Here is a 60948-nt window from a genome sequence, read left to right as displayed (position 1 = left end):
GATTTTTCCCATTTCAGTGCAGCCAGTATAGGCCCAGTGCTAAAGAAAAAAATAGTAAAAGCAGATCCTGAGTATTTTCCAACTTTTGAGTTAACATAAACCAATGTATGTCTTTTAGCAGCAACCAACCAACCGGCACAGTGAAGTCATGTTCTGTACTGGAACAAGATGGCGCTAAATATACTTTGAACACTTTAAACACTTATTTCTTAAAACAACTTCACAGACGGTGTTAAATCTGTGATAGTTTTTTAGAGTAGGGCTCCATGGTGTAAATTAGCTGTAGAGTTTCCTGTCTACCTTAATGCGATACATGCCTGTAAGACAATATTCAGGGCACAAATGTGACGCTTAAACTAATGGGAGGTATGACATTGCGGAAGGCTATTCCTGTCTGCTTACCACGCCTCTTCACAATAACGTGGAAGTCAGGAAATGCCTGTGTTAATATCAGGAACGGAGTGATCGGGCAGCTCAGAGCCGATCCGGGGAAGTGGACGGAGCCGAAGCTGAGATGGCTCAGGCGAATATCTCGGTGACGGAGAGCCAGTTCAGGTGTCCCATCTGCCTGGACATCTTGAAGGACCCGGTGTCTATCCCCTGCGGACACACCTACTGCATGGCATGCATCAACAGCTACTGGGACCGGGTGGACTCGGGTCAGTTCAGCTGCCCTCAGTGCCGGGACACGTTCAGCCCTCGGCCGGTGCTGCGGAGGAACACGGTGCTCGCCGAGGTTCTCGGCAAACTCAAGCTGAATGAGATTGACACAGCGCCGGAGGTCTACCTGGGGGGAGTCGGGGAAGTTCCCTGCGACTTCTGCACGGCGGAGAGTAAACTGAGGGCGGACAAGTCGTGCCTGGTGTGCCTTGCGTCTTTCTGCAAGCTCCACGTCCTGCCGCACCGTGAGGTCGGTACTTTGCGACGCCACAAGTTGGTGCCAGCGGTGGAATGTGTGGCGGAGAAGCTGTGCGCTCAGCACCGCCTGGGGCTGGAGCCCGAGGGGAGCGGCTCCGAGGCGGGGGGCGCGGTGGAGTGGAGCGGGTACTGCCTGCTGTGCCAGGCTGACCAGGAGGAAGCGCGCAGTGTGGAAGCGCAGAGAGCCAGGAGACAGGTACCGCTGAGAGAAACTCAGAGGATTTTATAATACAGCACAGAGTTAAGACTCTCACATTAAGTCAGGGTACCGCTGCTACCCCGAAAAGTGTGTGGGGGGGATTTGAACGTCAGCGGGAAAGATCCACATTAAACTTCTGTTCACTTCCAAAAAGAAAAACATTGTTTGATCAAACAAACAGGAAATACTTGCTTTTTCTCTTTTCTTACAAATTAATTTTGTAGTGTTGAACTGAACTTACAGAATCCCCACAAAATTTACTGCAGATAATAAGCTGCTAAGTACGACTTTAGTATGTAGGAAGCTTCCAAAGAAGAGTGAAATCGATGAATTAAACAGATTTAGATTTATAACTATGGCACTGTAAGGACGCCTTACAGCAGCAGTTGGCTGAGGTGATGCCACAGAAGTTAAATCATGCAAAATTATGTCTCAGTTCCTGAACAGAGAAGATAAAACACACTCTGTTCTGTGCCAAACGCCATCAGAAATAATAGCTGCACTATTTGTCCTGGCTTCAGATTTAATCTGCAATCATTATGTTAGACCTTTGCTTGCAGACGGTGCTCACAGCTTCTCTTAATGCTTTCCAACTTTTTGGATAGCAACTACAATAAAATCTTTTTTTTTCTCTTTTTTTTTTACATTTTAAAATAAACAGCATTAATGCATTCATACTTTATAGTTAAACCTGAGCATAATGACCATAAATGTCCTTTCATTATCTTTGCAAATCATTTGTTAGGTTAACAGTGTAGTTTGTCAGTTCCTAAACCCAACCAAACAGCACGTTTGAAAACAACCATTATTATTAATATCAGTTTCATCTTTATCATAGCCATCCACATGATGTTTGTGGATGTGCTGTGGACTATTATATTAGCAATTTCCAAAGACATAAACATCAGCTGCGATTTACAGTAACCATCCAGACAATTTTCAATGATGGTTTGCAAACCAACTAATAACTAGTTAGCAATTACCTCTCAGTTTAGCATTTATTAATGATGTTGCTTATGAACAGTTACCAGTCTTTTAAAAGATAAGACACTTGTATAACAGCTGTGTTATATGAGATATTTTACAAGCTTTCACCACATGGACAGTAATTCACCCGAATGCAGTAAAAATGCTCTTGTCAAATATCTGAATGGATGTCTTATTCTCTAATTGTTTGTCTCTCCACCTCTCCATCTGTTTCTCTGTTTGTCTGTCAGCTCCAGCTCCAGGAGTCTCAGAGGATGGTCCAGGGGAGGATACGGACCGGAGAGACAGAGCTGCAGGAGTTTCAACAAACCTTGGAGTCTCTCAAGGTGACAAAAACACAAACACACTCAGTACGTCTTAATGATTCTGTGGCCTGTGGGTAGTTCTTGGTACTAGGAAATGAACTGGTACACCAGGAATTTACCTGGAAAATGTTAGCTGTTGTCACCCAACACTTGCACCTCAGCTTCTCTTACAGAAAGGACAAACCCATAGAGACACCTCTGTCACAGATCAGTAGAAAACTGCTCATTGGGTATAGGTAAATGTATCATGGTAATTGGGCTATTAATAGGCTTAAAAGATGACTTAGTAAATGTAATTGTAACGGGATGCCTTTCTAAAGTTAATGACTGCCCAACCAGATGTAACCTAGAACACAATGTCCATAGATGTCTAGTACATGTGGTGTATTGCACTAATTAGCAGAAACAAACTAATCCATCAGCCTCTAACACTGGCTTGCTGAAACTTTTGACCACTCTTCTGTGATAAATGCCTTCGTTTTAGTGGGCTTGGGCTCTCCTGTTCCCACCAGTGGATGATCTAACATGCCTAGTACCACTACCATTTTTGAAAGTTCCACTATAGTCTCAATTTCAAATTTCAGACATGCCCTCAAACTTTCTTCAAGCAGTTTGATATGATGCCGATAGTTTTCTAGCTCTCCATCAGTTGACATGGCAATGAACCCCAGAGCATGACATTTCCACCACCCTGCCTCACAGCAAGCGTGATGTTCTTCTGTCTTAGGTCTGCTGCACACACTTCCACTGTCACTGTGGCACGTCAGCTCTTGGGCTGAATTTGCTGGAGCAACCAGTCGAATATAAAATTAAAGCTGATATCTGTTTGAAATCTATGCAACTTACACTCACTGGACACTTTATTAAGGACACCTTGCTTGTAACAGGCTGGACCCACTTTTACCTTCAGAACTGCTCTAGTTCTCCATGGCATAGTTTTGAAAAGGTGCTGCTCTGTTGGCTGCACATCCATGATGTGAATCATCCCAAAAATGCTACAGTTTTCATTAGCTCTACTCATTTTTTTCACACCACTGTGTTGCAGAGCGTGATGTGAGATGGAAACCTGCTCAGTCCTCTTTGTGTTTTTAACACTGTAATGTTACATGACACTGACATTGAAATGAGTGTGGAGAGAGAAAGGTGGAAAGCCATTAAGAGTCAATCAATTCAAAGGGAGACAGGAAACCATTGGAAAGATGCTGATTCAGACACTGTGAAATAACTCTGTGCTCTCCTTTACTTCTTTCTGTTCAGACTTTTGCGTAAAAATCCACTAATTTTTTCTGTTTGTTTTTACAAAATCCTGTAAACTAATGATTCATATGCTCTATAATGACACTGAGTCTGCTTTAAGTGAGAATTATGTGGGTTTTGAAATTCCTACTAATAATTTAATATTTGTCTTTTTTTTTTTCAATTTCAGCTACTTGTTTGACATTCAATATTTTTAATGTATCCTTTTTTTTTTTTTTAATTACCTCTAATTCAAGTATCAGTTGTATACTTTGACTAACCATCTCTTTTGTTTTAATGTTAAGTTATTTACAGCTGTAAAAAAAAAAATACACGCATACGCTCTCTTTTAAAATGAGTCACATTTTATTTTAACTGTTTGTGAATTTCTCTCAGGTTATCATAGTTAAGTTGCATGTTATTATTTGTTATTATGCAATGTAGGCAAGACTCACGCAAGTTTTTCCCCTGCACACAAACACCCTGCCCTCCGGGGATCGTGTTAGTTCCAAGTACAGTGCCAATTTGTATTCTAGTGTCTCTGACACCCTTTCAGACTTCCAGGAAAGCAGTTTCTCCTCCCTCCCCCGAGCATCGTCTCCTTCCATCCACTCTTGGGAAGTCACTCTATCCGCTCACAGTAACGTCAGACAGATACCTTGTCATCTTGGCTTGTTGCTCTGGGGGTTCAAATCGTAATCATGTGATTCTGGTTAGTTTGCCTGCTATTTTAGCAAATGAAAAAATATTTTTTCAATTTTTAGACCTCCTAAAAATAATAATTAAAATGCCAAATGACATTTATTTTCATGTGGATGAAAAATCTCGGGTAAAGAGAGGGGCTGAGCTGTCAACTGATCACCACCTGGTGGTGAGTTGGATCAGGTGGCGGGGGAGGACGCTGGACAGACCCGGTGCACCTAAACGCGTAGTGAGGGTGTGCTGGGAACGTCTAGCAGAGGCCCCAGTCCGCGAGATCTTCAACGCACACCTCCGGCAGAGCTTCAACAACATTCCGAGGGAGACTGGGGACATTGAGTCCGAATGGACCATGTTCAGCGTCTCCATTGCCGGGCTGCTGCATTGAGCTGCGGCCGCAAGGTGGTTGGTGCCTGCCGTGGTGGTAATCCCCGAACCAAATGGTGGACACCAGAGGTGAAGGGAGCCACCAGGCTGAAGAAGGAGTCCTATCGGGCTTGGTTAGCCTGTGGGACTCCAGAGGCAGCTGACAGGTATCGACAGGCCAAGCGGAATGCGGCTCAGGCAGTGGCTGAAGCAAAAACTCGGGTGTGGGAGGAGTTCGGAGAGGCCATGGAAAAAGACTTTCGGACTGCCTCGAAGAGATTCTGGCAAACCGTCAGGCGCCTCAGGAGGGGAAAGCGGTGCTCTACCTGCACTGTGTATAGTGCTGGCGGTGCGCTGCTGACGCCGACTGAGAAAATTGTCAGACGGTGGAAGGAATACTGAGGACCTCCTTAATCCCACTGACACGTCTTCCGAGGAGGAAGCAGAGTCTGGGGATGAGGGAATGACCCGCCAATTTCTGGGGTCGAGGTCACTGAGGCAGTTAAACAACTCCTCGGTGGCAGAGCCCCTGGTGTTGATGAGGTCCGCCCGAGTTCCTGAAGGCTCTGGACGTTGTAGGCTGTCCTGGTTGACACGCCTGCAATGTTGCGTGGAGATCAGGGGCAGTACCCCTGGACTGGCAGACGGGGTGGTGGTCCCCATCTTTAAGAAGGGAGACCGGAGGGTGTGTTCCAACTATAGGGGATCACACTCCTCAGCCTCCCGGAAAGTCTATGCCAGGGTGCTGGAAAGGAGAGTTCGTCCGTTAGTCGAACCTCGGATACAGGAGGAACAATGCGGTTTTCGCCCTGGTCGCGGAACACTGGACCAGCTCTTTATCCTCTCGAGGATACTTGAGGGTGCATGGGAGTTTGCCCAACCAGTCTACATGTGTTTTGTGGACTTGGAGAAGGCATTCGACCGTGTCCCTCGGGTGTCCTGTGGGAGGTGTTGCGGGAGTATGGGGTGTCTGGCCCACTGTTACGGGCCATTCGATCCCTATACAACCGTTGCAAGAGTTTGGTTCGCATTGCCGGCAATAAGTCGGACTTGTTTCCGGTGGGTGATGGGCTCCGCCAGGGCTGCCCTTTGTCACCGATTCTGTTCATAATTTTTATGGACAGGATTTCTAGGCGCAGCCAAGTGGCGGAGGGCTTTCACTTGGTGGCCTCAGAATCTCATCTCTGCTTTTTGCGGATGATGTGGTTCTGATGGCTTCATCGGGTGGGGCCTCCAGCTCGCACTGGAACGGTTCGCAGCCGAGTGTGAAGCAGCGGGAATGAGGATCAGCACCTCCAAATCTGAGGCCATGGTTCTCAGCCGAAAAGGGTGGAGTGCCCACTCCGGTCGGGATGAGTTCCTGCCCCAAGTGGAGGAGTTCAAGTATCTTGGGGTCTTGTTCGCGAGTGATGGGAGAAGGGAGCCGGAGATCGACAGACGGATTGGTGCTGCGGCTGCAGTGATGCGGACGCTGCACCGGTCCGTCGTGGTGAAGAGGGAGCTGAGTGTAAAAGCGAAGCTCTCAATTTTATCGGTCGATCTACGTCCCGACCTCACCTATGGCCACGAGCTGTGGGTAGTGACCGAAAGAACGAGATCGCGGGTACAAGCGGCGGAAATGAGCTTCCTCCGAAGGGTGGCTGGCCTCTCCCTTAGAGATAGGGTGAGAAGTTCGGCCATCCGGGAGGGGCTCAGAGTAGAGCCGCTGCTCCTCCACATCGAAAGGAGCCAGTTGAGGTGGTTCGGGCATCTGACAAGGATGCCCCTGGGCGCCTCCTGGGTGAGGTGTTCGGGCATGTCCCACGGGAGGAGGCCCAGGGCAGACCCAGGGACGCTGAGAGATTATATCTCTCAGCTGGCCTGGGAACGCCTTGGTGTTCCCCGGATGAGCTGGAGGAGGTGGCTGGGAGAGGGAGGTCTGGGCTTCTCTGCTTAGGCTGCTGCCCCCGCGACCCGACTTCGGATAAAGCGGATGAGGATGGATGGATGGATGGATGGATGAAAAATCAAACAAACTTCAAACTGTAGCAAATCTGAGTGGATCTACTTAAATGTGCAGGATGTTAAATGTTTATATTTAGTGTATTTTTACTCATAAAACCTACAAAGAACTAAGTGGGAAAATTTTTCATTCTGTCCCAAAAGGTTAAATTCTAAAGTTCCCAAATATTCACAATGTATTTTTGTAATTTAACAAATATAACGTGTAATATTCTCTTTAAAGTACTGAATTGGTCAACATTTTTTGCAGTGAATATATTGGGATAACATTTTCACCATATACACATAAAGAAAAAAAAGTACTGTGTAATAATGTGATATGACACAGGGAATAAGAATTGAACATGCTTACTGAAATGTATTTTATACTTACTATAAAAGTCTTTGTAGATAATGACAGCTTCAAGAAACCTCCTGTATAGAAAAACTGCATTGCTCTGATGTGATTTTGGTCCATTCTTCCACACAAGCTGTCTTCCGATCTTAAAAGTCCACCATCATTTCATCTTCAGCATCCTGGTTGATGGCAGCAGAGTCTTGTTTCTGTACATTGCTCCATTTATCCTTCCTTCAGTTATGTGAAGTCTGTCAGTGTCATATGTTGAAAAACAGCCCCACGCCATGATGTTCCTACTGTTACGACCCGGCTCAAAGCCGCAACATAAAAGAATATGAATACCAGTTTGTGGGTGAGAAGAGGTTGGCTAAAAATGGCTGGTGCCACTAAGGCAAACACAACAAAAGAGATGGACGAAATGGTAAACTGAGAACTAAACTATACTGGGAAGACTAAACTACTGACCCTGAACAGAAACACAAACCTGAACACGAATAACAGCGAGCAGAAAACAGATGACGGTTGGGCAGCAGGGAAACACACGGATGAGACACGGTGGATACACAGACGGACCAGCCCAACTACAAAGACAGAGGACACGACTTAAATACACACAGGAAACACAGGAGATTACACACAGGTGGGGAACACAGCTGGGAATAATCAACAAGACGAGACAGAGGTAAAACTGAACACACTCACATGAGACGCAGACCTTCACAATAAAACAGGAAACGAGAACAAATCCTTAAACATAACATAAAACAAAACACTGACAACATTAAATCATAACATTTCCCCCCACCCAAAAATCAAACATTTAACCCCAAATGAAAATGTTTGATTCATGACCTAGAGAGCCATGAATGCTGTAGTCCTGGAGGACCAGCGGACAAGGCACTGGCCGCTATTCTGCAGGCAGACGGAATGCTGAAGCGGTCCCTCGGACTCTCCAGCGAAGACGGACGAAGGCTGGACAGGCCCCTCGGACCCTCCAGCGAAGACGAACGAAGGCTGGACAGGCCCCTCGGACCCTCCAGCGAAGACGAATGTTGGCTGGACAGGCCCCTTGGACCCCTCCAGCGGAGACGAATGAAGGCTGGACAGGCCCCTCGGACCCTCCAGCTGAAACAGAATGCTGAAGCGGTCCTCCGGACCCTCCAGCGAAGACGGAATGCTGAAGCGGTCCCTCGGACCCTCCAGCGAAGACGAATGAAGGCTGGACAGGTCCCTCGGACCCTCCAGCGAAGACGAATGTTGGCTGGACAGGCCCCTTGGACCCCTCCAGCGGAGACGAATGAAGGCTGGACAGGCCCCTCGGACCCTCCAGCTGAAACAGAATGCTGAAGCGGTCCTCCGGACCCTCCAGCGAAGACGAATGATGGCTGGACAGGCCCCTTGGACCCTCCAGCGAAGACGACAGGCTGAAGCGGTCCCTTGGACCCTCCAGCGAAGACAGACGAAGGCCGGACGGGCCGCTCGGACCCTCCAGTTGAAACCGAATGCTGAAGCGGTCCCTCGGACTCTCCAGCGACGACGGAATGCTGAAGCGGTCCCTCGGACCCTCCAGCGACGACGGAATGCTGAAGCGGTCCCTCGGACCCTCCAGCGAAGACAGACGAATCCCGGACGAGCCCCCAATTCTGTTACGACCCGGCTCAAAGCCGCAACATAAAAGAATATGAATACCAGTTTGTGGGTGAGAAGAGGTTGGCTAAAAATGGCTGGTGCCACTAAGGCAAACACAACAAAAGAGATGGACGAAATGGTAAACTGAGAACTAAACTATACTGGGAAGACTAAACTACTGACCCTGAACAGAAACACAAACCTGAACACGAATAACAGCGAGCAGAAAACAGATGACGGTTGGGCAGCAGGGAAACACACGGATGAGACACGGTGGATACACAGACGGACCAGCCCAACTACAAAGACAGAGGACACGACTTAAATACACACAGGGAAACACAGGGAGATTACACACAGGTGGGGAACACAGCTGGGAATAATCAACAAGACGAGACAGAGGTAAAACTGAACACACTCACATGAGACGCAGACCTTCACAATAAAACAGGAAACGAGAACAGATCCTTAAACATAACATAAAACAAAACACTGACAACATTAAATCATAACATTACCACCAGGCTTCACTGTTGGTGTTTTATGGGGTGATGTGCGGTGCCACAATGCTCTGTGAATGTTCAAGTTGTCATTGTAGTTTTTAACCCTAATATGTGGCTACATACTACAGACTGTGTATAAAAGATGGACCTAACCACAGCTGGGCAATGATGGCCACCTTATGTCCATAACAAACCTGTTGGTTTGTGATTTCCACATTATGAAGCCTCAACATTACAGGGAGTGCAGAATTATTAGGCAAGTTGTATTTTTGAGGAATAATTTTATTATTGAACAACAACCATGTTCTCAATGAACCCAAAAAACTCATTAATATCAAAGCTGAATGTTTTTGGAAGTAGTTTTTAGTTTGTTTTAGTTTTAGCTATTTTGGGGGATATCTGTGTGTGCAGGTGACTATTACTGTGCATAATTATTAGGCAACTTAACAAAAACAAATATATACCCATTTCAATTATTTATTTTTACCAGTGAAACCAATATAACATCTCCACATTCACAAATATACATTTCTGACATTCAAAAACAAAACAAAAACAAATCAGCGACCAGTATAGCCACCTTTTCTTTGCAAGGACACTCAAAAGCCTGCCATCCATGGATTCTGTCAGTGTTTTGATCTGTTCACCATCAACATTGCGTGCAGCAGCAACCACAGCCTCCCAGACACTGTTCAGAGAGGTGTACTGTTTTCCCTCCTTGTAAATCTCACATTTGATGATGGACCACAGGTTCTCAATGGGGTTCAGATCAGGTGAACAAGGAGGCCATGTCATTAGCTTTTCTTCTTTTATACCCTTTCTTGCCAGCCACGCTGTGGAGTACTTGGACGCGCGTGTGATGGAGCATTTTCCTGCATGAAAATCATGTTTTTCTTGAAGGATGCAGACTTCTTCCTGTACCACTGCTTGAAGAAGGTGTCTTCCAGAAACTGGCAGTAGGACTGGGAGTTGAGCTTGACTCCATCCTCAACCCGAAAAGGCCCCACAAGCTCATCTTTGATGATACCAGCCCAAACCAGTACTCCACCTCCACCTTGCTGGCATCTGAGTCGGACTGGAGCTCTCTGCCCTTTACCAATCCAGCCACGGGCCCATCCATCTGGCCCATCAAGACTCACTCTCATTTCATCAGTCCATAAAACCTTAGAAAAATCAGTCTTGAGATATTTTCGGCCCAGTCTTGACGCGTTTCAGCTTGTGTGTCTTGTTCAGTGGTGGTCGTCTTTCAGCCTTTCTTACCTTGGCCATGTCTCTGAGTATTGCACACCTTGTGCTTTTGGGCACTCCAGTGATGTTGCAGCTCTGAAATATTGCCAAACTGGTGGCAAGTGGCATCTTGGCAGCTGCACGCTTGACTTTTCTCAGTTCATGGGCAGTTATTTTGCGCCTTGGTTTTTCACACACGCTTCTTGCGACCCTGTTGACTATTTTGAATGAAACGCTTGATTGTTCGATGATCACGCTTCAGAAGCTTTGCAATTTTAAGACTGCTGCATCCCTCTGCAAGATATCTCACTATTTTTGACTTTTCTGAGCCTGTCAAGTCCTTCTTTTGACCCATTTTGCCAAAGGAAAGGAAGTTGCCTAATAATTATGCACACCTGATATAGGGTGTTGATGTCATTAGACCACACCCCTTCTCATTACAGAGATGCACATCACCTAATATGCTTAATTGGTAGTGGGCTTTCGAGCCTATACAGCTTGGAGTAAGACAACATGCATGAAGAGGATGATGTGGACAAAATACTCATTTGCCTAATAATTCTGCACTCCCTGTAGATATAAAAGTTACTATACCAGGTGAACTAAGTAATGCTAGCAAACTGCATCCATAAATCGTGCATATTTCATGCACAGTCACAAATAAATGCTAGTTGATGCCAAATAACAGACTAATAAAACAGTGAAATTTCACTCACCATGCCCAAGCACTCAGGGAGACACCAACACTAAAATAGACGAGGTCCAGTTCAGCAACTCAAATTACCAAAGGTGACGCCTAACTGATGGCTGCTAGCTTCTTCTGGGCGCACCATCAGTCAAAGCTACCTCGCCTTATTATGCCCTAAAAAATTCCAAACAAGTGAGTAACACAAAAATTCACTTACCATACAGTTATAGTAAAGGTGAAATTGATATAGACGTTAAATAAAGTGTTTGCACTAGGCCATAGACCTGTCAGTGTCATTGCTAAAGTTGGATATTTTAACATGGGAGTCTCAATGGATTCACTTTTGGAGGCAGCCTCATTTTGTTTTTTGGCGTAATTTTTCATCACCAAAGTTTTCCACTTGTTAATTACCCATATAATTGTGTTCATTGTAAGAAAGGTTGTATGCCTGGATGAAACTACAATAAGATTGTCTGAAACACTGTGAAATAAGAATTTCTCTCACTCCTAATGTAGAGAGTGAGGCCATTCAAAATGACATGGGTTTCTTTTTGAAGTATGTCATGAAGATATGTCTGTTAATATATCATAAGGCTGTTGAGGATGCCATCAAAGAGTTTTCCAGAAGATTACATTCTCTGCTTTATGCGGTCTTTAAATACATGCTCTGTTCTACTCTAATGTGTGTTTCTTAGGTGTCGGCATCTGCTGTTCTGGAGGATAGTGAGGCTCTGTTTGCTGATATGGCACTATGCCTGGAGAAAACTAAGGCGGAGGTGAGTAGCAGGAGCTAGAAGCATAAGTTCTAATATTGCCAGTATTTGCAACAGTAGCAGCTCTGAGGACAATAATGTGAAACGTTCACAGTTTTGTAAGGGAATTAAATCTTCTGTTTGTGTGCTGTAGGCCCGAGCGAGGCTGGAAGCAAAAGAGCGCGCAATCGTGGCGAGAGCTGAAAGTGACATAGAGCTGCTGGAGAAGGACCTGGAGGAGCTGAGGAGGCGAGACGAGGAGATCAGCCAGCTGCTGCAGTCTGAGGATAATGCTCATTTCTTACAGGTGAGGATGAATGCAGTTTCGTTACAAAGGGAAGGAAGTTTGTTACATTACTACACAAGTTTGTTCATGGAAAGACACTAGGTCGGCTTAAAAGTCATTCTTTAATATCACTTACTTATATACTTACTTAAAGGAGACCTGTTATATGTTTTCTTATTTTCTGTCATATGCTGACATTAAACATGGCTAAACTTGATACTCATGAGGGACAAATACATGTGATCTTTGTGAGGCAAAAAAGATTTCAGACTGCTCTAAACATTCAGTTCCCGAAATATTTTTCTTTACTTGTGGTCCTCTATTATGTCACTGAGATCAAATATAGTCATCTAAGGCACACAGCTCTGGTTATGAGCACGGAAGCCCCTCCCATTACCTACCAAACCTTCTGTTTCTGAGTCTCAACCAATCAAAAAGAAGAAAGCTTAAAAAGAAGGTGGCCATACAGGGAAAGGAGCTTAAACAGAGAAGACAGAAAAGAAATTGGGTAGCTGCACCAAGGCCTAATATGAGATGCATACACTGCTGAAAAAAAAAAAAAAGTCCGATCTCAGTGGAGCAAACAACTCATGATGGATACCCTTACTGATATGGATTCGATAATGTGTTAGGAATCAAAAGATACCACATCATTTGATGGAAATGAAAAGACACATCAAAAATCAAAATGAACAAATAATGAGATAGGTTAGTCCATTTTGTTAAAATGTAATTGCAGCAACTCAAAGTAGTACTCAGTAGTTTGTTAGGCCCTCACGTGCTTGTATACATGCCTGACAACATCTAGGCATTCTCCTAATGAGATGACAGATGGTGTCCTGGGGGCTATCGTCCCAGATCTGGGCCAGGGCATCACGAAGCTACTGGACAGGTACCACACTGACCAACGCTGATCCTAACCTAACCAAATGTAAAACTAGTGGAAAACAAAGTCAGAAGCGATAAGGAGGGAGAAGAGCTCAGTGTCCTCCACCTGTGAAACCATTCCTGTTTTGGGGGTTGTCTCATTGTTGCCCTAACCCTAACCCTAACCCCTCTGGTGCAACTGTTGTTAATTTCATGAACATCAAAGCAGGTGAAACTAATGAACAACCTCCTCTGCTACTTAACTGACCAATACCCCACACTCTCATTTAAAAGGGTTCCTTTGATTTTTAGTAGTGTAGTGTATAAACAGTTTTTGAAGTGTGGATCATGCAAAGCTGCTCTAGTAGAGTTACAGTTGAAGTTTAAATTTCTCTGCTGTCCCCTTTTAGCTACTGAAGCTACTTGCACAATCTTAATACTGTGAACATCCCCTTCTCACTGCTTTCACTGCATATTTGCAATTTCACCGTGGATTTTAAGGTTGTCCAGAGAGAAGATATCATTTTCTTTTTCAGACTCTGCCTTTATCTCCGTCACCACAGGTGAGATTTGGCTTACCTGCTAAAACTAAATGGTCCATTTGTTTTAAACAAGGGTTACACTGTCAGCTTGGTGACATTCGGAGGCATCTCAGGGAGGTTTTTGGCAACATACATCCTTGCTCACCACCTGTCCTTCGTAGCAAACTGAAACAGACGTTGTTGGGTCACTGGACACAATCCCATGCACATCCTGAATTTGCACGTGCATGTGTTCGGTTTATTGGTGAAGTTGTAAATCTTTCTAATTCCATGACGGGTGAGAACAAACTGATAAAATATTGAACTAACCTCAGAGTAGAAAAAAAGAAAAGACTACATTCTCACATTTGAGACACTGGGGCTATCAGATGTTCTCAATTCTTTCCAGAAAATCATCAATTATCCAAACGGCTGCTGATTAATTATCTGTTATTGGCTCATCAATTAAAACAGAATTGGTTGCTGCTTTGCTTTAAAGGACGTCTGCACATCAGCCACTTTTACTCTCGATTGTTCTCACTCAGAAAATTGAATCATTAGCAGCTCTTGTATTGGATACTCACCCATTACGTTAATGCATCCTGGAGGACATAAGAACTCACCTGAGTGGGTACTTAGAAAGATACAGTCATTAATGTGTGAACGAGTTATGAGCAGGAAGAACGGTTGAAAGGAGAGAATGAGTCAGCAGTGGCTAGTGGAAAAAGACAGCAACTGCCTAAGTGTTATTTTCAAATTTAATTGTACGAGGAATTGAGGGTGGGGGGTGGGGGTGGAGGCGGGCCAAATCTGTAGCGCCTGGAGTATAGTTTCCACTCTTTTCTCATCGGCTCAGGCCACTCAGCTGCTCTGCATGCCTTTCGCCACTGGTCGGCACTCCGGCACCCTCACCCTGCCCACGGAGGCCTTCAGTGGTGCCAGGAGAGCACTGTGCCACCTCCGTAGCCACATAGAGGAGGTCTGCAGGGAGGAGGTCGACAAGATCACCCCCGCAGGTAGGTTGCACGACCTGGACTCAGGATGAGCTTCATAGATGCTAACACCAACTCACAGTTAGGGATGGGAATTGATAAGAATTTACCAATTACATTATCAATATGAGTTATCAATTCTCAATGGCTCTCAATGAGAATATCAAAGATGTTACATTCATGGGAATTAATAACATGCCGAGTGGTCAAATATTAGTGCATGTTGGAGGCATTTCTCCTCTTTGTTGTGATCAGTGTTGGCGTTATTACTCAAAAAAGTAAATAAAAAATGTTATTACAGATATTACACAGAACACTTTTGCAGTAATGCAGTACGTTACTTAATTACACCCAGGAGAAAGACATTTGTTATACTACTCGTTACGTTCCTTTCATGTTACTTTGTAAAATGACCTGAAACACTGTCAACAATATAAACCTACAGCCCCACACACCAACACAGATCCCTATCCTGATGAGCACACACATGATCTTTCTCTTAGTATTTTGGTGTCAACACAAAGCTGACAGCACAAATCAAAGATGAAAACCAGCACAAAGAGACTTTAAAGCAGTCGACACAGGAGTTCTACTTTAGAAACATGAACAGGTAGAAACAGGGGCTGCAGTCTGACTGCTCATCAGTTTGTTACCTGTTGAAGTTCACACTGACTTCACAGTGCTGGGCTGGGTCAGCATTTACTCAGCCTTAACGTCACTCTGGGCTCTTGGTTAGCTTAGCGTTAGCATTCTGTCTTTGCAGGTGCTTGCTAAGAGCCAAAGTTGTAATGTAATGTCCATAGCCACGCCAAAGACTGCGCCAGTATTTTCCTCCTTCGACACACGAACTGAAATCAGCTGGTCGTAGCAAGAGTGCAAGGGGGATCGATAGGCAGAAAGATTCCAAGGAACTGGCCTACTGGGAACCGTTTTTTGTAGAGAACCGGTTCTCGATTCCCATCCCTACTCACAGTCTATGGATCCTATAACAAGTCCATTTATGGATTCAAAATACATATATGAGTTGCATGTGCACTGTATTATTATTATTATTGTTGTAATTATTTCACTTCCAGTTAATGATAACTACAAATCTGGTGGAGAGCATGTAAAAGGTAAGCACAACAAACACAACACACACAAACATGCACAGTCAAAGCTCAGGGTGACCCGTTTTTACCAGGTTTTCCATGACCTTTAACAGTGAGTGGAATTGTTAATTACTGATGCTGAAGAGGACCGGGATGAGCTCCTCTCTATTCTAATCTGTTCATTTTGGTGTAATTGGAAGCAGCATCGTCCACATTATATTAGGGGGTTAGCACAAAGATAGTGGAGCTAATAAAGACAATTTCCTGATGTGATTAAGGGATTTTAGTGCAGATCCATCAGTCCTCAAGTTTCTGCAATAGTCTACATATTATAGAAAATATTTCATTGCTGTAAAAAGTGTGAAACAGGTTTCTTGCAGCAAAACCATTACATTAAAATTCATTGTGTTAAATACGTTGCCGCTGTTTATGGACAAACTTGAGACATTTTTATCGTCCCATCCTTTTACTTTTTTATAAGCATGTTAACACGCTGAGATAGTGGACACTGCATGTTCCCATGTTGCTGATAGCATTTTTCTCAGAGCACTGCTGTAACTGCAGCCTCAAAAAGTTGCCGGCATAACTGCAGATTTGTTATTACTTCATTATTTATATTTTTTTCCTAAGAGCTTTTTTAAATTGGGTTTTTGTGGAGGTTTTATGTGCTCAGAGGGGATATTTGTTTCTTTCTTTCTTTTAATGGAAACTCTCCAAATTTGTGAATTTGATTGAGTGGCATGTTGTTTGTTGTGACATTATTTCAAACCAAATATCATTCATACCATTCATATCTGTTGTATTGGGGAGGTGGCCGAATTCACAGTGCGGTGAACTCCAAACCTCAGCAAATGCAACTGTCTACAGGGCAACATGCAACCAGGGGTAAGTGGAAAAAAGATAATGCAATATAATGTAATGTAGTAATACTTACTTTCTGTACAAAAACATCAGTCTCTCACATTTTTCTGGAGGAATTTTGGCCCACTCTTCTTTAAAATGTTGCTTCAGTTCATTACACAGCATTTCAGTCAGGTCGACTTGGCCATCGAAACATCCCGATTCTTTTATTTTGAAGCTGTTGAACATGACCTGACATCTGACTGTAGATTACTTTGGTATAAAGAGGAGACTGCGAGGTGCCCGGCTCCAGTGGCTGCAAAACGAGCCCAAATCATCACACCTCCACCCCCATGCCTAGCAGTTAGTGTGGGGTGTTTGTACTCATATGCTCTGGCTGGTTTCTTCCAAATTTGGTGCTGTGCATTTTGGCCAAACTCTGTGGTCTCATCTATCCACAGGACATTGTTCCACAAGTCTTGCAGTTTGTTCAAATGCAGCTTTACTGTGCTGCCATGTTTTTCAAAGAAAAGAGGCTTTATCTCAAAACCTTTTTTGATTATGCTGCTACTCACCATCCCTATGAAAACAGTAAGCATGCACTTAGTTTTTCACCAGGCTGCATAGTGTCATATGAAATGTTTCTTTTCCCATGACTATAATTTAATATAATAAATATAATATATCCATCCGAATGACATGAGATGGATGCCTCTCCCGGATCCTGGTTCTGGTGTAGGTCTCTTCCTGTTAAAGGGGAATTTTTCTTTCCCATTGTTGCCAAGCGTTTCCTCATAGGGGATCGCCTTATTTGGGGGGTTCTCTCTGTAATACTGTGGGGAGGAGACTGTTGCTGTGAATTGGTGCTATATGAATAACACTGAACTGAAATGCACTGCTTTGGTGTGCGCTTCCCAGTCTGGGATTTCTGTTGCCTTCTCTTGAATATCAAGGGACTTGGCTGGTTTTACTCAGTGCATCAGAGAAATACAATTATAACCCAGGTACTTGTGAACTGATGTGTGATAAGAGGCTTACTCTCATGACTACAACAGGGTGTTAAAATTAATGGCATAGCTAGCTGCACACTTCCTCTGATTGTCAGATATTGTTAGCCGAAAGGAAACTGGGGCCTGTTCTTCGTACCTCGCTTACTACATCCAAGATCAAATGACACATCCAAGATCAAATCATCGCGCTAACTTTGAGCTCGCTAATCCGGTTCTCCGAACACACCTGTTGTTGACGATTAGTATAGCTGGATGAAGTAATCTGAGATCACTGGGTGGCTTAAAAGGGGCTACGCATCGATAGTAGAAACTTTGATCGGCAACCCTGTGATTGGTCGGCGAAGATGTCGAAGGAGTGCGCACAGTATTTCACGGCAGCAGACCAAGAACTCTTGATTGAGGGATATCAGGAGTTTCAGAGTTTAATTAAAACGCAGGGGAACACTGCAAAGGCTGCAAAAGCAAGGAGAGAGGGCTGGCAGAAAGTTGCTGACAAATTAAACTCGTAAGTGATCCATGATATTACATTATATCATGTGATATTATTTTATTCCACATTATATTATATTACATCATATCCTCTTTCACATTAGAGCCACAACAGGACCCACTAGAACATGGGAAAAAGTAAGAGTGAAATATAAAATATTCCACAGAATGGTAATATTTATCACTTATATTGCTTTTTAGTCTATGACAAGAGACCCTGGAATAATCTGTTTGTTTATAACAGCAACCAAGAAAAGGGCAGAGCAAATAAAGACAGGTGGTGGTCCTGCACCCCTCGTCACACACCCTTTTGTACTGTGACATTTATTGACATTGTGGGTTTTTTTTGTGTGTAGTTTGACATAACACTCCATCACTTTTACCTGTTCCCATGCAAGGGGTGACTGAAGCATGCACAGTAAGTCGGGAGTAAGTATATACAGTACAGTAAGTATATATATATATATATATATATGGAGAGAGAGAGAGAGAAAGTAAATAATACCCTCACGGGAGAATCGATATCTCTCTATGAGCACACCGTCGCGCTGAGCTAAAGGATCCTGTCTATCCCGCAATATACGCTAAATTCTGTAAACTCTCCTTATCAATCTTGCACCTTCCTTGCTCGCGTACAAACGGACAGGACATGGCTGCGACAGACTTCCCAAATCCACCTTCGCTTTTTTAGCCGTGGTCTGTCATCTTGATTGCACGTAGTAATTTACTATTACTACTCTACAATATGAATTACATCTAACATGATCTACTACATGTTATAGAATGATTAATAGTACATTTCCCTTTTTTTCGGAAATGACCTGTATGTATCTGTATGAAATCAATAAAAGAATCAAATACATTATCTTTAGTTACATTGCTAATATTTATTTATGGTAAAACAGTGGCGAAATATCGCTCTTGCTTTCATATAACTGCAGCGGACATACCTGAGAGGCCGCGATCTAATCCTGTTTACATAAAGTAAACCTGCTCCCGAGCAGGTTTACGCTTACGGATCTGTTGCTATGACAGCAAGTCCGAGATGAGCTTCGGAGAACCGAACGATCCAAGATCACGCGAAATCGTCAACATTCAAATCCGGCTAACTTACTTAGCGAGGTACGAAGAACGGGCCCCAGGTCCCACAAGAAGCCTCAACAATAACGTTTGTGTAATTTTTAAGTAACCAGATTATGATTCAAGGAAAGCGACATTACAAGTGTTATCTCCAGTGTCACTGCATTACAGAGAAAGGTCTGCATCAGATGATAACAAAGGAAAATGTATCACAGTGGGGATTTTATTTACTTACCATTCCACCACCATGCTACGAGGTGGCACGGTGGTGGGTTGGATAGCACTGTTTGAACCCTGCTTGAAGTGTACAGAAAGTGCTGTATAAATGTGTTGTGCTTTTGGAATCAATAAAACTAGAAAGGCACTTTTAAAGGGGCTTTTAAAGTGAATAACATTACATAAGTTGAAATATGTACAAGGTAGTGTGTAGAGTTTAGCAGTGCAGACCATCCTGCAACGCTTAATTAGATTTTCATTAAATTCTTAGCTTATACCGCCTTACAGAACCTCAAACATGGTTACAGTCTGATTCTGTTTGTTTAGAAATCAAAAACGTGTGTCCCAGAGTCAACCTAATCATGGTGAATTAATTATTAACATGTTACACATTTAACAAATGCTAGTAAAGGTTAGGTTATGTGTTCAATAACTACCTAGCAACCAAGCCAGCCACTCTTAGTACTGCTGTACCTTGCACAGCGACGGTCAGCCATCATGATAAAGGGCCAACAGCATGAAAACACTGCCTCTAAGTTACTAAACTGCATGTAAACATGTTTCCTATTTCTGTTTAAGCTGGTTTAAAGTACAAAGAAATTATTTCATTTGTTAACTTGAAAACTTTTGTGGTGTTCCCTACGTGCTATTCAACAATCATTCAACATTTTGCTCATCTTCCCTCTACCGCTTAAGCAAAAGAAGATAAAAAAATGTTTTAATGATACAATTTTGTTCAGCAGCCACTTTTCTCTTTCTTTTTTGTCTCGTTCGGGCAGCGCCAGTGTCGTTCCCACTGTCCTCTCTGTGTCTGCAGGTGCCTGATCAGAGGATGAGGGCAGCTTTCCTCAGGTGTAAGTACATCATCTTTTTTCCCCTAATTATGACTCAGAAGCATGCTTTTTTTCCTTTTTTTAGTGCCTTTTTCAGTCCCTGGTACACCCATTGAGAGCAAGCACCCCGATTGTCATTACCCATCTTTCTCTGCTTTGTCACCTCAGTCTTTGGTTTTTGTTCTGCTTCCTCCTAATTGACCAGATAATGAGAATCGTGCTGGGCAATCTGAAACCTCAGTCTAGATGCTCATCAATGATGGATGGCCATCATACTGTATTTATGACATCCTGGTCTATCATTAAGATCAGCACCGTGTTCCAACACGACTGAGCCTGCTGACACAATGACAGCATTACCAGCACCTTGTCAGGGTTTAATAATTCATTTGGTCACTGGAGGATTAGCATGTGTCTGTGTGTCGTTTGTGTCCACTGTGCCAAAAAGTCAACTAAAATATTGCAAGGCTTAACGTCAGTGGGAAAACCTCTACAACCTGACAGAGAAGACAATAGCTGGTTCAGTTCTCTGCTAATTTAGGAAGATAATAGCACCTTTTCTCCTGATGCCAACTTTATTCTGACATTATAAGAGGAGAAAAGTCAAATGGAGAATAGGGAGAATTAGAATACAGCTGGTTGGTATGGCATCATGGCCATCTTTGTGTTTTGAAAACAGATTTGATCAGCAAGCGATGGATCTTACTGTGAAACTGTGTTCTCATTGGCTAGAGACTTGTCAATCACAGGTTGTTAGCTAATGAAAATATCCCCCTTTCTAATAAACAGAATGTCCACAATTTTTAGGATGAAACTAAAATGAAGAACTCATTAGGAAGGCCTGTTGTGACCAGTCATTTCAATCAGTCATAAATCCTTTGCTTACTGAGCTACATTTGTTTCATTCAGAGCCTTTTTGGTGTTTAACTGTTAGCTTTTTTTTTCTGTCTGTCTCCTTGTTCTAGTTTCGTGCCATCTGACCTTTGACCCCGACACAGCTCATCCTACCTTGGTTCTCCTGGAGAGGCCCCAGGGTGCGCATTGTGGCGAGGAGCCACAGCCCTACCAGCCTCATCCACAGCGCTTTGACTCAGTGGCACAAGTCCTGTGCAGGGAGGGACAGTTTGGTGGTGCCAGCTACTGGGAGGTGGAGTGGAGAGGCGGTGGGTGGATCGACATAGGCGTCACCTACCGAGGGATCGGACGCAAAGGTGGCGGGAAGCCCTGCCTGCTTGGGCGCAATGAACACTCTTGGCGGCTGAGGTGTAGTCATGCTGGATATGCCGCATGGCACGATAACCGCAAGACCACAGTCGCTGCACCGCCCTCCCCCAGGATCGGCGTGTTTCTGGAGCGCCAGAAAGGAGATTTGTCTTTTTACAGCATCTCGGACTCCATGGTGCTCCTGCACACTTTCCATTGTTCGTTTTCTCAGCCGCTATACCCCGCCTTCCGTTTGGATCTGGACTCAACTCTTCTCATCTGCCCTCATGAGGGAAGCTAACTACGCCCCCATGTTTTTCCAGGACATGTCATTTATCTTCTGAAAGAAAGGGCTGTTCACTCTGCTAATCGATATAATCAATATAATGAGTGAGTGGTGGGGAAACGGCACTTTTCTTTGTAATTCTCTTTGACTGTAATATTCTCTTTTATAACTGCCAGGTTGAGCTGCAGAATTGCATAATTTTTTAACAGCATGCATGTTTTTTACAGTGTACTTTATGACGGGTCTTTATTACATAAAAGCCTATGTGTCATCATTTAAACCAGATACACACAAGTTAATAAATATATATATATATATATATATATATATATATGAGTGCGAGAGGAACTGACCTGAAAGATAGGATCATGGCCAAGCTTGAAACCTGGACCCCCCCGTAGCCGGTTATCAAGATTACGTGAAGTACCCTCAGAAGGTCTGCTAGATGACGTTAATGCAGCACTACGGACGATACCTACAGCCACGATTAGCGAGACTAACAAGCTGATCTACAATACGGCAGCAGCGATCAGTGAGATGCTTGGCTACAAGTTGAACAGCCACAAGGGGCAGTACCCTCCATAGAGAAGGAGGCTAGAGGCTAAAATCAAGGTAGCACGGAGGGAGGTTAGCCAACTATCGGAGTTGCAGAAAGGCACAATGAAGAAGTTGCCTAAGAAGTACAGCAAGCTGTCCATACCTGAGGCCTTGGAAACTGCCAAGCAAAGACTCACAGCCTTGGCCAGCCGCTTGAGGAGGTACACCAGAGAGATAGAAGGCAGGAGAATAAACCAGCTGTTCTCCACAGAACCAGCAAAGGTGTACTCTCAGTGGCAAGGGAACAATAAGAGAACAGCACCACCAAGGCTGCAGACGGAGCAATACTGGAAGAGCATATGGGAGAAGGACGCAACCCATAACGGCAATGCTCAGTGGCTAGTGGATCTGAGGGCAGACCATAGCAACCTCCCTGAACAGGGTCCAGTAACCATCACCGTGGCAGACATCCAAGCAAGGGTCTCTAGTATGAAGAGTTGGACAGCACCAGGCCCCGACATGGTTCACGCCTACTGGCTGAAGAAGCTGACTGCACTCCACGAGCGTCTGGCAGCACAAATGAACCAGCTGCTAGTTGACGAGAGACACCCGGAATGGCTAACCGAAGGTCGGACGGTCCTGATCCCCAAGGACCCCAAGAAGGGACCGGTCCCATCCAACTACCGACCAATAACCTGCCTCAATACTACATGGAAGCTCCTGTCAGGCATCATATCGGCTAAGATGAACAGGCACATGGGTCAATACATGAGCGGGGCACAGAAAGGGATTGGCAAGAATACCAGAGGCGCAAAACACCAGCTACTGGTATACAGAACAGTCAGCCGAGACTGCAAGACCAGGCTGACCAACCTGTGCACTGCCTGGATTGATTACAAGAAGGCCTATGACTCAATGCCCCACAGGTGGATACTGGAATGCCTAGAATTGTACAAGATCAACAGGACCCTAAGAGCCTTCATCAGGAACTCAATGGGGATGTGGCGTACAACACTAGAGGCCAACTCCAAGCCCATAGCACAAGTCACCATCAAGTGCGGGATCTACCAAGGAGATGCTCTGTCCCCACTGCTGTTCTGCATAGGCCTGAACCCCCTCAGTGAGATCATTAACAAGACTGGCTACGGATACCAACTACGGAATGGAGCAGTTGTCAGCCACCTCCTGTACATGGATGACATCAAGCTGTATGCCAAGAGTGAAAGAGACATTGATTCACTGATCCACACTACCAGGATATACAATGACATCGGGATGTCATTCGGGCTGGAGAAGTGTAGTCAGATGATAACAAAGAGAGGGAAGGTAGTCAGAACTGAGGGGATCGAGCTACCAGAAGGCAACATTGCAGACATAGAGGACAGTTACAAGTACCTGGGGATCCCGCAGGCGAACGGGAACCATGAAGAGGCAGCTAGGAAAGCTGCAACCACCAAGTACCTGCAGAGGGTCAGGCAAGTCCTGAGGAGTCAGCTGAACGGTAAGAACAAGATCCGGGCCATCAACACCTTCGCCCTGCCCGTGATCAGGTACCCAGCTGGGATAATAAGTTGGCCAAAGGAGAAGATAGAAGCCACTGACATCAAGACAAGAAAGCTCCTTACCATGCATGGAGGGTTTCACCCCAAGTCCAGCACCCTGAGGCTGTACGCTAAGCGGAAGGAAGGGGGCCGAGGACTGGTGAGTGTCAGCACCACAGTCCAGGATGAGACAACGAACATCCAAGAATACATTGGGAAGATGGCCCCAACTGACCGAGTGCTCAGTGAATACCTCAGGAAGCAGAAACCCAAGAAAGAGGAAGGAGACGAGGAACCATCATGGAAGGTCAGGCCCCTGCACGGTATGTACCACCGGCAGATAGAGGAGGTGGCTGATATCCAGAAATCCTACCAGTGGCTGGACAAAGCTGGACTGAAAGACAGCACAGAGGCGCTAATCATGGCAGCACAAGAACAAGCTCTGAGCACAAGATCCATAGAGGCTGGGGTCTATCACACCAGGCAAGACCCCAGGTGTAGGCTGTGTAAAGATGCCCCTGGGACAATCCAGCACATAACAGCAGGGTGCAAGATGCTAGCAGGCAGGGCATACATGGAACGCCATAACCAAGTGGCCGGCATAGTGTACAGGAACATCTGTGCCGAGTATAACCTGGAAGTCCCGAGGTCAAAATGGGAGATGCCCCCAAGGGTGGTGGAGAATGACCGAGCTAAGATCCTGTGGAACTTCCAGATACAGATGGACAAAATGGTGGTGGCTAACCAACCGGACATAATGGTGGTAGACAAACAGAAGAAGACGGTCGTAGTGATCGATGTAGCGGTTCCGAATGACAACAACATCAGAAAGAAGGAACACGAGAAGCTGGAGAAATACCAAGGGCTCAGAGAAGAGCTCGAGAGGATGTGGAGGGTGAAGGTAACGGTGGTCCCCGTGGTAATCAGAGCACTAGGTGCGGTGACTCCCAAGCTAGGCGAGTGGCTCCAGCAGATCCCGGGAACAACATCGGAGATCTCTGTCCAGAAGAGTGCAGTCCTGGGAACAGCTAAGATACTGCGCAGGAACCTCAAGCTCCCAGGCCTCTGGTAGAGGACCCGAGCTTGAAGGATAAAAGCCCGCAGGGACGTGCTGGGTATATATATATATATATATATATATATATATAACTGATGCTTGCAGGAAATTGAAAATATATCCTCAAGTTGGATTTTATGCTACCTTTAAAAGACTGCAAAAGTTGTGTAGTGCTGAAAATCACTTGGTTCCCACAGCTAATTAGCTAACTGGTAACAGATCATAGACCGGGGGTTCATCATCACATTGTGAAAGACTGTTTGAGCAAATATTTAAACGAGAAAACAGTTTCTCAGAAATGGGAAAGAATTTATGGTCCATAATAAGCCATTTGTGCATTTATCATGGGTGATTTCCACATCTGTAAAAGCACCATTACTGTTGGCTGATACATGCAAGTTTGGGGGCAACATATGCTTTCAAAGCCAGTATTTTCAGGGAAGTCTGTGCTTATTCAAAGGTACAGTAAGTGGTTTTTTTAATGTTATTTATTTACAAAAACCGTGTACTCAAAAATATACATAGATCAGTCTGTAATTACGTCGTTCAACAAATTGATGCGTTCTTATGAACTTGAATGAATCCATTAAAAATACATAGGAGCATGCATCGGTTTGTGGAAGGCACCATCGTGCCCACCATATACAGTACAGTAGCTGAGTTGGACATCACCATTCCACCTAATTGCTTTTCATGTATATGACTATAGACCGGCCAAATATGTAATACACCTTACAAGTTACTTTTTATTTCAAAGACACATAGTTCTTTAAACTATATATATGACTATTTAACATATGAACATGTACATTTTTATCATTTCTTTATCATTATGTCTTTCTCTTTCTTTACCTCTCCTAACTCATTTCTAGCTTGTCCTGTTCCTCCTAACCTCAACCTCATCTCCTGAACTGAAGTTAGGGTTCTAATGTGCATAAACATGCTAATTTACAATTAACGATATTGTCACAATTACTTATTGTTACCAACAAGCCAGCTAAACAACAACTGCTATTTACAAGCTAACATTAGGTCAGCTAATGTTAGGAATGAGTGTTCTAAAAATCACACTTTCCCTGTGATAAACACTGATTCAGAGTATCCCATTGTATCAGAGTTTACTTGCTAGGTGTCCAAGTCCGACATAATGCGAGCTACCAGCAGCTAACAACAGTAAAAACAGCAGTGCTTATCAGCATGCACTTCCACTTGCTCTACGGACCACACACTGTCTCACCTCTTTTAAATCACTACTCAAAACCCATCTGTTCAGAATTGCATACACCTGATCTGTCTTAGGCCATTTTTACCTTGCTCAGTTTTTATATTTGCTTTTATGATTGTTTATGTCTAAATTTTATCTACCATGTTTGCTATATATACATCTTTTTTAATGTTTTTTATGGTATTGTTTATGTGCTACTGTAAGGTGACCTTGAGGGTCTGAAAGGCGCCTATAAATAAAATGTATTATTATTATTATTATTAGCAGCTCACAGAGGTTAGCTTCACTGACTTATCGGCTCGAATTGCGGTCCTTTCACAAAATTTTACAGCATCTACCAGAGTAAACAACTTAGTGATAGCTGGTGTAAATGTCGAACGGCTGTGGCCAGAGGCGATTCATGTGTAAAAACAAAAAATACTGCAACATATTTAACTGACATATCCATTTTTTTAATTCCTGATTTATTGCTAAGTGAAAAGTGTTTGTCCTCCAGCAGCCACCGTAGCTGGGATTATTACACTTGAATTGAGATGAATAAGTAATTAAAGCTCAGTTGAATGCAATTTACTGACATCTAGTGGTGAGATTTTACACACTGTACCTTTAAGTAAGACACTGCTAGACCACATGAGCACTGTTGAACAGGTTATATGATGTGTCCCAAAAAAATGACAGAATGTTTGATTATAGAGCAACAGGTCTGGAAAACCGTGATAAATATTCCTCAGTCTTGACTTTGTGTTGCTGGCATCAAATTTAAAATGAGCATTTTTGTTCCATTTTCTTTTTACTTTTAATTACAAAAATGTATTTGTTTTAACAGAAATGTTTACTTTGTTCTAAATTTAATTTAAACATTGGGGTTTAAATAACTTTTACAGTGTGCTGACCTTGTTGTAATATAGGGTGATATTTGTGTTCCAGTAAGACATGGATGAGTTACTATGAGTTAACATACAATTATAAATAATATTTATAATTTTGTAATATTTTTGAACATTTTTTGTGTTTTTGCCTCTGTGACAGATGTTTACTGGGAAAAAGCCATATTCAGCACAGATTTACTGAGTAATGGAGTATAAAAAGAAGAACCATACACTTCTTCGGGTTTGTAGAAATCGAGTTTATTTGACTGGAAAAGTGTGCGACATTGTTTCCCACAGATTCTAAATCAGCAATAGAGAAATATTCATTGGTTTCTCATTCCTTTGTGTTTGACGTTATTTTCATAGGGTTGTACATTTATGGGAGTCAAAGGTTATTTTTTTCCATTATCAGTTATACTAATGTGACATGGGAAACCTCTGGGCATTTTTTTAATTAAATCTGCAGAAGTGACTTCAGCTTCAGATAAATGTTGTTTTGCAGGTTAGCAAGTCATTTTCTTTGGGTAATGTTTTTCATGTTTTTTCAGGCAAGTGCAAGAGTCTGTACATGTTGCATTGCATTAATCTTAAATTAAATGAAGGAATAGTTTAATATGTTAAAAACATGCTTACGGAATTCTGTTGGGAAAAGTTGTAGCACTATAAATATAGATGCCTATAATGATAATGGTACACTTGTACAATTTCTTAAGGTACTCAATGGGCAGGTTGTCCCACTTCTTGTGTGTTTAGCCTGAGTTCTGTCTTATCATCCTTGAACGATTCTGTGATGTTGACATTAAGACTCTGTGGAAACCATACTGGCTGGCTGTTTATCTTGCTGCTGAAGACAGCTCTTTATGACTTTGGTCAATTATTTAGGGTCAGTGATGTGCTCCAGAGGAAAACTGGGACTAATCATGAGCCTTTCCTGGTGGTACTGTCAACAAACAAACAATCAAAAGATCCAAATGCCTCAAACATTTGCACAGAACGACACTTGCTATCATTGCAGCACTTTGATTGCTTCTAAGTCTATGATCATAACTTTTATCTAAGCAACTCAGCTTCTATCAAATCACATACATATAGATCTCATTCATTTTTATTGATGTAGCACCAAATTACAACAACACTCGGCTCAAGGTACTTTGTACTGTAAGGTAAACACCTACATTAATACAAAGAAAACCCCAACAATCCAATGACCCTCTATGAGCAAGCGCTTGGTGACAGTGAGAAAGAAAAACTCCCTTTTAAGAGGAAGAAATATCCAGCATGCAAACCCTTGAGGGTGTTGGGGGTGAGGGGAGGATAACGGAACAAAAAGAAACTGTGGAAGAAAGCCACAGTGAAAAAAAAGAAAGACTTTCTGTGATTTTAAAACTGTGGGGTGACAGAAAAAAGACCATGTCTTCCATCTGAATGGACACCAAACTGTAGCCACTACCTTTCTCGACTTAGGGCAGGGGTGGGGGAACTCCAGGCTTCAAGGGCCGGTGTCCTGCAGGTTTTAGATGAGTCCTTGATCCAACACAGCTGATTTAAATGGCTAAATTTCCTCCTCAACATGTCTTGAAGTTCTCCAGAGGCCTGGTAATGAACTAATCATTTGATTCAGGTGTGTTGACCCAGGGTGATATCTAAAACCTGCAGGACACCGGCCCTTGAGGCCTGGAGTTCCCCACCCCTGACTTAGAGGGTTGTTTTCTTTTTAAAAGGCACTTTTGCAGAGGACTATGATCACCTGACCAGACACTGTGTAGGGCCTTCAAACCAAACTATTGAAGAACGTCAGAATGCAACACAACCTCACAGGTACACAGCAAAATAAAGGTGTATATATATCGTTCACACAGCTTTTAAAAGATATTTACTTTTTATTTTAATGTGGAGTGCACTATTCCACAGGCCTGTATCATGAAGTCTGTTAAATTAGCATCCTTATGTATATTTGTCTACCCGCTGTGTTTCTGTTACTGTTATTGTTTATGTGACTTATATCATGTATGTTGTTTTACCAAATATGAGTTTATTCCTTTCACTCAGCTCACAAAAAACTGATCCATCAGAGTCTAAACTTGCAGTGAGCTTTTCTTAATAGTGAAAGGATTGTTAATACTTGTTAAAATGATTTATTTTGGATGTTTCTTGTATTTTTTTCCTTGTTGTTGTGCAATAAACTCTATATTTTCCTCCCTAATAAAATGGCTTGTTGGAATTCCAATGATAGCAATGGAATTTTAAACCCAACATATTCACATGATAACTATAAATAAACTTCAACCTACAGTGCTGCTGCACAGGATGATGATTTATACCAACGGATGGATTTAATCTTCAAGAAAGTTGGTAGTCAGTGAGAAGAAACAGGGCCAAGACGAGTCCAAGAGCAAATATAAAGAGACAAATGGAACATTCTGCAGCCTTTATATACCCTCGATTGCTCCTTGGTTAAGTGGGTATGCATGTGATAGAACTTTATGAATGAAGCACAATGTAAGTTAATTTATGGTAATTTATAGTTACTCCTTTTTACTGCCAATCTGTGCAGTTTAAGGTGAGCTCTTTGTTCCCTCTGTACAATACCACCTTCACCTTCAGTTGCACCTTAGAGTATTCTGACTGGCTCCATCACCACCAGTTAATTCAAAATGCTGCAGCAAGAGTACTGACAGGGACTAGAAAGAGAGAGCATATTTCTCCTGTTTTGGCTTCCCTTCATTGGCTTCCTATTAAATCCAGAATTGAATTCAAAATCCTGCTCCTCACATACAAGATCTTAAATAATCAGGCCCCATCTTATCTTAATGACCTTATAGTACAATATCACCCCACTAGAGCACTTCCCTCTCGCACTGCAGGCTTACTTGTTGTTCCTGGAGTATTTAAAAGTAGAATGGGAGGGAGAGCCTTCAGTTTTCAGGCCCCTCTTCTGTGGAACCAGCTTCCAGTTTGGATTCGGGAGACAGACACTATCTCTACTTTTAAGATTAGGCTTAAAACTTTCCTTTTTGCTAAAGCATATAGTTAGGGCTGGAACAGGTGACCCTGAATCCTCCCTTAGTTATGCTGCAATAGACGTAGGCTGCCAGGGATTCCCATGATGCACTGAGTTTTTCCTTTCCAGTCACCTTTCTCACTCACTATGTGTTAGTAGACCTCTCTGCATTGAATCGTACCTGCTAAGCTCCGGACAAAGGACAAAGGAACATTACAAACGCCATCAGATTTCAGCACTCGCATATCATCCATATCAGAAAGTCTGGTTATTAACTAAAAATGTCCCATTAAATTCAGAGTCAAAGAAACCTTTCAACTACATTGGTGCCTTTCAAATTAAATCCACAATCAACCCTGCTCACCTAAATTCCCTTGAAATATGAAATGTTGAAATATGAGGATTGATAACATTTCCCATGCCTCCCAGTTGAAACCAATCCAGTTTAATCCATCAAGTCCCACCTTTTAGGCTACTTTCACCTGCCCATGTCACTGACTACCAGCCGGCCTACTCCATAACACAGATTATGGATGCCAGCTATCGCGGGACGATCTTCCAGTATTAGTAGACTGAGAAGGTTATGGCCTGGATGAATGCTCCTGCTGCGGTCCAACATTGTGGACAAGCTAATGATCACAGAATTCCACTGTAGGAATCCTAACAAGGTTAGTGGGTCGTAGGAGACAGTCATTAAGGGAGGGCTAGTGCTATGGTCCATGAGTCCTCTCTGTGATGGCTTACCACTTTTTCTGTTTCTCTCTCTTCCTTAAGCACTCTATCTCTACCCTGTGTGTGTGTGTGTGTGTGTGTGTGTGTGTGTGTGTGTGTGTTTGTGTGTGGAGGTTTTTGTCTGTGACCATGACACGTTCTGTGGCCCTTCAACATCATCAGGTTCTTTTGGAATCAGACGCTTCTGGGAGAGGCCTTTTGACCTTTCACTTGATGACAGTGCCTCTGATTAGAATTAAGAAGTTAGAACTTGTTTTTAAACTTTGTTGTGTTTATGTTAAGGCTTTGTGTCTTCTGATGTTTGTAACACAGCTAACTAAGAATATCTGACTTGCAAGGAACATTACCTAACACATGTGAAATGTATTGTTTGTGTATGTATTGTGACTGAAAGGTAGTTTTTTAGGTATTATTACTTCTATTTTATGCACCTGACACATGCAAATCAGCCAAGCAAAGTGTTTTAGCCCTTTTAAGCCCAAGGGCATGCCCACGATCCCATATGCATTTTTACATCCTTTATATTGCAACTAAATAAGTTAGAGCAATGATTATTTATGAAAACAGAGGAGTTATACTAACATATCACACATGCAGCTTTTCCCATAGTGCTGTTTCCTTCCTCTAAAATTTTCTCAGAAATCTTGTAAAAAGCCAACAAATAAAAAAAATATAATCCCGAGCCAGACTGTTTTTCGATCCAATGTCACCAGCACTGAGGCAGATGTTGTGGAGGATGGCCCATATTGTTACTATCTGTAGTGGTTTTAAAAATATATATTTATATATATTTTATTATTGTATTTCAAAAAGTATATATAAAAATATTAAAATGGCACTGGGTGGTGGTGAGGTAAAAAGGTGTGGTGCTCCTCCGGCGCTTGCAGAAAGATGGCCCTGAACCTGGTCTTCATCATTCCAAAAGCACGCTCTACAATGGAGCATGCCCTGGAGTGATGGCTGTTAAAAGCCCTGGGGAGTGGACGCCAGAGGTATGGGTACCCTCCATCTGCGAGGATGAAATGCCCTGGAGCAGGGTAGACTGACTGTCTGTACAGTGGGCTGTGGCGTAGCACCCTGGAATCGTGCACCGACCCAGGCCAGTCCACATACGTGTCGATGAAACAGCCATCATGGTCACAAAACACCTGCAAGATGATTGATGGGAACAGTTTCCTGTTTCTGTAGGACTGACCATCAGGGCCGCTTAGAGACTTGATGCAGATGTGGCAGCCGCTGATTCCACCCACTGCTTTCAGAAAGGCTCTGTGGTGTACCAGCCCTGCAAACCCATTGGACACTACTTCCAGGTCCTCGGGGGTCTTTGGGAAGTGGATGACCTGATGGGGAATGGCCACCACCTTTTCTGTGAGTCTATGAACAATGTAGTGGACAGTAGAGCGAGGCTTCCCAAACACTCTTGAGACCACCCTGTAGGATGCTCCACTTACCAAACCAAACACCAGGGTCTCAATTGTGGCACCCTAATCATGCTGCTGATCCTGGTTCAGGAGATTTAGCAAATATGCTAGAGACTCCTTGCTTAGACAAAAATCAGGCCTGGGATCCTCCTGGTTTAAAAAAAACCCCAAAACCCCAAAACATTCCAGGACTTGCACACTCAGGTTAATTCACTTTTATTCTTGAAAAGAAAGTCTGGCCCATGAATCCTTTTGCTACACGAGGGAAGATGCTCAACATCCACACCACGTGATGCCTCATCAGCAGGGCTTTATATCATTATACCTCCACTGCAAAATGGCAGTGGCTTCTCTTATAAAAGAAATTCTATTAACCACAAAAGTATGAAAGCACTTTGCCTCATTCTGGATATATTGGATATCCAGTTGTACTGTGCGTCCAATTGGTTAACCTTTGCAGCTTAAGTGTAACTCGTAGTGCCAGCACAGCAGCTATAGGCTGTTACTAAGTGTCAAGGCAAGTGCTGTGCAGCAGGCAGGATGAGGGGCTCAAACGCAGGACTCAGAAACATGAAGTTAAACTAAGAACGGGAAAAAACTCTACATAAAAATAAACTTCACAAAAGCAAACCAAAACCTCAAACATGAAAGCTAAATTAAACTGATACCAGAAACTAGACACTAGTAAACAAAAGCTTCGGAACATGACGGGAGAAAGCACAGCAAGAACAGAGTGTATGACACGACAACAAGCAGGGGATGACAGAGGACTAAAATACACGGCGGGGTAATCGGGAAATGGGAGACAGAAGAAAAACAGAGCTGGGACTAATTAGGCAGGACCAGATGAGGGAAGCAAAACTGAATACACTGACACTGACAGGGATGACTAGACAGGAGACGTGGGACCTGGACAGGCACAGAGAAAACATGAGAACAGAGACTGAATGCAGAACAGGGAATGTCAAAATAAAACAAGGAGCACACGACAGGCACAGAGACACAGAACAGAGGAAGCATGGGAACCAAGACCTAAGAACTAGAAATTCTCCAGAACATAACAAGAATTAAACTGAAACATAAGATAGTATTAATCAAAAAAACAAAACACTGAGCCACCAGATTCAGCACCATGACACTCAGGCAGACTTACTTTTATTAAATTGCAGCATTAACTGTAGCCAATTAAGTAGCAAAGCTGCTTTCTTTTCACTTAACACTACTCTGGGAAGTTTTCTTTCCACTTCTACTCTTTTGTAGTAAAACAGAAACATAGTGAATATTTGCAAAGAGACGACTGGAAACAATACACACTTGTCTTGACTTATCAATAAAATATCATTGATACCTGCTTGACAATGATATTTTACCTGTAGCTGTTATATATAAGCACTGTTTCTCCATTTATCCTTTAACTTATATGATAACTTCAAGATTATAGAACACATTTTGAATGGCATATTCATTTCTGACAGAAAACCAATAGAACACAGAAACAAGGAAAAGCCTGCAAGGCTTTAATAACCTCAGACTTCACTGTCAGCCACCCAAGTGCGTTCTCCATACGTGCAGTGGCTATTTGCTGTTCATTTCCAAAGTGTTATTAAAAAGCACCTTAGCACATTGATATCATCTAGCGGATGGCATGTGCTGATCAGTTCCTTGGGTTCTTCCGGTATATTGCTCCAAGAAATACAATCAATCCACACTATCCTGCATTAAATGCCTAGTGGACTCTTGCTCGTGATTTTGGTATGAAACTGTTAGATTTGTATTGTTGGATTGTCATTTATGCTTAGAAATATCTACTCATATATGCTTAGAGTTTATAGTCAATGTCATATTGATAGGGGTCTGATCCTTAGTAGTCTGCAAAGACTTTCTGTGCATTCCAGAGGGTTCTGGCATTCACACCCACATCCTGGGAGCATGGGAGAGGTTGTACCTTCTCTTATTGTTTCATGGTAGGATAAACGTATCTATGTCTGTTTTAGTCTAAGTGCCTTTTGTTTAGATGAACTGCTGGACTTTCAGACCAGCAGGTTTAGGGAAGTCGGTTATGGGGTCACACTCGGACCCCACAGACACACACACACACACACACACACACACACACACACACACACACACACACACACATACTTACACAACTCACAGGCAAGGTACTCTTTGTGTGTATGTATACGTCATATGCTAATGAACCTATGTATATTCATGTAACCTCAATAAAAGAGCAGTGTTACGGGGGAACGGACGAGAGCAACTGGGGTCAAGCGAAGGAACGGCGTTTGTCCAGTTGGTCTCCCTCGTATACGAGAATCATAAAGAGCTCTGCTTGGTGTTCAATGCTTTTTGCTGTGTAGTAGAATTGTCTTGAATGTTCCAGCGAATAGGTTTATGCTACAAACCTATCAGAAACATTTGCTGAAATCTTTTGACGAATACTTACTGATCATGAGTTTTAAGCCAATTTCTTTGGGATGTGTTTCCACTGGAACAGCAGCGTTGTTTCCTCTTATAGGTTGAGAATCAAACTGTTGCCTTGAGCTTTGTGGAACAAATTCAGTGGTATTGAAGCTAGGATTTTGCATTTCATGATGAATGAACTCATAAACTCTGTATATAAACCTTTGTACTTGAGCACAGCCACTCTTGCAGTTTGAGCAGCAATTTGATTCGATTTCCTTTTTTGCCTAATTTGCTCCTCCTGAGCCTTAAGAGCAGTTGCCATTGTACAAAGAGCAGCCCTTATAGCCTCTGATTTGAGGCATGTTGATGAGGTTGATGATTTCAAAGACCATGTCCATCGTTTTATGACCACAGTATACTCATATAACGGATGTCAATCCAGCAGATTATCTTTGGCATGTGGTGGATCAGGAGATTTGCAACATGGATGCACAGCCGACAAACGTGAAGCAACTGTGTGATGCTATCATGTCAATATGAAACTAAATCTGTGAAGAATGTTTCCAGGTCTTTGTTGAATCTGTGCCACAAAGAATTAAGGCAGATCTGAAGGTGAAACAGTACTGGCAGGTGTAACTAATGAAGTGGCCAGTGACTGTATTTAGTGTCTAGATGTTTTTTTCAGTATTTTATTCACTTAATAGCAGGACAGAATACCACATGACTGTGGCCTTGTGTTATACCCTCTTTGCTGCAGTGATGCTGCAGACAAACACAAACATCGTGATTAGACATTTAAGAAGAGCCTCTTAAAGATGAAGGTCTGTGTCTCTTGACCTAAACACATAATCCAGTTAAATCTAATTTATGTTCATCAATGCCCCTCACACTGTAACTTAAAGTATGTGATTAGGAAACTTAACAAGCACTGATAAAGCTTCATCAGTAGCTCGAGCAAGACCTCAAAACCTTCGATCACCACGGGTGGTTAGCAGACTGTGGTTGTACCATGCAGCCTAATAACATGCAGTAAATTGCAGGTTAAAGCAGTCTGCTTACACTTTGTTAAACGAGGGAAGGGAACTAATGTGGCTGTCACACTACCCTTTTGTCCCATTTCATCCCAGGACTTGATTAAATTGCTGCTCACTTTCTACAGTACTTCAAACTGATCAGTAGGACCTGAAACTGCAAACATTCAAACATTCAGGCCGAGTAAGAATCAGTTGGTGAACGTATTAATCTACTACAATTAGCAAATTAATAAATAAACAGGAGAAAGTTACAGCGCTAACTGAGTCATGCAAGTTTTTGACCAGGAGGTTAAACTCATGCAAATTAGCTTCACCCAGGCTCATGAAAACACTGTCCTGCTTACAGATAGCAGATCATTTGTGTCAGTGTGTCAGGATGGTTTATACTTGAGCTTTTAGTTCACACAGAACAATTTTTCTTCATTTTTTTTAACGATTACCAAAGTCTGTGAATCCCCAAATTGTTCAGTTGTTCTTTTTGCTCCCCATCAGGTCACTTTCACCATGTGACAAAAACAACACCCCACTGTACACACTCGGGCCACCGGCAACTTTCTAAATCCTCAATAAAAAGCTGACAGGTTGCAATGATGTTCCAAATAACATTAAGAAAACAACTAAATACACAGAAAATCTTATGAAAATTGGTTTATTTTATATCTCCTAGTTTGAAATGAAGCAATAAAAACATGTATAAAACATCACAACCTGCAATATTTTACAAATGGTTACGTCCTGCTGATGCAATGGAGACATCTTCCAGTGACAGTCTTCATCCGTGTGTGTGTGAGGAGGCTCCTAAACCCACCGACACAGAAGTGCATGTTCACAACTCCCTCTGTGCAGGAGGGTTCAGGACCCTCCTCACCCAGGTGAGGAGGGGTGGTGCTGTGGCCAATCAGGTATGAAGTGCTGAGAGTGGATCTTTGGTCCTCTGTGCAGCTCTGTCCACGCTCAGCTTCCCTGCAAAGCAATAACACAAGAAAGACGTCATTTTAACACAAAACAGCATTTTCACAGTATGTTGTTAAAAAGCAATTTTAAACCCAACGTATACACATGAAAAATATAAATAAACCTAAACCTACAGTGCTGCTGACATAGGACGATGATTTATACCAACTATTGGAAGAGTTTAGTCTTCAAGACAGTTTGTTGTCAATGTGAGGTGATAACACATAGTTGGAACACAGCACCACTCTCCAGTTTTTCACTTGGTCATCCATCCTTCTCATCGGGTTGGTCGGGGTAAGGCTGTCTTCTGGGTGGGGTGTTAGCTCCATCTTGGACGTTGAATGTCTGAAGTGCTGAATTCTGGGAGAGAAAAAGTGTAAACAAGAGACTACAGTCAGTCCACTGCATCATTTTTAAACCTTTTCTACTTATTTGTGTTGACATTAAGTACAGACTTACCTTTGTCCTGCATGGTGAATTGGGGCTTGGGAAAACATATATTATTCATTTAAAAGTTACCTGTGATATTAAGAAAAATGGAAGTAATAACAACTAAAACCTACCTTTCAGTCACAATGTAATATTAATATTAATGTCCCATATCAACAAAAAAAACAATACAATACAATAATACAAGAGTTACAAAGTTTAAAAACATGTTCTAACATAAACTAATCAGAGTCACTGTCATCAAGCTTAAAGCTCAAAAGGCCTCTCCCAGAAACGTCTTACTGCAAAACTACCTGAGGATGTTGAAGGGCATCAAACTGGTCACTTACCTTGCACCTCTTTGCACTTACCTCTTCGGTGTAGATGTCTTCTCTGCTTCTCTTTGCTGAGGAAGGAGCAGCAGAGGGAGCATCTGAGGAAGCAGATGAGAGAGAAGCTGAGGAAGAAGCAGCAGAGGAAGAAGCAGCAGAGGAAGCAGATGAGGAAGAAGCAGCAGAGGAAGCATCTGAGGAAGCAGATGAGAGAGCAGGTGAGGAAGGAGCAGCAGAGGAAGCATCTGAGGAAGCAGATGAGAGAGCAGGTGAGGAAGGAGCAGCAGAGGAAGCATCTGAGGAAGCAGATGAGAGAGGTGAGGAAGGAGCATACTCACCTTCACTGATACGCTGGGTATCAGTGTCCTGAGCTTCATCAGAAGAGGAGGAGGGTGAGAGTGGGAAAATACTCACCATACTCACCTTCACTGATACGCTGGGTATCAGTGTCCTGAGCTTCATCAGAAGAGGAGGAGGGTGAGAGTGGGAAAATACTCACCATACTCACCTTCACTGATACGCTGGGTATCAGTGTCCTGAGCTTCATCAGAAGAGGAGGAGGGTGAGAGAGTGGGAAAATACTCACCACACTCACCTTCACTGATACGCTGGGTATCAGTGTCATCCAGGATCCTGATGACTTCGGGAAGGCCTTCTTCTGCAGGGCGTTCAACCACATAGTCAAGACGCCATGTGAGGAAACAATTTTTAAAATAACATTAGGAATGAAATAAACACTCAGTGTTAAAGCAACAGACCTACATCTGTTAGTTTGAGCAGAGGATGAGAGAAAAGCATTTTAGGCTACATTTATGTCAGACTGAATGACACTTCATGCAAGAAAAAAACAACTAAGTTAACTAAGTTCAAATCTTTAAGTGAAGATTTTTAATAGAAGACCACCAAACCTCCACCAAGTCAGCTCACTCCGTGTACTTTTAAGGTGACACTATTGTATTTTGTGTACATTCAATTTGTTTTATTTGTTCTTTGTAAGCCTTTATGCAAACACTATGTTGGAATAGGTAATGGATAATAGGTATTGATTTGTAAATAGCTGGACATGAGTAACTTATTATATAAATATACTACAGTAAATTTATAACTAACCATGCAGCTCATTCTCCTGTTTTATTTACAATTCACAATGTCACACATTTTGAAAAAGCTCAGAGGTTAAATATGTGTTTGCAAACCATAATGTAACATTTAGACCACATGTACCAATCTCATGTCCTAAATGTAAAAAAAATTATTATTTTTTTAATAAAAACACAACCTCCTTGGCAAGAGTAAAAATTGCACACACACAAAGCTCTGCAGGTATGTCTGAAAATGCTGGTCAAGTGAAAAATAAACAAACAAACAGAAACTCTTAACTCAGAATCCACATTTTTAGAAATGTGCACAAGGACTGTATCTGCCATAAGGACAGATGCATCTAATCTGTGGTAAACATGCTATCCCTGTGTAAATATCCCTGTGTACAATATATCTCTCTGCTATCTAATAAGATTAAAAGCATTACCGTAACATAAGATACCATTATTACTACTGTTTTCATATTCTTTTGATATTGTTTTATTTGGATTTTGTTTTTTTTTTATCTTTGTGTTTTGCAGCAGAGAAAAAAATTATAGTTTATGTCAATAAAGCCTTTGATCCGGAGAAGAAAAGGATGTTAGGAGGGGACCGGTCACCGGGATCTGTGTGTTTACACCTGCGCGTTCTGACGCCATGACACCCTGAAGATGCCGTTACCACAGGCATTTTACAAAATTTAGTCCATTAAGCTATTTTTAACCATTTCATTTTAAAGAAAAGTGTCACATTTTAAGCCTTCAAATCAAAGTAACACCTTTTTTTTCAAATTCATACACCAGCCGTTAATAATTTCTACACCTCTCCCGGAAAATTTAAAGCATACAAACAATTTACCGGGAAAAATCTTGGAATACACATATTTGATCACGTTAAAACTTGATATTCACACTGGAACTTGTTAAATTATTACAGTCATTTAAATTTAAAGAAATTTTCAAACGTACCTGCAGCGAAGTCCAGGTGGCTGTCGATGAGTCGGGGTCCACGGCGAGCCATCTTCAAACTTGAAAACAAAACAAGTACAAACGATCCACAGATGAAGTACTTGTTGTCGCTTTCAAGTAAAATCCGCTTTCAGTAAAAGGTTTTGCAAAACTTAGCTTTCCACAGGCTGAGGTTGGAGCAGGTCCAAACAAGTCCACGAGCAAGTGTAAAGGGACGATTGGAACCTTGTGCAGTGTTTATATACCCTCGGCACGCTATGGTTACGGTTGTCAACGTGCGTATACACGTGCACGTGATAGAACTATATGAATGGAGCTCACCGCAACGTAATGTACAGTTAATTTATGGTCATTTACAGTCATAGCTGGACTGGCCATCAGGGATACCGTGGGCCGATGGTGATTTTTCGTTTTTTATGGGCCGATGGGGTTTTTTGTTTTTGTTGTTGTTTTTGTTGTTGTTTTTGTAACGGTATAAAAAAATGAAAGGTGGTGGATTGGCGAGATGCTGGCAGATGTGTAAAAATAACTGATGTTTGGTGGTGGCTATGGCGGAGCGTCCACAGAGGCCAGCAGGTGGATGAGGGAAAAGGAAGGAGGAGGAGAGACCCGTGGTGGACGCCGGGCCAGCCGCGTTTTGTATTGGGCTGAAAAGGAACGCGATTTGTCCCGGACTTCAGCTTGAATGAAAAAAAAAAAAAGACACGAAGCTGGAGTTATTCTGTGTCTTTATGCTGTCAGCTGCCTCTTCGTCTCCTATTCTCTCTCCCTCTCTCTCCTGTTGCTACTTAAATGATGAAACTGATCAATGATCAGCTGATCGGCTTTTCGCTCTTGTTTGTTTATCGATCATTTCGAGCCAGAAACCAGCGTATGTCGCGCTAAACAACAGCAGCACGTTAAAGCTTGATCAGCTGTTGTTAGAATTTATTTACTTAGTATCAGCTGATGTTTGCTGGAGGCACAGTTGTAAACCTGCAGTCAGCTGAGACTGAAGAAGTCAATTGGATGAGTGACGAAACGTTTTTCCCACAAAACGTTAAGTCCAGATGAACAGAATTAACTTTTGGAGATAGTATATAGCTCATGCTAATATCACATCTTCACATTTGTCTTTTTAGAGGTAACAATAACTTTGCATTCTCGCTACTCACCATGCTCTAAAACAGGTATATGTTAGCAATGACAACATTTAACAAATGTTTTTAAAATTCTAGCCGTGCTAATTAGCCTTAGGATTGGTTGAGGTCTGTGCAAGCCTTTGGAACAAAATCAGTCTTGTAAAGCTCACTATTTTCCAGGTGAGCCTATAGCACATTTGTTAAAGTCAGTCCGGACTGTACAGCTTCTAATCAGAAATAATTAAAGTTTGTTTCTTTTTTTTTGCGCTCGTTAATCTTTTTCTGTCAACAGGATAGTTTGAAAGTCTTAAATAACTCATGTTAAAATGTTGTAGGGCTGTAGAGTGGGGTCATGTTAACAATCCATTAAAACTTGTGGTCTTCAAGGTCAACTTTATGATTTATGGGTGGAAAATTGACAAAAAGTCTTAGAACCTACAAACTTTGATTCCTACAACTGTGCTGTGTATATGTCTTAACATATAGGAGGAATCTATAAAGGTAACTGACCTTTGACCTCTCCTTCAAGAAGGTACATGTAATGTCTACAGTGATTAGACATGCTTAATAAAAACAGTGTGGGGCACAGAGTATTTTGTGTGTCAGTGTGGAACATGTCAGTAACACTGAGGGTTACATACACTTTGCCAGGTACACCTGTTCACCTGCTCGTTAAACACAAATATCTAGTGAACCAATCAGACGTCAGCAAATTAAAGTATTTAAGCATACAGACATGTTCATGATGACCTGCTGAAGGTCAAACCAAGTATCAGCATGGGGGAAAGAGAACGCGTGGTTGTTGGTGCCAGATGGGTCTGAGTATTTCAGAAACTGTTCATCCAATGAGCTCACAACATTACCTCTACAGTTTACAGACTGTAGTGGCAATCCAACCAGCAAAAGGCCACCTGAGGGAAACTGAAGTATTTCCAGCTCATCCTGGTGATGAGGTCAAACACAACCAGTACTTTTAACATTTTATCAATTATTTACCAAATTAAAAAACAACTTGTGGTAACTTATTTTAATTTTACTGCATACAAGTTGAATGTAACTAAATCACATGACCTTTTATCGTCCTTGAGCTTATTTCTAGTACAGCATGTAATATAAACACTGTATGTTTATTTAAAAATAATAACTAAAAACACTCCTTGTAATACGTTACAATCAGCTCAACTTTTATCTTAAAATCCAATCCAACTTTATTTACAGAGCACTTTAAAAGCAACATGGTGGACGAAAGTGCTTTCCAGTAAAAAAAAGAGATAAAGTGGATCTGACAGCCGTGGACGGTGAGCCATGCACACCGGCGCCATCTTGGCTCACAAACCACAGCTGACATGAGTTGGATATAAACAAAGTATATCATGTAAATAAAGTATATCAGCCAACATACTGGACACTGTTCTGCTGAACAAACACACATTATCCAATATTGTAGCTGGTGTTATTTGATATTTAAATATTTTCAGAATTAAAGTTTATATTTATTTGTCACACAATTTGAAACTTTAATAACCTTACAATAAAACAAATTTCAGATTTAATTAATCTGAAACTAAGTTTAAGCTTCTCATAGCCAGCACAAGGCCAGTTGCAGACTTACTGGTGGTCCTGTGCTGGCCTATGTGTGGATTACCTCTGGGTCACCAAAGGGCCGTCATTCTTTGCGGTATGTGGGTGATATATAAGCACATTGTGTGCAGCCGTGGGCCAGTTGCAGACACACTGCTGGCCCTGTGCTGGCCCAGAACAGTTTCAGCTCTGGCCTCAGATGTCAGCCTAATGTGTACCTTAATCGAGCCATGTAATAACAACATGTGGCGGAACATAATATTGCAGAAGTAACATGACAAAACACACTAAATCTTATACAGCGTTTTTCTACTGTCCCGATTAGCCAAAGTGGATTATACATGCCACATTCACACACTTTTACCTAACTGAGTGCATCCTAACTACATTCATACACCTTGACCTCTCTCATGCAGACTGGAGGAGCCAGGGATCAAACCACTAACCTTTCGATCAACCGGTGAGCTGCTCTACCTCCTGAGCTACAGCCACCCAGTGGTAAACATGAGTAAACTCTCACTAGGTTTTGGATAAAGTGCACACTCTCAAACTTGTCAAACCTGCATTTGAAAAGTTGGCTACCATAGCAGTATAGTATTGCAACATAGCATTTGAGTTTTCTAACTGAAATAAGAAAATAGGAACACAAATAGTGCGATCATTGCCAGACCTGGCCCACATCTGGTTGATATACAACCTGCCACGACACCAGTCAGTCAGAAGTGCCAGCTTGATGCCGGATCCGGGCCAGACCTGTTTTCTTTGAGCCTGGGCCACATAAACCAAACCACAATCGGGCCAGATGTGGCATGCCATCACATAGACAGTGCCATCTACACCAGGCCTGGCCCACATCTGGATTACATGTCATTTACCATGCCAGAAGTCAGCCAGCAGTGCCAGCTTGACACCAGATCCGGGCCAGGTCTGTCTGCTATGTGGGAAGTATAAAAAGTATGGGAATGTACAACCATCATACCGCTCAGGGAGGAGACCTTGTAACTGTGAAGTATGGGGTTGGCAGCTTCATGTTGTGGGGCCGTTCTGTTGCAGAAGGGACTGGTGCACCTCACAGAATAGATGGCATCATGAGAAAATAAATTTATGTGGAGTATCTGAAGACATCAACCAGGAAGCTGAAGCTTGGGCGCAAATGGGTCTTCCAAATGGACAATGACCCCAAGCATACCTCCAAATTAGTTACAAAGTGGCTTAAGGATAATAAATCAAAGTTTTGGAGTGGCAATCACAAAGTCCTGATCTCAGTCCTGTAGAAAAATTGTGGGTGGGACGGAAAAAGCAAGTGTGAGCAAGAAGACCTACAAACCTGAGGCAGTTACACCAGTTCTGTCAAGAGGAGTGGGCCGAGATTCCAGCAAACTATTGCAGAAAGCTTGTGGAAGGATACCTGAAGCATGTGGCCCGAGTTTACGTATACTCAGACTACGAAGAAAGTTAAAAGAAACAAAAAACAAACAAACAAAGTTCTCTCTCTTTATTTTGAATGTGTAAACAGATTCTACAAAAAGATGTAAACACAAAGCGTCCATTGCAAAATAGTCAGTTCCCTTTGGCCATGTGTTGTTCTAGTAGGAAGATTACACTATGAAATAAGAAGTTATCTCTACGTTTTTAGTTAAACTGCTACACAGATAAGCTACACAAAAACACCACTATGTGTTGGAACAGGAAGTGATACTCACCGCAGAGAGAGCGAACACCAACTGGATGGCGCTGTAGTCTGCACTATAGCTTTTATTATTTATTCACTAATGAAAAGCACACACATTGCAGCTCTTCCTTTTTGCTTACTGGATCTAGAACACCATTTAGATCATAACAGCTCCTGATCAGGATGAATTTCATTTTCAAATCAAATTTCATGTCCCACTTTCACAATTTTGTAACATAATATTTCAAAGCTTGCTTATGGGCTTGTTTTGGAGCAGACCAACAGTCAGGCTCGTCTTCACCCTTTACTGTCAGACTCTGAATTGATGGTTCTGCTATATCTCACCTGGCTGAGTGGGGACACAGAGTTCCCACTGCAGGAGCTTGGGTTTGAGTCTGGCCTCGACCATTTCCTGTGTGCCATACTGCTTCACTCTCTCCCCACCTTCCTGTCTGCTGTCTGGCAAAAGGCCTCATGTTCTGAAATCTCTTCCTCTCCATCATCTTTGAGTTTCTTTGAGTGGAGCTTCTTTTGCAGCTGTGACAAAATATAGAACGGTTTCTGCAACCGGGGAGTAAAATGTGCTGCAGTGTGAGGGCGCACAGGTGTAGGTGTGGAATTTTACATATAAATATTATAGTTTACTTCATGCACAAGAAATGTAAACATTTAATCTAACCCACTTTTCATCAACTACATAACCTTTATTGGAGATTATATTCATAAATTGTGTGTATCACACACACAAACACACATCCACTAAACTCTCTCTTTTATCTCTCCTCTCTCTGGTGAATGATGGAGGTTTGGTGGACTGTGTGGTTTGTCTGGCTGAAAGTTGTGTTTTTTTTATGTGTGGTGTGTTGTGAGGCTGATGATTTAGTGTAATTGTGTATGGTGTTGTTAGTGTAGTTTATGTGGTGTTAGTGGTTTTTCCTGGATGCAGAGCAGGTCAGTATGCCGTGGACTTTTACACCACCATGTTAGGGATGGAGTAAAGTAATAAAGCTTGCGTGGAGAAGCTGCTGCAGGGGCTTCCTCAGCTGAGCTCTGAGGACAGAGCTGTCCTGGATGCTAACTTTTCTTTGGAGGAGATTAGTGCTGCTGCTGGTCAGCTGGCTCCTGCACAGGGTGGGCTGCCTGCAGACTTCTGTAAAGGACTGTTACTGGCATCGAGTCATCATGTGGGGCTCTCTTTTCTCCCTTAAAAACAGAGATTAACATTACAGGGTCTAAAACCAAATCAGAGATATTTGCAATAAACAGACATCAGGAGCAACAAAGTTACTTACCAGCACTACAGGTCAGAAATGCACATTTAAACATTACAAGATATAAAAACAAGTCAGAGATATTTGCAATAAACAGACATCAGAGAAATAAAGTTACTTACCAGCACTACAGGACAGAAATGCACATTTAAACACTACAAGGTCTAAAAACAAGTCAAAGATTTTTGCAATAAACAGACATCAAAACAACAAAGTTACTTACCAGCACTAAAGGACAAAAACTGCACATTTAAACATTACAGGATACAAAAACAAGTCAAAGATATTTGCAATAAACAGACCTGAAAGCAACAAAGTGACTTACCAGCACTACAGGACAGAAATGCACATTTAAACATTACAAAGTCTAAAAACAAGTCAAAGATATTTGCAATAAACAGACAACAGAGCAACAAAGTAACTTACCAGCACTAAAGGACAGAAATGCACATTTAAACATTACAGGATACAAAAACAAGTCAAAGAAATTTGCAATAAACAGACCTGAAAGCAACAAAGTTACTTACCAGCACTACAGGACAGAAATGCACATTTAAACACTACAAGGTATAAAAACAGGTCAAATATATTTGCAATAAACAGACAATAGAGCAACAAAGTTACTTACCAGCACTACAGGACAGAAATGCACATTTAAACACTACAAGGTATAAAAACAGGTCAAATATATTTGCAATAAACAGACAACAGAGCAACAAAGTAACTTACCAGCACTACAGGACAGAAATGCACATTTAAACATTACAGGATACAAAAACAAGTCAAAGAAATTTGCAATAAACAGACCTGAAAGCAACAAAGTGACTTACCAGCACTACAGGACGGAAATGCACATTTAAACACTACAAGGTCTAAAAACAAGTTAAAGATATTTGCAATAAACAGACAACAGAGCAACAAAGTTACTTACCAGCACTACAGGACAGAAATGCACATTTAAACATTACAAAGTCTAAAAACAAGTCAAAGATATTTGCAATAAACAGACAACAGAGCAACAAAGTAACTTACCAGCACTACAGGACAGAAATGCACATTTAAACATTACAGGATACAAAAACAAGTCAAAGAAATTTGCAATAAACAGACCTCAAAGCAACAAAGTTACTTACCAGCACTACAGGACAGAAATGCACATTTAAACACTACAAGGTATAAAAACAGGTCAAATATATTTGCAATAAACAGACAACAGAGCAACAAAGTAACTTACCAGCACTACAGGACAGAAATGCACATTTAAACATTACAAGGTATAAAAACAAGTCAAATATATTTGCAATAAACAGATCTCAAAGCAACAAAGTTGCTTACCAGCACTACAGGACAGAAATGAACATTTAAACATTACAAGATCTAAAAACAAGTCAAAGATAATTGCAATAAACAGACCTCAAAGCAACAAAGTTACTTACCAGCACTATAGGACAGAAATGAACATTTAAACACTAAAAGGTCTAAAAACAGGTCAAATATATTTGCAATAAACAGACCTCAAAGCAACAAAGTTACTTACCAGCACTACAGGACAGAAATGAACATTTAAACATTACAAGATCTAAAAACAAGTCAAAGATAATTGCAATAAACAGACCTCAAAGCAACAAAGTTGCTTACCAGCACTAAAGGACAGAAATGCACATTTAAACATTACAAGATATAAAAACAAGTCAAATATATTTGCAATAAACAGACCTGAAAGCAACAAAGTTGCTTACCAGCACTATAGGACAGAAATGCACATTTAAACATTACAGGATATAAAAACAAGTCAAAGATATTTACAATAAACAGACCTGAAAGCAACAAAGTTGCTTACCAGCACTATAGGACGGAAATGCACATTTAAACATTACAGGATATAAAAACAAGTCAAAGATATTTACAATAAACAGACCTGAAAGCAACAAAGTTGCTTACCAGCACTATAGGACAGAAATGCACATTTAAACATTACAAGATATAAAAACAAGTCAAATATATTTGCAATAAACAGACCTCAAAGCAACAAAGTTACTTACCAGCACTATAGGACAGAAATGAACATTTAAACACTAACAGGTCTAAAAACAAGTCAAAGATATTTGCAATAAACAGACCTCAAAGCAACAAAGTTGCTTACCAGCACTATAGGACGGAAATGCACATTTAAACATTACAGGATATAAAAACAAGTCAAAGATATTTACAATAAACAGACCTGAAAGCAACAAAGTTGCTTACCAGCACTATAGGACGGAAATGCACATTTAAACATTACAGGATATAAAAACAAGTCAAAGATATTTACAATAAACAGACCTGAAAGCAACAAAGTTGCTTACCAGCACTACAGGACAGAAATGCACATTTAAACACTAAAAGGTCTAAAAACAAGTCAAAGATATTTGCAATAAACAGACCTCAAAGCAACAAAGTTACTTACCAGCACTACAGGACAGAAATGAATATTTAAACATTACAAGATCTAAAAACAAGTCAAAGATATTTGCAATAAACAGACCTGAAAGCAACAAAGTTGCTTACCAGCACTACAGGACAGAAATGCACATTTAAACACTACAAGGTATAAAAACAAGTCAAAGATAATTGCAATAAACAGACCTGAAAGCAACAAAGTTGCTTACCAGCAATATAGGACGGAAATGCACATTTAAACATTACAGGATATAAAAACAAGTCAAAGATATTTGCAATAAACAGACCTGAAAGCAACAAAGTTGCTTACCAGCACTATAGGACGGAAATGCACATTTAAACATTACAGGATATAAAAACAAGTCAAAGATATTTGCAATAAACAGACAAAGGGGCAACAAAGTAACTTACCAGCACTAAAGGACAGAAATGCACATTTAAACATTACAGGATATAAAAACAAGTCAAAGATATTTGCAATAAACAGACCTGAAAGCAACAAAGTTGCTTACCAGCACTATAGGACAGAAATGCACATTTAAACACTACAAGGTATAAAAACAGGTCAAATATATTTGCAATAAACAGACAACAGAGCAACAAAGTAACTTACCAGCACTACAGGACAGAAATGCACATTTAAACATTACAAGATATAAAAACAAGTCAAAGATATTTGCAATAAACAGACCTGAAAGCAACAAAGTTGCTTACCAGCACTACAGGACAGAAATGAACATTTTGTGGTGGACCACTAGAGGGCTCCACTCACACCCAGGGTTGAGGAAGTGTGTTCCTCTCTTTTGTGGCGCGATATGAGCAGTTGATGTTAGCGACGAATAAAGAAGGAGTGAGAACTGAGAGCTCTGTGTCGTTGATGCTTACCTCCACATTGGTGACCCCTGACTCGAGCATGCAACGGGGCGCAGATGACGCAGACTCCGCTATGGAGGCATCAGCGGCCGCCAGTCCTCCGCCTCATGTTGCAGCTACGTTCGCTGTGGCGCTGAAACTGCCGGACTTTTGTGCTCCATGACGCCCCGTCATGGTTCGTACACGTGGAGGCTCAGTTCGCCGCCGCGGCATCTCGGCTGACAACACGGTATCACCATGTGGTGGCCTCGCTTGACCCGCTGGCCACCCGTCGCGCGATGACGCTCCTCCGGGACCCACCCGCCCAAGGGAAATACGCCGCCCTTAAAGAGCTGCTTCTTCGGCGCTATGCCCTCTCCGATGCTGAACGAGCCGACAAGCTCCTCAACCTGTCAGGCTTGGGTGGCGGTACCGCGCTTGAGCTCATGGAGAACATGCTATCGTTGCTCGGGCCGGATGACGGGGATTCCTCTTCGCCCACCTCTTCCTCCGCCAGCTACCGGCCGCCGCGGAGAGCTGTCCTCGCAAACTCCCGCTTCTGCCCGCTGGCGATTATCGCTCCCTGCCTGAAGAAGCGGATCGCATTCTCCTGGCTAGCAGCACTTTCAACGTTCACGCCTGGCTACAGACTCGCCGCCGGGCGGCGCCTTCCACGCCTCCACCTGCCTCCCCGGAGCATCTGCCCCCTGCTGACGGCAGGATTGCTACACGCCGGCACCGCGGAAAGAACATCTGTTTCTACCATCAGCGTTTTGGCGACGACAGAGCGCCGCCGCCTGCCGCCTTGCGCCACGGCCCAGGGAACGGACCCGCCAGCGCCGTAGCAGCCGCGACCGCTGGCAATACAGAAAGGCTGGTCTTCATAGAGGACTCGCGCCCGGGAGACGTTTTTCGTGGACTCCGGCTCCCAGAAGAGCCTCCTTCCCCTACCGCTGCCGACGGACTAGCAGCGAACTGTGGGCCGCAGTTCGCTGCCGACGGACTAGCAGCGAACTGTGGGCCGCAGCTCCTGGCAGCTAATGGCTCTCCCATCAAAACGTTTGGGGAAAGGTTGGTGACTGTTTGTTTTCATGGCCGGGATTTCCAGTGGAACTTTGTTGTTGCCGCTAGCTCTGTACCTATTTTAGGTGCTGATTTTCTGTGCGCTCATGGACTGCTTGTCGATGTTGCTAACAGATGTTTAATTGATGCTCTCTCGTTTTCTTTGCTACCCTGTTTTACTCGGGCCACCGAACCCCTGATTCGGGCTAATGTAGTGACCTCCGGGGATGCTTTTCAGCGTTTGCTTTCAGAGTTTCCATCGCTGTCTGTCCCTGATTTCTCTGGCACGGTAACGAAGCATGGGGTTGAGCATTATATTCCCACGGTCGGGCCCCGGTGTTGTTCGCGCAGCCGCCGCCCGACCCCGCGAAGCTGTCCGTCGCGGGAAGAGTTTGCAGCCATGGAGCGCCTTGGCATTGTACAGCGTTCGAACAGTGCATGGGCCTCTCCGCTTCACATGGTGCCCAAATCGGACGGTCGGTGGCGGCCATGCGGAGATTTCCGCCGTTTAAATAATGCCACGGAGAATGACTGTTACCCCATCCCCACATTCAGGATTTTTCTGCCAATCTCGCCGGAACGTCGATTTTTTCTAAAATTGACTTGGTGCGGGTATCACCAAGTTCCCGCACGCCGCCAAGACGTTCCTAAGACCGCTGTCATTACCCCTTCGCTTGTTCGAGTTTTTCCGCATGCCGTTTGGCCTGAAAGGTGCCGCCCAGACCTTTCAGCGGCTGATGGACTCAGTTTTGCGTGGGCTGCCGTTCGCTTTTTGTTTATCTGGACGATATATTGGTGGCCAGCTGCTCAGTGAGCCAGCACGAGTCCCATCTGCGCCAGGTTTTCCAGCGTTTGGCAGCGCACGGCCTGATCATCAACCCTTCCAAGTGCCAGTTTGGGTTGCCTGTTCTGGATTTCCTCGGGCACCGCATTTCCGCTGAAGGTGTGGCTCCGTTGCCCGACAGAGTCCAGGCCGTTTCAGCTTTTCCGCCGCCCCATGTCGGTTAAAGCATTGCAGGAGTTCTTGGGGATGATAAATTTTACAACCGCTTTCTCCCCAGAGCTGCCCACCTGCTACAGCCACTCTATGCTGCCTTAAAAGGTAAAACAGCCAAAGATCCGGTTGACTGGCTGCCGGAACGCGTCCATGCGTTTTCCGCAGCCAAGTCTCGCGCTGGCTGACGCCACCCTGCTGGCACACCCGCTTCCGCCGGGCGGAGATCGCGTTGACCACCGACGCCGTCCGGACGTGGCAGTGGGTGGGGTGTTGGAACAGCGGGTTTCAGGTCTCTGGCAATCGCCGCTTTTTCAGTCGTGACGCCCGGGATGCCGAACGCAAGTACAGTGTTTTTGACAGGGAGTTGCTGGCCCTGCACCCGCCACACGACATTTTCGTTTTTTTCTCGAGGGTCGCAACTTTACCGCGCGACGTTGACCACAAACCTTGACGTTTATGATGTCCAAGGTCTCTGACCCATGGAGCGCGACGCCAGCAGCGCCAGTTGGCGGCCATTTCAGAGTTTACCACAGACATTCAGCACGTGGCTGGTAAGTCCAATCACGTAGCTGACTGTCTGTCACGCGTGTTGGTTTCTCCGGTGTATGTAGGCATCGACCACGCTGCCATGGCCGCCGAGCAACGTGCAGACCCGGACATCCTGGCCCTTCAGTCAACAAAACGGGCCTCGTGCTGGAGGACACCCGGTGTGGGACGGCGGGCTGCACCTTCTTTGCGACGTTTCCACCGCCGCCCCGCCCGGTGGTTCCCCTTCGTGGCGTCGTCGTGTTTTTGACTCGGTGCATGCCCTCTCTCATCCCGGCGTCCGGGCCTCAGTCAAGCTGGTCAGCGCCAGGTTCGTTTGGCCGGGCCTTCGCAAGACGGTGAAAGAATGGGCGGTGGTTTGTATCCCATGCCAACGCCGAAAATCCACCGGCACACGCAGGCACCCTCAAACCTTTCCGTATCCCGGTAGGTGTTTCGATCACGTTCATGTGGACCTGGTTGGTCCTTGCCGCAGTCACAGGGTTTCACGCACCTTTTGACTGTGGTGGACCGCCGACGACCAGGTGGCCGGAGGCGGTACCCTGGCGCCCACGACAGCGGCGACGGTGGCCAGAGCATTTTGTTGACGTGGGTTTCATGTTTCGTCCCCTGCTGACATTACCTCGGACAGGGGCCCCAGTTTGTTTCTGAGCTTTGGTCTGCCATGGCTGACGGCCTCGGGTCAAGGTCCACCACACCACAGCATACCACCCGCAAGCTAACGGGATGTGCGAACGGTTTCACCGGTCTCTTAAGGCTGCGCCGGGCTTCCTTAACAGGTGGCGACTGGGTCGACCGTCTTCCGTGGGTTTTGCTGGGATTGCGTAGCGCGGTTAAAGAACATCTCGGGGTTTCCCCGGCTGAACTGGTCCTCGGCCAGCCCCTCCGGGTCCCCGGGGAATTCTTGCCTGAGAGCCCTCCCCATGTTTTGATACCTCTTTGTTGCCTTTTTCGCCCCCACGAGACTCATTTCCTGTTCCTGGTCCTGTGCACCACTGCCTGCCTGACACTTTTGTTCCGAGTTCGTTGGACTCTGCTCGTTGCGTTTTCGCCAGGCACGATGCCCATAGGACTCCGCTGCGCCCCCCATATGACGGGCCATACAGGGTTCTTAAACCAGGCAACAAACATTTCATTTTGGACTTTGGCGGTCGGCAGGAGGTTGTCTCTGTTGACAGACTTAAGCCTGCACATGTTATGCATGAGGATCAGGTGGTCCCGGCCCAGGCCCCTCGCCGCGGCTGCCCACCTGCCACCGGGCTGATGGATTCTGTTTTTTCCCCCAAGAGCGACCCACAATCAACGGAGTCCGAGTCGTCTGCAGCTTTTTCTGACCGCCAGTGCCAGCCTCGCTTCCGGGCTGGATTGCCCTCTGTCAGTTCCACACCCCCCCCGGTTCAGCCGTTCCGGCCGTTTGCTTAAGCCCCGGGTCCTGGACTAGTTCTGCTGGGTGTTCGGGGGGGGGGGGGGCATGTGTGGTGGACCACTAGAGGGCTCCACTCACACCCAGTGTTGAGGAAGTGTGTTCCTCTTTTTTGTGGCGCGATATGAGCAGTTGATGTTAGCGATGAATAAAGAAGGAGTGAGAACAGAGAGCTCTGTGTCGTTGATGCTTACCTCCACAATTTAAACATTACAAGATATAAAAACAAGTCAAATATATTTGCAATAAACAGACCTCAAAGCAACTAAGTTACTTACCAGCATTACAGGACAGAAATGAACATTTAAACATTACAAGATATAAAAACAAGTCAAAGAAATTTGCAATAAAAAGACATCAAGAGCAACAAACTTAATTACCAACACTACAGAACAGAAATGCACATTTAAACATTACAAGATATAAAAACAAGTCAGAGAAATTTGCAATAGACAGACCTGAAAGCAACAAAGTTGCTTACCAGCACTACAGGACAGAAATGCACATTTAAACATTACAGGATTTAAAAACAAGTCAAAGATATTTGCAATAAACAGACATCAGAGCAACAAAGTTACTTACCAGCACTACAGGACAGAAATGGACAATTGAACATTACAAGATATAAAAACAAGTCAAAGATTTTTGCAATAAACAGACTTCAAAACAACAAAGTTGCTTACCAGCACTACAGGACAGAAATGCACATTTAAACAGTACAAGATATAAAAACAAGTCAAAGATATTTGCAATGAACTGACATCAGAGCAACAAAGTTGCTTACCAGCACTAAAGGACAGAAATGCACATTTAAACATTACAAGATAAAAAAAACAAGTCAAAGATATTTGCAATAAACAGACCTGAAAGCAACAAAGTTACTTACCAGCACTACAGGACAGAAATGCACATTTAAACATCCATCCATCCATCCATCTTCATCCGCTTTATCCGAGGCCGGGTCGCGGGGGCAGCAGCCTAAGCAGAGAAGCCCAGACCTCCCTCTCCCCAGCCACCTCCTCCAGCTTATCCGGGGGAACACCAAGGCGTTCCCAGGCCAGCCGAGATATAATCTCTCCAGCGTGTCCTGGGTCTGCCCTGGGGCCTCCCCGGTGGGACATGCCCGAACACCTCACCCAGGAGGCGCCCAGGAGGCATCCTTGTCAGATGCCCGAACCACCTCAACTGGCTCCTTTCGATGTGGAGGAGCAGCGGCTCTACTCTGAGCCCCTCCCGGATGGCCGAACTTCTCATCCTATCTCTAAGGGAGAGGCCAGCCACCCTTCGGAGGAAGCTCATTTCTGCCGCTTGTATCCGCGATCTCGTTCTTTCGGTCACTACCCACAGCTCGTGGCCATAGGTGAGGTAGGGGGACGAGATCGACCGGTAAATTGAGAGCTTCGCTTTTACACTCAGCTCCCCCTTCACCACGACGGACCAGTGCAGCGTCCGCATCACTGCAGCCGCAGCACCAATCCGCCTGTCGATCTCCGGCGCCCTTCTCCCATCACTCGCGAACAAGACCCCGAGATACTACTCCGTGAATCGCTACCTTATCGTGGTGGAGGGGTTTGTGTGTCCCAGGGATCCCAGGGGCTATGTTGTCTGGGGCTTTTGCCCCTGGTAGGGTCTCCCATGGCAAATTGGTCTTGGGTGAGGGACCAGACAAAGAGCGATTCAGAAGACCCTTATGAAGAGAATATCGAGGAACAGTTTACCCTGCCCGGGATAGGGTTACGGGGCCCCGCCCTGAGCCAGGCCGGGGAGGTGCCCGAGGGCGAGCGCCTGGTGGCCGGGCCTTAGTCCATGGGGCCCGGCCGGGCACAGCCCGAAGAGGAGACATGGGCCCATCCTCCCGCAGGCCCACCACCCGCAGGAGGCGCCATAGGGGTCGGGTGCATTGTGTGCTGGGCGGCGGCCAGGAGCGGAGGCCCTGGCGGACTGATCCCCGGCTGCCAAGACTGGCATTTAAACATTACAAGATAAAAAAACAAGTCAAAGAGTTTTGCAATGAACAGACCTCAAAGCAACAAAGTTACTTACCAGCACTACAGGACAAAAATGCACATTTGAACACTACAAGGTCTAAAAACAGGTCAAATATATTTGCAATAAACAGACATCAGAGCAACAAAGTGACTTACCAGCACTACAGGACAAAATGCACATTTAAACACTAAGGTCTAAAAACAGGTCAAATATATTTGCAATAAACAGACCTGAAAGCAACAAAGTGACTTACCAGCACTACAGGACAGAAATGCACATTTAAACAGTACAAGATATAAAAACAAGTCAAAGATTTTTACAATAAACAGACATCAGAGCAACAAAGTGACTTACCAGCACTACAGGACAAAATGCACATTTAAACACTACAAGGTCTAAAAAAACAGGTCAAATATATTTGCAATAAACAGACAACAGAGCAAGAAAGTTACTTACCAGCACTAAAGGAGAGAAATGCACATTTAAACATTACAAGATATAAAAACAAGTCAAAGATTTTGGCAATAAACACACCTGAAAGCAACAAAGTTGCTTACCAGCACTACAGGACAGAAATGCACATTTAAACACTACAAGGTCTAAAAACAGGTCAAATGTATTTGCAATAAACAGACAACAGAGCAACAAAGTGACTTACCAGCACTAAAGGAGAGAAATGCACATTTAAACAGTACAAGATATAAAAACAAGTCAAAGAAATTTGCAATAAACAGACCTCAAAGCAACAAAGTTGCTTACCAGCATTACAGGACAGAAATGCACATTTAAACATTACAAGATATAAAAACAAGTCAAAGATATTTGCAATAAACAGACCTGAAAGCAACAAAGTTACTTACCAGCATTACAGGACAGAAATGCACATTTAAACATTACAAGATATAAAAACAAGTCAAAGATATTTGCAATAAACAGACCTGAAAGCAACAAAGTTACTTACCAGCACTACAGGACAGCAATGCACATTTAAACACTACAAGGTCAAAAACAAGTCAAAGATATTTGCAATAAACAGACATCAAGAGCAACAAAGTTGCTTACCACCACTACAGGACAGAAATGCACATTTGAACATTACAAGGTCTAAAAACAAGTCAAAGATATTTGCAATGAACAGACCTCAAAGCAACAAAGTTACTTACCAGCACTACAGGACAAAAATGCACATTTGAACACTACAAGGTCTAAAAACAGGTCAAATATATTTGCAATAAACAGACATCAGAGCAACAAAGTGACTTACCAGCACTACAGGACAAAAATGCACATTTAAACACTACAAGGTCTAAAAACAGGTCAAATATATTTGCAATAAACAGACCTGAAAGCAACAAAGTGACTTACCAGCACTACAGGACAGAAATGCACATTTAAACAGTACAAGATATAAAAACAAGTCAAAGATTTTTACAATAAACAGACATCAGAGCAACAAAGTGACTTACCAGCACTACAGGACAAAAATGCACATTTAAACACTACAAGGTCTAAAAACAGGTCAAATATATTTGCAATAAACAGACAACAGAGCAAGAAAGTTACTTACCAGCACTAAAGGAGAGAAATGCACATTTAAACATTACAAGATATAAAAACAAGTCAAAGATTTTGGCAATAAACACACCTGAAAGCAACAAAGTTGCTTACCAGCACTACAGGACAGAAATGCACATTTAAACACTACAAGGTCTAAAAACAGGTCAAATGTATTTGCAATAAACAGACAACAGAGCAACAAAGTGACTTACCAGCACTAAAGGAGAGAAATGCACATTTAAACAGTACAAGATATAAAAACAAGTCAAAGAAATTTGCAATAAACAGACCTCAAAGCAACAAAGTTGCTTACCAGCATTACAGGACAGAAATGCACATTTAAACATTACAAGATATAAAAACAAGTCAAAGATATTTGCAATAAACAGACCTGAAAGCAACAAAGTTACTTACCAGCATTACAGGACAGAAATGCACATTTAAACATTACAAGATATAAAAACAAGTCAAAGATATTTGCAATAAACAGACCTGAAAGCAACAAAGTTACTTACCAGCACTACAGGACAGCAATGCACATTTAAACACTACAAGGTCAAAAACAAGTCAAAGATATTTGCAATAAACAGACATCAAGAGCAACAAAGTTGCTTACCACCACTACAGGACAGAAATGCACATTTGAACATTACAAGGTCTAAAAACAAGTCAAAGATATTTGCAATAAACAGACCTGAAAGCAATAAAGTTACTTACCAGCACTTCAGGACAGAAATGAACATTTAAACATTACAAGATATAAAAACAAGTCAAAGAAATTTGCAATAAACAGACATCAGGAGCAACAAAGTTGCTTACCAGCACTACAGGACAGAAATGCACATTTAAACATTACAAGATATAAAAACGAGTCAAAGAAATTTGCAATAAACAGACATCAGAGCAACAAAGTGACTTACCAGCACTACAGGACAGAAATGCACATTTAAACATTACAAGATATGAAAACACGTCAAAGATATTTGCTATAAATAGACATCAGGGCAACAAATTTGCTTACCAGCACTACAGGACAGTAATGCACATTTCAACAGTACAAGATATAAAAACAAGTCAAAGAAATTTGCAATAAACAGACATCAAGAGCAACAAAGTTGCTTACCAGCACTACAGGACAGAAATGCACATTTAAACATTACAGGATTTAAAAACAAGTCAAAGATATTTGCAATAAACAGACCTCAAAGCAACAAAGTTGCTTACCAGCATTCCAGGACAGAAATGCACATTTAAACATTACAAGATATAAAAACGAGTCAAAGATATTTGCAATAAACAGACCTGAAAGAAACAAAGTTACTTACCAGCACTACAGGACAGAAATGCACATTTAAACATTACAGGATTTAAAAACACGTCAAAGATATTTGCAATAAACAGACCTCAAAGCAACAAAGTTGCTTACCAGCACTACAGGACAGAAATGCACATTTAAACATTACAGGATTTAAAAACAAGTCAAAGATATTTGCAATAAACAGACCTCAAAGCAACAAAGTTGCTTACCAGCATTCCAGGACAGAAATGCACATTTAAACATTACAAGATATAAAAACGAGTCAAAGATATTTGCAATAAACAGACCTGAAAGAAACAAAGTTACTTACCAGCACTACAGGACAGAAATGCACATTTAAACATTACAGGATTTAAAAACACGTCAAAGATATTTGCAATAAACAGACCTCAAAGCAACAAAGTTGCTTACCAGCACTACAGGACAGAAATGCACATTTAAACATTACAAGATATAAAAACGAGTCAAAGATATTTGCAATAAACAGACCTCAAAGCAACAAAGTTGCTTACCAGCACTACAGGACAGAAATGCACATTTAAACATTACAGGATATAAAAACGAGTCAAAGATATTTGCAATAAACAGACCTGAAAGAAAGAAAGTTACTTACCAGCACTACAGGACAGAAATGCACATTTAAACATTACAGGATATAAAAACGAGTCAAAGATATTTGCAATAAACAGACCTGAAAGAAACAAAGTTACTTACCAGCACTACAGGACAGACATGCACATTTAAACAGTACAAGATATAAAAACAAGTCAAAGATTTTTGCAATAAAAAGACAACAGAGCAACAAATTGAATTACCAGCACTACAGGACAGAAATGCACATTTAAACAGTACAAGATATAAAAACAAGTCAAATATATTTGCAATAAACAGACCTGAAAGCAACAAAGTGACTTACCAGCACTACAGAACAGAAATGCACATTTAAACATTACAAGATATAAAAACAAGTCAAATATATTTGCAATAAACAGACCTCAAAGCAACAAAGTGAATTACCAGCACTACAGGACAGAAATGCACATTTAAACAGTACAAGAAATAAAAACAAGTCAAATATATTTGCAATAAACAGACCTCAAAGCAACAAAGTGACTTACCAGCACTACAGGACAGAAATGCACATTTAAACATTACAAGATATAAAAACAAGTCAAAGATTTTGGCAATAAACACACCTGAAAGCAACAAAGTTGCTTACCAGCACTACAGGACAGAAATGCACATTTAAACACTACAAGGTCTAAAAACAAGTCAAAGATATTTGCAATAAACAGACCTGAAAGCAACAAAGTTACTTACCAGCATTACAGGACAGAAATGCACATTTAAACATTACAAGATATAAAAACAAGTCAAAGATATTTGCAATAAACAGACCTGAAAGCAACAAAGTTACTTACCAGCACTACAGGACAGAAATGCACATTTAAACACTACAAGGTCAAAAACAAGTCAAAGATATTTGCAATAAACAGACATCAAGAGCAACAAAGTTGCTTACCACCACTACAGGACAGAAATGCACATTTGAACATTACAAGATATAAAAACAAGTCAAAGGTATTTGCAATAAACAGACCTCAAAACAACAAAGTTGCTTACCAGCACTACAGGACAGAAATGAACATTTAAACATTACAAGATATAAAAACAAGTCAAAGATATTTGCAATAAACAGACCTGGAAGCAACAAAGTTGCTTACCAGCACTACAGGACAGAAATGCACATTTAAACATTACAAGGTCTAAAAACAAGTCAAAGATTTTTGCAATAAACAGACATCAAGAGCAACAAAGTTGCTTACCAGCACTACAGGACAGAAATGCACATTTGAACATTACAAGGTCTAAAAACAAGTCAAAGATATTTGCAATAAACAGACCTGAAAGCAATAAAGTTACTTACCAGCACTTCAGGACAGAAATGAACATTTAAACATTACAAGATATAAAAACAAGTCAAAGAAATTTGCAATAAACAGACATCAGGAGCAACAAAGTTGCTTACCAGCACTACAGGACAGAAATGCACATTTAAACATTACAAGATATGAAAACACGTCAAAGATATTTGCTATAAATAGACATCAGGGCAACAAATTTGCTTACCAGCACTACAGGACAGTAATGCACATTTCAACAGTACAAGATATAAAAACAAGTCAAAGAAATTTGCAATAAACAGACATCAAGAGCAACAAAGTTGCTTACCAGCACTACAGGACAGAAATGCACATTTAAACATTACAGGATTTAAAAACAAGTCAAAGATATTTGCAATAAACAGACCTCAAAGCAACAAAGTTGCTTACCAGCATTCCAGGACAGAAATGCACATTTAAACATTACAAGATATAAAAACGAGTCAAAGATATTTGCAATAAACAGACCTGAAAGAAACAAAGTTACTTACCAGCACTACAGGACAGAAATGCACATTTAAACATTACAGGATTTAAAAACACGTCAAAGATATTTGCAATAAACAGACCTCAAAGCAACAAAGTTGCTTACCAGCACTACATGACAGAAATGCACATTTAAACATTACAAGATATAAAAACGAGTCAAAGATATTTGCAATAAACAGACCTCAAAGCAACAAAGTTGCTTACCAGCACTACAGGACAGAAATGCACATTTAAACATTACAGGATATAAAAACGAGTCAAAGATATTTGCAATAAACAGACCTGAAAGAAAGAAAGTTACTTACCAGCACTACAGGACAGACATGCACATTTAAACAGTACAAGATATAAAAACAAGTCAAAGATTTTTGCAATAAAAAGACAACAGAGCAACAAATTGAATTACCAGCACTACAGGACAGAAATGCACATTTAAACAGTACAAGATATAAAAACAAGTCAAATATATTTGCAATAAACAGACCTGAAAGCAACAAAGTGACTTACCAGCACTACAGAACAGAAATGCACATTTAAACATTACAAGATATAAAAACAAGTCAAATATATTTGCAATAAACAGACCTCAAAGCAACAAAGTGAATTACCAGCACTACAGGACAGAAATGCACATTTAAACAGTACAAGATATAAAAACAAGTCAAATATATTTGCAATAAACAGACCTCAAAGCAACAAAGTTACTTACCAGCACTACAGGACAGAAATGCACATTTAAACATTACAAGATATAAAAACGAGTCAAAGATATTTGCAATAAACAGACCTCAAAGCAACAAAGTGACTTACCAGCACTACAGGAAAGAAATGCACATTTAAACATTTCAAGATTTGAAAACAAGTCAAAGATATTTGCAATAAACAGACCTGGAAGCAACAAAGTTGCTTACCAGCACTAAAGGACAGAAATGCACATTTAAACATTACAGGATATAAAAACGAGTCAAAGATATTTGCAATAAACAGACCTGAAAGAAACAAAGTTACTTACCAGCACTACAGGACAGAAATGCACATTTAAACAGTACAAGATATAAAAACAAGTCAAATATATTTGCAATAAACAGACCTCAAAGCAACAAAGTGACTTACCAGCACTACAGGAAAGAAATGCACATTTAAACATTTCAAGATTTGAAAACAAGTCAAAGATATTTGCAATAAACAGACCTGGAAGCAACAAAGTTGCTTACCAGCACTAAAGGACAGAAATGCACATTTAAACATTACAGGATATAAAAACGAGTCAAAGATATTTGCAATAAACAGACCTGAAAGAAACAAAGTTACTTACCAGCACTACAGGACAGAAATGCACATTTAAACAGTACAAGATATAAAAACAAGTCAAATATATTTGCAATAAACAGACCTGAAATCAACAAAGTGACTTACCAGCACTACAGGAAAGAAATGCACATTTAAACATTTCAGGATTTAAAAACAAGTCAAAGATATTTGCAATAAACAGACCTGGAAGCAACAAAGTTGCTTACCAGCACTACAGGACAGAAATG

The 60948-nt window shown here is 42.4% G+C and overlaps 1 protein-coding gene across 2 annotated transcripts; it reads left to right on the top strand.

The window, feature by feature from the left end:
- Window positions 1–355: 355 nt before the first annotated feature.
- LOC116317360 (E3 ubiquitin/ISG15 ligase TRIM25-like) lies at window positions 356–29011 on the top strand. 2 transcript variants are annotated; one of them, XM_039614091.1, is made up of 9 exons: window positions 356–1114; window positions 2335–2430; window positions 11791–11871; window positions 12002–12154; window positions 14378–14537; window positions 15590–15628; window positions 16415–16489; window positions 20019–20093; window positions 21038–21920. In XM_039614091.1, the coding sequence occupies exons 1-9, from the start codon at window positions 515–517 to the stop codon at window positions 21574–21576; spliced, it is 1818 nt and encodes a 605-aa protein (XP_039470025.1). In that variant the 5' UTR covers window positions 356–514; the 3' UTR covers window positions 21577–21920. The 2 variants fall into 2 exon arrangements, with proteins under 2 accessions (XP_039470025.1, XP_039470026.1); XM_039614092.1 differs by lacking the exons at window positions 20019–20093; window positions 21038–21920 and adding an exon at window positions 28512–29011.
- Window positions 29012–60948: the final 31937 nt, after the last annotated feature.

This window comes from Oreochromis aureus, linkage group 6 (assembly GCF_013358895.1).
Source record: "Oreochromis aureus strain Israel breed Guangdong linkage group 6, ZZ_aureus, whole genome shotgun sequence".
Lineage (NCBI taxonomy): Eukaryota > Metazoa > Chordata > Actinopteri > Cichliformes > Cichlidae > Oreochromis > Oreochromis aureus.
This window is presented reverse-complemented; position numbering and strand designations above follow the sequence as displayed.

Coding starts and splice junctions, on each gene's coding strand:
- LOC116317360 (XM_039614091.1), top strand. CDS start 515: ATGGCTCAGGCGAATATCTCGGTGACGGAGAGCCAGTTCAGGTGTCCC. Junction 11,872..12,001: donor TGGAGAAAACTAAGGCGGAG/GTGAGTAGCAGG, acceptor TGTGTGCTGTAG/GCCCGAGCGAGGCTGGAAGC. Junction 20,094..21,037: donor GAGGGCAGCTTTCCTCAGGT/GTAAGTACATCA, acceptor TCCTTGTTCTAG/TTTCGTGCCATCTGACCTTT.